The sequence below is a fragment of the Gastrolobium bilobum genome, unplaced genomic scaffold (genome assembly GCF_033153095.1).
Source record: "Gastrolobium bilobum isolate Gb01-03AN ecotype WA unplaced genomic scaffold, APGP_CSIRO_Gbil_v1 utg19171, whole genome shotgun sequence".
NCBI classification, from domain to species: Eukaryota; Viridiplantae; Streptophyta; class Magnoliopsida; order Fabales; family Fabaceae; genus Gastrolobium; species Gastrolobium bilobum.
This window is the reverse complement of record NW_026897694.1, coordinates 48,891-110,237: the sequence shown is the minus strand read 5'-3', so window position 1 is coordinate 110,237 and position 61,347 is coordinate 48,891. Positions and strand designations below refer to the sequence as shown.

The 61,347-nt window shown below is 40.2% G+C and overlaps 1 protein-coding gene, 1 long non-coding RNA gene and 2 other non-coding genes across 5 annotated transcripts; 3 read left to right on the top strand and 1 right to left on the bottom strand.

The window, feature by feature from the left end:
• The first annotated feature begins 5,810 nt into the window (after positions 1-5,810).
• LOC133309369 (small nucleolar RNA R71) lies at positions 5,811-5,917 on the top strand. Its single transcript, XR_009751309.1, has one exon. It is a non-coding gene; the product is annotated as a small nucleolar RNA R71 (small nucleolar RNA).
• A 13,226-nt stretch (positions 5,918-19,143) lies between these two features.
• On the top strand, positions 19,144-21,733 carry LOC133309368 (uncharacterized). The gene is made up of 3 exons (XR_009751308.1): positions 19,144-19,770; positions 20,772-20,835; positions 21,567-21,733. It is a non-coding gene; the product is annotated as an uncharacterized LOC133309368 (long non-coding RNA).
• A 20,539-nt stretch (positions 21,734-42,272) lies between these two features.
• LOC133309366 (ADP,ATP carrier protein 1, mitochondrial-like) lies at positions 42,273-45,493 on the top strand. Of its 2 annotated transcripts, none has more exons than XM_061510130.1 (4): positions 42,273-42,336; positions 43,761-44,274; positions 44,395-44,766; positions 44,937-45,493. In XM_061510130.1, exons 2-4 carry the CDS (start codon positions 43,771-43,773, stop codon positions 45,231-45,233), a joined length of 1,173 nt encoding a protein of 390 aa, XP_061366114.1. In that variant the 5' UTR covers positions 42,273-42,336; positions 43,761-43,770; the 3' UTR covers positions 45,234-45,493. The 2 variants fall into 2 exon arrangements, with proteins under 2 accessions (XP_061366114.1, XP_061366115.1); XM_061510131.1 differs by lacking the exon at positions 42,273-42,336 and adding an exon at positions 42,404-42,445.
• Positions 45,494-48,818: 3,325 nt separating this feature from the next.
• On the bottom strand, positions 48,819-48,900 carry LOC133309371 (small nucleolar RNA snoR53Y). The gene has a single exon (XR_009751311.1). It is a non-coding gene; the product is annotated as a small nucleolar RNA snoR53Y (small nucleolar RNA).
• Between the last annotated feature and the right edge of the window lie 12,447 nt (positions 48,901-61,347).

Sequence of the window (61,347 nt, the reverse complement as noted above, 5' to 3'; positions counted from 1 at the left end):
GTGTGTAAAAACTGGACGGGCGCTAAAACGGTCACACTAAGCGTTTTAGCGCTAGACCTTAAACGTGTGTAAAAACTGGACGGGCGCTAAAATGGTCACACTGAGCGTTTTAGCGCTAGGCCAATTTTTGGGTCAGGCATTTCCACGAACACCTTGTGTGTGTGTACGCTGGGTTGTTGTTTGAAGACAACTGAGAACCAACACGCGCTGGATTTGTTGTCTCATTCCCAAAATACCAGTCAAAAGCAATAGTTCAGGAGAATAATACAAATAAAACTAAATCAACATGCAATCCTACGAATGATACAGGCAATCAACATGTGAAATGCCCTAGAAAATGCCCAATAATTGCATGCTTCAGATATAATATGTGACGAAGATGGATGATACAAATGTGAGATAAGGAGTGCGTTGTGGAAAAGAGAAGCAAGTATACGAAGGTAAGAGTAAAAGAGAAGAGGAACTCTGTTATATCGAATTAGTGACAGGGCGCTAAAACGTTGACTTACCAGCGCTTTAGCGTCCTTGTCCAGAGAAAAATGCACACTTTGTGCAGCACAGCGCTAAAACGGTCAGACTGAGCGTTTTAGCGCTGTTGGCCAGAGTGCATGGATTGGTGTTGTTAGTGAACGCTAAAACGCTCATAATGAACATCTTAGCGCGCACAACCAGAGAGTTTCATAATGATGGAACTCTTGGGACGCTCAAACGGTCAGGGTTGACGTTTTAGCGCCCAGCACATAGCAAAAAATTTCTCTTTGATTTTTCAAAAATTTTCCCCCTTTTCTTCTTCATCTTAAGTATATGGTATGAACATAGAATTACATACCTAGTACAGTGGGTTGCCTCCCACTCAGCGCTTGTTTAACGTCACGAGCCTGACGGGTATGATCTATTTTACCTCTAATAGAGCAACTGTCAGTAGTTGCCTATCCACAGCACTTCCAACATATAACTTCAATCGTTGACCATTGACTGTAAAACTTCTGTCCGAATCCAAAGAACTGATTTCTACAGCCCCATACGGTTTCATATCTTTTACCACAAACGGTCTAGACCATCTAGACTTTAACTTCCCTGGAAACAGCTTCAACCTGGAATTGAACGGAAGTACTTGATCCCCCACCTTGAAGTCTCTAGGTGTGATCTTCCTATCATGCCATAGCTTTGTCTTTTCCTTATACAAACTGGCACTTTCATAAGCAGACAAACGAAACTCATCCAATTCATCCAGTTGTAATAATCTTTTCTGTCTCGCTGCTTTGGAATCAAAATTCAGATATCTCACAGCCCACAAAACCTTGTGCTCCAATCCAACTGGCAAATGGCATGCTTTTCCAAACAGCAACTGAAATGGAGACATCCCAATAGGAGTTTTGAAAGCGGTCCTATATGCCCATAAGGTGTCATCAAGTTTCTTGGACCACTGGGTCCTAGCATTCCCAACAGTCTTCTCCAATATTCTCTTCAATTCCCTGTTGGAAATCTCAACCTGACCACAAGTCTGTGGGTGATATGGAGTGCTTATTTTGTGCCTCACTCCATACTTAGCCAAGGCATACTCCACATCCTATTATCAAAATGAGTGCCCCCATCACTAATGATAGCTCTAGGGACTCCAAATCTTGAAAATATATTCTTTCTCAGAAAAGCAATCACCACCCTGGAATCATTGGTTGGTGTAGCTATAGCCTCAACCCATTTGGAAACATAATCAACTGCCACCAATATATACTTGTTAGAGTAGGAAGAAGGGAAAGGTCCCATAAAATCCATACCCCAAACATCAAAGATCTCCACTTCCTGGATATTGTTCAACGGCATTTCATGTCGCCTAGAAATATTCCCAGTTCTCTGACAGTTGTCACATGCCTCCACAAACTTCTTTGCATCCTTGTATAAAGTGGGCCAATAGAAGCCACTCATCAATACTTTTGCTGCAGTTCTCTCACCTGCAAAATGTCCACCATATGCAGAACCATGACAATGCCACAACATATCCTTCTGTTCTTCCTCTGGAATACACCGTCGGATCACACTATCTGAACATCTATAGAAAAGATATGGCTCATCCCAAATATACCTCTTAACATCATGCAAAAGTTTCTTCCTCTGTTGCCATGTTAAATCCTTAGGCATCAATCCAGCAGCTTTATTATTGGCAAAATCAGCAAACCATGGTGGGGTACTGATAGATAAGACTTTATCCCCAACCATCTCTGTTACAGCACATATTGCCAAAACATGTTCATCAGGAAACTCTTCTCTGATCACTACTTCCGGTCCTTCTTGAAGCTCTTTTTCTGTAATCCTGGATAAGTGATCAGCCACCAAATTTTCAACTCCCTTTTTGTCCTTGATTTCTACCTCAAACTCTTGCAACAGTAACAACCAGCAGAGCAATCTGGGTTTAGCATCCTGCTTGCTTAACAAATACTTTAAAGCTGCATGGTCAGTGTAAACAATAACTTTTGATCCTAACAGATATGGCCTGAATTTGTCAAATGCATACACAATAGCCAGTAATTCTTTTTCTGTAGTAGCATAATTCTTTTGTGCATCATTTAAGATCTTACTGGCATAGTAAATGACATGCAACAATTTATTCACTCTTTGGCCCAATACCACTCCTACGGCATAGTCACTAGCATCACACATTAATTCAAATGGTAATGAAAAATCAGGTGCCATCATGATAGGTGCAGTGGTCAACTTTTCTTTTAAAACATGAAATGCATGCAAACATTCATCATCAAAGAGGAATTCTTGGTCCTTAACTAATAACTTGCATAAGGGCTTAGCAATTTTTGAAAAATCTTTTATGAACCGCCTATAAAATCCTGCATGACTAAGAAAACTCCTCACACCCTTAACATTTACAGGTGGAGGAAGTTTCTCTATCACAGAAATTTTTGCCCTGTCCACCTCAATTCCATTCCTAGACACCTTGTGTCCAAGAACTATACCTTCTGTCACCATAAAGTGACACTTCTCCCAGTTCAAAACCAAATTACAGTCTTGACATCTTTTCAAAACAGAATCTAAATTCCCTAGACATACATCAAAATCAGAACCAAATACAGAAAAATCATCCATAAAAATTTCAATGCATTATTCTATCATATCAAAAAATGGAAAGCATGCACCTTTGAAATGTGGCAGGAGCATTGCATAAACCGAAGGGCATCCTCCGGTATGCGAATATTCCATGTGGACATGTAAAAGCAGTCTTCTCCTGATCCTCTGGTGCCACAGCTATCTGATTGTACCCTGAATAACCGTCCAAGAAGCAATAGAAAGCATGTCCTGCCAACCTCTCTAGCATCTGATCCAAGAAAGGAAGTGGAAAATGATCCTTCCTGGTTGCCTTATTCAGCCTCCGGTAATCAATGCACATTCTCCAGCCAGTGATTGTCCTTGTGGGAGTCAACTCATTGTTCTCATTTTTCACCACAGTCATCCCCCCTTTCTTGGGCACGGTCTGCACAGGACTCACCCAAGCACTGTCTGAAATTGGGTAAATCATCCCAGCATCAAGCAACTTCACCACCTCCTTCCTCACTACTTCCTTCATAGTGGGGTTGAGTCTCCTCTGTGGTTGCCTTACTGGTTTGACCTTTTCTTCCATCAATATTTTGTGAGTGCAAAAGGAAGGATTAATACCCTTAAGATCTGAAAACTGCCATCCAATAGCCATTTTATTCTTCTTGAGTACCTTAATCAACTTCCCTTCTTCCTCATCAGACAACATTGCATTAATGATTGCTGGATATGTTTGATCGTCCCCAAGGAACACATACTTCAAATGTGAAGGTAATTCTTTAAGTTCTACCTTAGGTGCTCCTTTTGAAATGTCATCAATCTTCTTCTCAAGCTCTTCCACTTCTGGCTCTTCTTGGTAATCCTATGTACCTGTCTCTTCTTCTGATCTTTGTTCCTCAACTGGGAATTCTTCTTTTTTATTCACTTCTTCCACAACCTCCTGTATCACATCCAATCTAAAACAATCCTCCACATCAACAGGATGCTTGATGGTTTCAAATACATCAATTGTGACTGTTTCCTCATCCACCCTTAGCAACAACTTTCCTTGTTCAACATCTATCAAAGATCTTGCAGTTGCTAAAAAGGGTCTTCCTAACAATAAAGGACTTTCTGTATCCTCTTCTTCCATGTCAAGAATCACAAAATCCACTGGAAAAATAAACTTGTCTACCTTGACCAAAACATCTTCAACCACACCTTCAGGCCTCTTGATAGATCTATCTGCAAGATGCAGAATAAGATTGGTCTCTTTCAAAGTGTTAATTCCCAAAGCTCTACATACTGTCAACGGCATCAAGTTTATACTAGCTCCCAAATCACACAATGCCTTTCCCACCTCCACATCTCCTATAGCAATAGAGATACTGAAGCTTCCTGGGTCTTTCATTTTTGTTGGAAGCTTCTTCTGGATTAGGGCACTACACTCTGCTGTTAGGGCCACTGTCTCACCATCAGTTAATTTCCTCTTCTTAGTAAGAAAATCCTTCATGAATTTTGCATAGTGAGGCATGTTTTCCAGTGCTTCAGAAAATGGTATGTTAATTTGTAAATTTTTGAAGATATCCAGAAATCTTGCATAGTGCTGTTTCTGAATCTCTTGCTTCAACCTCTGAGGGTAGGGAACTTTAGCATAGGGAGATAAACTAACTGGCTGTTCTTTCTTGTCAGCCATCTTCTTCTTTTCCCACTTCATCATCTTTTGTGGGGAAGCATTTTTACCAACTTCTACCTCCCCTTCATTCTTATTGTCCTTCCCTTCCTCTTCTTTGTCAACTCCAACTATAACATCTCTAACAACTACTTCCTTCTCACTTTTCTCATTTCTCATTTTCTCTCCTTCATCATCAGAGACTACGTCTTCAACCAATACCTCTTCTTCATTCTTTTTATTTTCCACCTTCTTTTTCCCTGGTTGAAGTACCAACCCACTTCTTGTCATAATTGCTTTACAGTGCTCCTTAGGATTCACCAGTGTATCACTTGGAAATTTCCCTTGTGGTCTCTCTGATATCTGTCTTGATAATTGACCAATGTGGGTCTCCAAATTTCTGATTGATGCTTCCTGATTTCTGAAAGAAGTTCTGGTCTCTTACATGAATGCAGTTGTCTCTTCCCTGAATGAAGTAGAACCCTGAATATAATCCTGAGTTGTCTTAGATAACTGAGCAAACGCTTTCTCCCATGCAGCGGGATCACTGGTCTGCTCCTTCATATGTGGTGGTGGAGGATGTAATGGTGGATTCAATTGATGGTTGGAACTATAGCTGAATCCTGGGTGTTGATTCTTGTTTTTCCATGGTGGCATATAAACATTCTTTCCCTGATTTTTGTAGTTCCTTTGATTATTCTCATCATACCACACTCCATTCACCTCTGCTTGTTCTGATGATCCCTCATAATCACACTCCTCTGTCACATGGCCCTTGCCACAGATAGCACATACACTCTTTGTTTCCACAGAAGCTATCTTTTGTGAAGAGAGTTGCTTAATAAGGGTATCTAATTGTTGCTGCTGTTGTCTCTGTGTCTGCATTAGTTGATCATTCCTTGCCAACAGAGCATCATACCCATCCAACCTGATAATTCATGTCCTTCTGTCCGCCACTGGAGCATTATCAAATTCTTGAGATGCTAATGACTCAAAGATATCCAAGGCTTCTTGAGGGGTCTTGGTAGTCAATGATCCACCAGCAGTGGCATGCACCAAGGTTCTAGTGTTAGTCGTCATTCCTTGCAGGAAGATTGCTGCTTGTTGCCATGCCTCAATTCCATGCTGTGGACATTTCCTCAACAAAGTCTTGAATCTCTCCCAAGCCTCATAAATAGATTCTGACTCTTTCTGCTTAAAGCTTGTAATTTCATCCTTCAACTTGGCCCTCTTGGATGCTGAGAAAAACCTTTGCAAGAACTTGGTTTGCAAATCATCCCAAGTTGTTATACTTCCTTGTGGCAATGATTGCAGCCATCTCCTTGCATCATCCGTCAATGAATGAGTGAATAGTCTCAACATAATTGCATCTCTTGTGACACCATTTATCTTCACAGTATCACTCAACAATAGGAAGTTCTCTATGTGCAAGTAAGGGTCCTCCGCACTGGTTCCAGCAAACTGATCCTTCTGCACCAAATGTATCAAAGCAGGCTTCAATTCAAAGTTGTTGGGCTCCACTGTTGGGCGCACAACACTCCCAATTGGAGGAATCACTGCAGGAGTCATGTACTCTCCCAGTGTCCTCTGTGGTGGTGGTGGTCTGTGATTCTCTGCCATTATATCTTCCTGATTAACCGTACTTGATTCACCAATTTCTTGCAACTGTCTCCTTTGCCTGGCTGCCCTTTTGTGCTTCCTCAATGTCCTTTCTAATTCTGGATCATACAACAACAAATTTGGATCAAGTGTACCTCGCATGTACCAGAATCAAAATTGACCAGAAACTTAACATAAACTAAAATACTGAAAATAAAAGGATTCAATCTCAGAATTCTATAGTATCAGTTAGTGTTGAAAAACAAATTCCCCGGCAACGACGCCAAAAACTTGTTGGACGTTTAGCAAGTGCACTAGTCGTACAAGTAATAAAATGATGAGTAAAGATCGTTCCCACGAGGAATTGTGTTCAAACACCAATATACCATAGAAAACTAATTTGAGTCAAATAAGAGTTTGTAAAAATCATGAATAATTTGTCACCAGAAAATTGATTTTAAGTAAATTGACACAAAGTAAATATGGATTAAGAATTAATAAAAACAACAAGTAGTCAGAAAACAACTTTCCTCCATGATAACCCATATAAAAATTGATCATATGATGAATTCCTTTCCATGTGATGTTAATCAACCTTTTACTTATCATCAAGATGTAATCCCTTACTACCCTGATAGATACATTAATCAGAAACCCCAATCCCTTGGTGATCTCTTTCTTAATACATGCATGAAATACTAAGGTTTTAAGATTACATCAGAATTCTAGCATCAATCCCTTGAGTACTAGAATTCTGATGTTGAGATTACCAAATACAGAAGTCATATAAACATCCCTGTTCTATACTACTTCTTTGATAGAAATAATTAACTCAGAAAATCTCAAATCAACACATGAAAAATACTTCATCATATTAATCAGATCAACATAATATTATCATGGAGTTCCATTGCATTCAGACTACAAAGACTCTACTCAGACATGACTAAGGAATAAATAAGAGAAGAAGAAACAAACTTCATTTCCATGTTGAAGTCTTCAATCTCCAAACCATTACAAGGAAATCCTAATACAAAAACTAAGAGAATTTAGAGAGAAGTCAGACTAAATTTAAGAGAGAGAGAGTTCAGATCCCCCATATTCTGATCTAAGTGTCAAGGCTTTGCCTTATATAGTGTTACAATTAAAAACAGAAAACTGATGTGGGCGCTAAAACGTCCATAAGTGGCCGTTTTAGCGTCCATGCTTTACGTATGTTCAACTGCTTTTAACTGATTTCAACGCTAAAACGTTAAGGAATGACCATTTTAGCGTCCAAACTTGGTGAATGCTCAACTAACTTTAACTGACTCCAACGCTAAAACGTTTGATTTGGACGTTTTAGCGGTGAAGACCAGAATCTTTTTCCACTTTAGGGCGCTAAAACGCATATTGCAGGCCGTTTTAACGCCCAAGACCAGCAATTTTCCATCTTCTTAGTGTAGCAGCGCGCTAAAACGCTCTGTGTGGACGTTTTAGCGCTCATCACCAGCAAGTTTTGGCCTCTTCCTGTAACAGGGCGCTAAAACACTCAGTGTGGACGTTTTAGCGCTCAACACTTAGGCAATTTTTCTCCTCTTGAGCTCCAGAATCTTCTTCCTTCTCCAGTTGTCTTTCAAGCTTCCTTTTCCTACAAGAATCATACAAATTTCCAATAAAGCTCTTGAACTTGTAATTGAGGACATCTTAGGACATTAACCTTGTTTTTCATCATTTAATCACACAATTTGATCCTAATTCCTGCTAAAAACCATGATGAACTAAGGATTCATCAATATGCATGTGTTGTTTCATCTTGAAGGGAAGCCTGAGTATGTAGCGCCATACAAGACGGTGTACCGGGGTGAATGCAAGTGGTACTTGCATGGTGTGTAGGTGATAAATGTATACCTGCACTGTCTCTGGCCAGTAGATTAGTATTGACACACATGGCATGATTATCTGCTGCATTGCATTATTTTAGAAATGATAAATGATAAACTGCTTTTGAACTTATATTGCACATGTAAGTGAGCTTGGGGTGGAAGATCCTTGAGGACTCACTGACTTACTGAGATTTCTAGATTAGAGATCTTACCCCACGTTTGGGGAATGCTTATTTCAGGATCAGGTAGTATGGGTACTGATGCCTCGGGCGGCAGGAGGCAGGAGCTTAGCTGATTATGTTTTACTGCCTTGTGTTAGCATGACTGGATTTGGATGCTGTTTATGTTTTCCGCTATTTATGATATGTTGTTGTTGAGACTGATCTTGGGCATGTTGCCTTATTTGAGTGAGCATGGGGATTGTCCATGACACTTTTGTTAGTACTTTTAGATTGGAGTTGTATAAACTGTTAGAGGGTCCGGTCTACATTGTTGTAGTTCCGTGACTAGAGCCACACTTATATTATCTATGTTATGAGGTATTTCAGTTAGCTGTTTTATTGCAATTATATACAGGCGATGTTTTCTTAATTGATTATTAAGCAAGTTGGTAATGTTAATGACATCATAATTGAAAAGAAAAAGTAATTCCGCATTTTAATTAAGCGCAGCTTAATACGATATTATGATAACATTACCGGATATATACGGGGTGTTACATTTATGGTATCAGAGCAATGGTTCGAGGGAAAAGCCTGTATGTATTGCAATTGCTAGGTTGTTTGGTTGTGTCTGTCTTTGTGTTTACTCCGTCGAATTTTATTATGATGCTGTATATGTGATCACATTGTGTGGGCCTAATCAACTCATAATTTGTGTAACTTGTGCAGAGTCATGGTAAGGTCCGGGAGAACACGAGAGACTTCCGAGGATTAATCTGATCCTATCCTGACTGCATTGGCTGAGTTGCAGGCGGCTAGGTTAGCCGATCAGGAGGCCGCTAGAGTGGCCAACGCGGCAATGATGGAAGCTGTTCGCGAGGCGAACCGGATAGCCGCAGCTGAGGTTCGTGAAGCGAACCGGAGGACCACTGAGGAAGTCCTCGAGGCGAGCAGGATGGCGAACATGACGATGATGAGAGTCATGTTGGAGGAGATGAGAGCTGGTCCTGCTGTAGGCCATGCTCCACCACCACTGCCACCATCGCCACCGCCTCCACCTAGTGTTCAGGAGGAGAGCCTTAGTCACATCGACAGTGCTACTCATTCCGCTGAGACGGGGGAGCCCCTTGTGGGGATTGCTGAGGATCGTGATGTGATCGATCGTTGGCTGAATGCTTTCAGGAAGTATAAGCCACCTGTGTTTGAGGGGTCTCTGGATCCTATTGCTGCTGCGAGATGGCTAGAGTCGCTGGACAAGATCTTTCGGGTTATGCAGTGTACAGACCCGCAGAAGCTGATGTTCTCGACCTACATGCTGGAGGGCGATGCCCATGAGTGGTGGACGCACACCTCTCGTGCTTTTGAGAGGCAGGGCCGTGTCATGACGTGGCCATTCTTTGAGGAGTGCTTTCTGGGCCGATACTTTCCCTATGATGCGCAGGAGAGGAAGCAAGGAGAGTTTGATCGTTTGATACAGGGCTCGATGTCTGTTGATGAGTACCTGGCTAAGTTTAATGAGCTAGTGAAGTTTGTACACTTCTGGATGGTTCCTCCTACTCCGTTATTTCTAGCAGCTAAGTTCCGCAGGGGACTTAGTGAGGTGATTGCTGAGCATCTTGCTGGTGCTGCTTCGAGGGACTTTGGTACACTGGTTCAGCAGTGTAAGGACATCGAGGATGTTTGCGTGGCAAGCAAGGCCAAGAGGGCCAAAGTTGAGGAGAGCAAGGGAACAGATGGTTCCACTCCTGCTCCTACTTCTTGGAAGGACAGAAGGTTTGCTGATAAGGGCAAGGGAAAGCAGTTAGCGACTAGGCAGGCGCCCGGTCAGTTCAAGAGAACTGCTTCACATCAGGGGAGTTCCGCTAGGCCTCCTACCACTCCTAGATGTTCGGGATGTGGGAAGGAGCATGTGGGACGCTGTGCTACAGGGCAGTTGCTGTGCTTCAAATGTGGCAAGGAGGGCCACTTCTCTAGAGATTGTCCGTCGTTGACGGCGAGAGCTGCAGCTGTTCAGGCAGTTCCTTTGCAGATGGTTCCGATGGCATCTTCTTCGGCACCTGCAGTGCCACCTTCTGTTGGGAGAGTGTATACACTGGATAGGCAGCAGTTGGACCGCGCTCCGAACCTTGTCAGAGGTACTGTGTCTATTGGTGATTCTTTTGTGGATGCTATCTTTGATTCCGGGGCTACTCATTCGTTTGTTGCTACCCCGATTGCCTTGGGGCTTGAGTTGCCCAGTGCTGTGCTTTCTCCACCGTTGCGGGTGACTACCGCCACCGGAGAGATTTGTGATTCTATCACTATACATCGTGATGTAGCGTTTCAGTGGGATGGCCGTGAGTTCTCGGTAGATCTGATAGGATTGCCGATGGCCAACCTTGAGATTATTCTGGGCATGGATTGGTTGTCTAGAAACTGTGCTTTGATTGATTGTTGTGCAAAGCGAGTGGTGATGTCTCCGTGTGATTCCACAGCTAGTTCCTCGCCATACATTTCACTGCTGCAGGCGAGGAGAGCGCTGCGAGCAGGGGCATTGGGTTATGTCATGTTGGGAGGTTTGGTGAGTGGGACACATGAGGATATCACTGGCATTCCTGTGGTGGGGGAGTTCCTTGAGGTGTTTCCTGAGGAGATTCCTGAGTTTCCGCCACAGCGGGAGATAGAGTTCTCCATTGACTTGTTGCCCGGTGTGGGGCCGATTTCTTTAGCTCCTTATCGGATGTCGCCACCGGAGTTGGCTGAGCTGAAGAAGCATATTGAGGATCTTTCGGCGAAAGATTTCATTAGACCGAGTGTGTCTCCTTGGGGAGCACTGGTCATCTTCGTGAAGAAGAAGGACGGGACAATGCGATTGTGCACCGACTACAGGCAGTTGAACAAGGTGACAATCAAGAACAAGTCTCCTCTTCCTCGGATTGATGATCTGTTGGATCAGCTCAGGGGTGCTTGTGTGTATTCCAAGATTGATCTCCGGTCCGGATACCATCAGATTCGGGTGAAGCCGAAGGATGTCCCGAAGACCGCGTTTCGTTTGAGATACGGTCATTTTAAGTATTTGGTGATTCCGTTTGGACTCACAAATGCGCCGGCAGTGTTCATGGATTACATGAACAGGATTTTCCAGCCGTATCTGGATCAGTTTGTGATTGTCTTCATTGATGATATTCTGATCTACTCCAAGACTGAGGAGGAGCATGCAGAGCATCTGAGGATAGTTCTGCAAGTGCTGAAGGAGAAAAAGCTTTATGCTAAGCCTTCTAAGTGAGTTTTGGCTCAAATCAGTCAAGTTTCTGGGGCATGTGATTTCAGCAGATGGAGTTGCAGTGGATCCCAACAAGATTGAGGCCGTGTTGGATTGGGAGAGGCCCAAGACAGCTACGGAGGTGAGGAGCTTCTTAGGTTTGGCCGGTTACTATCGGAGGTTCATCAAGGGTTTTTTCACGATGGTTCTCCCTTTGACTCGCCTTACCCGAAAGGAGACTCCATTTGTGTGGACTCACGAGTGTGAGGCGTGCTTCCAGGAGTTGAAGGAGAGATTGACTTCTTCACCTGTGTTGATCCTTCCTGATCCTGAGGAGCAGTTTGAGCTTTACTGTGATGCTTCTGGAAAGGGGCTGGGCTGTGTGCTGATGCAGTCTGGTAGAGCTGTTGCTTTTGCTTCGAGGCAGTTGAAGCCTCATAAGGAGAACTACCCGACTCATGATTTGGAGTTGGCTGCGATTGTGTTTGCTTTCAAGATTTGGAGGCATTATCTTTTTGGTTTGCAGTTTGTGGTGTTCAGTGACCACAAGAGTTTGAAGTACCTGTTCGACCAGAAAGAGTTGAACATGAGGCAGAGGAGATGGATGGAGTTCATAAAGGACTACGACTTTGAGCTTAGGTATCATCCTGGCAAGGCCAATGTGGTAGCCGATGCTTTGAGTCAGAAATCCAGTAGTTCATCCAGTTTGCTACTTGGTAACTTCAATGTGGTTGAGAAGTTCCGCCACTTGGCAGTGACCGTTCCGTGTGCGAGCGTACTTCTCGGATTGGAAGCATCTGATGTTGTGAACGAGCTGCTAGAAAAGATCAAAGAGGCACAAGTTCAGAGAGAGTGTCTGGATTATGTGAAGAACCAAGACGGTGTGTCTTGGAATGATGAAGGATTGCTTTTGTTCCAGCGGAGGAATGTGGTTCCTCGAGGTCCGTTGACAGAAGAGGTTATGGCAGAAGGCCATAAGGATCAGTTTTCTATCCACCCTGGTGCTACTAAGATGTATCAAGACTTGAGGAAGAATTTCTGGTGGCCGAGAATGAAGAAGGACATAGCTGTGTTTGTGTCCAAGTGTTTGATTTGTCAGAAGGTGAAGATTGAACACCAGAAGCCGTCTGGTAAACTTCAACCTCTTGAGATTCCAGAATGGAAATGGGAGAGCATTTCCATGGACTTCGTTGTGGGTTTGCCGAAGACTCAGGTTGGCTGTGACTCGATATGGGTCATTGTGGACAGACTGACGAAGTCTGCCCATTTTCTTCCAGTGAAGGTAAGCTTCACTACAGAGCAGTTGGCCAGATTGTATGTTCGCGAGATTGTGAGGCTTCACGGGGTGCCCGTGAGTATCATCAGTGATAGGGACCCGAAGTTCACATCTCGGTTCTGGGAGGCGCTGCAGGGAGCTTTTGGTACGCAGTTGAGATTGAGTACCGCCTATCACCCTCAGACTGATGGACAGACTGAGCAGACTATCCAGACCTTGGAGGACATGTTGCGGGCTTGCACGTTGGAGCAGGGCTCGGCATGGGATAAGTACCTTCCATTGGTCGAGTTTTCGTATAACAACAGTTTTCATGCTAGCCTGGGCATGGCACCCTACGAGGCGCTCTACGGTAGGAGGTGTCGTACATCTACCTGCTGGTCGGAGGTTGGGGATCGTGAGTTGTTTGGCTTGGATTTTGTCCAAGATACCACCCTGCAGATCCAGATGATCAGGGAAAAGCTGAAGCAGACGCAGAATTGTCAAAAGAGCTACTACGATGTCAAGCATCGACCTCTGGAGTTCAGTGAGGGTGAGCATGTGTTTGTGAGACTTTCACCTGTCACCGGTGTTGGACGGGCACTCGGAGTGAGGAAGCTGAGCCCGCGCTTTATTGGGCCATACCAGATTCTTGGTAGAGTAGGACCAACATTCACCACGTGTTTCACGTGTCTCAGCTTCGGAGGTACATAGCAGACCCTTCGCACGTGGTGCAACCGGATGATGTGGAAGTTCGGGAGAACTTAAAGACTCCCGTAGGACCACTAAAGATTCTCGATCGTGGCGAGAAGCAGTTGAGGAGCAAGATCATTCCGATGGTCAAGGTGCAGTGGACCGGAAGGACTCCTGAGGAGTGTACTTGGGAGCGTGAGGACGAGCTTCTCCAGCAGTACCCCGAGTTTCGACCAGGTATGTTTCTGATTTTGAGGTCAAAATCCTAAAAAGGTGGGGTGAATGTAAGAACCTGCATCGTTAATTAAGGTATTTAATTAATTAATTATGCGAAATTAGGAAATGATTCCATAATTGACTCTAATAATTATTATGAGGCTTTAATAATTATAGTAAGTGAGTAATAATGATGAAAGTCGTTTTTCGGAAGAAAAGTGCAGATACCGGTTCTGCTAGTCGGTATAAATGCGTGCCGAAAAAGTATCCCGGAAAATTAATGTAAGTGCATGATAATTACTAGAATAATATGTAGGACTTGTAAAACGAGTTTCAAGTCCAAATAATGAGAACTGGTGCTGGAAACCGATACTGGCTTGGAAAAGCGCGTACCGGAAAAGTGCTCAGAAAATTATAAGAAAAATATGATAAATCTTAGAAAATTATGTAGTTTCATAATCCAAAGTTTGGGATTAAAATGCTAAGCGTAGAAATTAAAGTTAATACTGTGTGTTTAAGTGGCTTGGGCTATAAATACCCATTTTAAGGGCACATAGCCCTAGAAAACAGAATTTCCAGTGTGAGTGTTGGTGGAGGCTGACCAGAATAGTGCTCCATTGCTCTTCCCTTCATTTCTTGGCCAAGTTATCACCTTTGATGCTTGTTCCTTCTTTCTAAACACTTGGTGAGGGTGAGTGCTAGCTTTGAGACTGCTTTGTTGGTCTCTTTCTGAGTGTTGGTGGCTGTGTTGGGCTTGTGAGGGGGCTGAGTTAGTAGGTTGGAGTGTAGAGGTTTTGTTCTTGGTTGTTGAAGCTCCAAGTGGTCATCTTTGGGAAGAAAGGAGCCACCTTGTTGTGCATTTTCGTGCACTCCTCCAAGTCATAGTTTGGGAGCTGGTTGTGAGCTCCAAGAGCACCTCCAACCTCTGTTTTGAGCTTTGGTGAGTTGTATCTACCTTGAGCTTGTGTTTTGATGGGTTAAAGGTGTGATCTTTGCATGTTTAAAGGGTTAATCAAGTAACCAACTGGGGTGTGGACCTTAATCAGTATAAAGATGCATGCTTTAACGTAATTAAGTGTTAAAAATGGAACCTTGGAAGGATATCTTCACGAAATGCATTTTCTGCATTCTGTCGTGAAATATCCGGATATGTGCCCGATTAATATCCGGATATGTGATATCCGGATATGGGTTTTGAGTATCCGGATACTAGGTATCCGGATATGGGATTCTGGATATCCAGATATTGCATATCCGGATACGTCCAGTGAGATATCCGGATATTGCATATCCGGATATGGTCCCGAGGAATATCCGGATATTCTGGGATTTCGTAGAACAGTAGTTGTGTTGTGTGTACAGTAGGCTATTGGGGGTTTGTGGACCCTAGATTACTGAAGTAGAACTTCTGTTTTAATTAAACTAAGTCAGAATCAAGTGATTAAGGGCTTATGGCTTGGTGAGAAGCCTTAAGACATAAAGCGTAATGAAAAGGCGTTGTCTTAATATTGCATGCTTGTGTTGCATTATTATTGATATAGTATTGGTCTATAACAGATTGTGAATCTGCTGTGTTTGGACATTGAGCTGTGGACTCTTGGCTTTTGGAGTTAGCTTGCAAGGTAAGCTTTCGTGTCCTCGGTTTAGCCATGTTGTGGTTCCACCATGTCCCATGGGGGTATGGTTTATGCATGTTGTGTACATGTTTTTGGATATTTGATATGTTGATTGAACTTTTCATGTAATGGCTTTTAATATGCATGTGTTGTTTCGTCTTGACGGGAAGCCTGAGTATGTAGCGCCATACAAGACGGTGTACTGGGGTGAATGCAAGTGGTACTTGCACGGTGTGTAGGTGATAAACGTATATCTGCACTGTCTCTGGCCAGTAGATTAGTATTGACACACATGGCATGATTATCTGCTGCATTGCATTGTTTTAGAAATGATAAATGATAAACTGCTTTTGAACTTATATTGCACATGTAAGTGAGCTTGGGGTGGAAGATCCTTGAGGACTCACTGACTTACTGAGATTTCTAGATTAGAGATCTTACCCCACGTTTGGGGAATGCTTATTTCAGGATCAGGTAGTATGGGTACTGATGCCTCGGGCGGCAGGAGGCAGGAGCTTAGCTGATTATGTTTTACTGCCTTGTGTTAGCATGACTGGATTTGGATGCTGTTTATGTTTTCCGCTATTTATGATATGTTGTTGTTGAGACTGATCTTGGGCATGTTGCCTTATTTGAGTGAGCATGGGGATTGTCTATGACACTTTTGTTAGTACTTTTAGATTGGAGTTGTATAAACTGTTAGAGGGTCTGGTCTACATTGTTGTAGTTCCGTGACTAGAGCCACACTTATATTATCTATGTTATGAGGTATTTCAGTTAGCTATTTTATTGCAATTACATACAAGCGATGTTTTCTTAATTGATTATTAAGCAAGTTGGTAATGTTAATGACATCATAATTGAAAAGAAAAAGTAATTCCGCATTTTAATTAAGCGCAGCTTAATACGATATTATGATAACATTACCGGATATATACGGGGTGTTACACCAAGTTTCAGAGAGGTCTTAATGAGAAAATTGCAAAAAGAATGTCCAATACTGCTGTGAGGAATTTTGCAGATCTTGTGACCCAGTGCAAACGGGTAGAAAGTGTTTATAACCGTTATCCGAAGTCTGGTTCTTCGAGGACATCTGGTCCTCCAGGTAATAATAACAGGGGTGGCTACCATCAAAATAATAATAGAGGTAATGGGTTGCAGGTAAGGCAGCCTCAGGGACAGTTCAAGAGAGGAGGTGGTCAGAGAAGTGAGTTCAATGACAGAAATTCTAATCCCTGTTGTGATAAGTGTAAGAGATTTCATCAAGAGCCTTGTACTGCGGCTCCAAATGCTTGCTTTAAGTGTGGTGAGGTTGGGCATTATGCCAACAATTGTTACAGCAATACTGGGCAGGCTGCGAATCTGCAGGCCTTGCCTTCTGCCTCTACGGTTGGGCGTGTCTATACTACTAATGCACAGCATACGGAAAAGGCACCAACTTTGGTAATAGGTATAATTTTTATCTCTAATATTGATTTATCTGTTTTATTTGATTCTGGAGTTACGCACTCGTTCGTGGCGGAATATGTTGCTAAGGGGTTGGGATTAAAAGTTTCACGGATGATTCCCCCTATGCGTATTACTACGGCTACAGGAAAGGTTAGTGATTCCTCCTTCATTTGCAAAGAGGTCGGGTTTGTCTACGAAGGCAAGGGCTACACTATTGATTTAATTATCTTGCCCCTGTTAATTTGATATTGGGCATGGATTGGTTGTCTCAAAACTGCGCAATGATTGATTGCTGCGGCAAGAGGTTGATATTATCTCACGAGAAGCCCTCGGTTACTCCGTCTCCCTTTTTGTGTATATGTCAAGCTGTTAAAGCCTTGAAGGCTGGGGATCAGGGTTATATTTTCTTAGGAGGATTGGTGGGTGGTAAGGAGATTGAAATTTCTACGATTCTGGTGGTTAATGAGTTTGAGGATGTACTCCCTGATGAGATACCGGAATTTCCACCTGAGAGAGAGATCGAATTCTCGATTGAATTGTTGTCTGGTGTGGGGCCTATTTCATTGGCTCCATACCGGATGTCGCCACTTGAGTTGGCTGAGTTGAAGAAACATATTGAGGAGCTGTCTGCAAAAGATTTTATTAGACCGAGTGTGTCTTTGTGGGGAGCACCGGTAATCTTTGTGAAAAAGAAGGATGGAAGCATAAGATTGTGTACCGACTACCGGCAATTGAATAAAGTTACGGTTAAGAATAGGTACCCATTGCCGCGTATTGATGACTTGTTGGATCAGTTGAGGGGTGCCTGTGTGTTTTCTAAGATTGATCTCCGGTCCGGATACCATCAGATTCGGATTAAGCCGGAGGATGTGCCTAAAACGGCGTTTCGTTCTAGATATGGACACTACGAGTTTTAGGTGATTCCTTTTGGGCTTACAAATGCCCCAACGGTGTTCATGGATTATATGAATCATATTTTTAAGCCGTATCTGGATCAGTTTGTAATTGTGTTCATCGACGATATCCTGATCTATTCTAAGAGCAGAGAGGAGCATAGTGAGCATCTGAGGACAATATTGCAGATATTAAAAGATAAAAAGTTATATGTGAAGCCGTCAAAGTGTGAATTCTGGTTATCTGAGGTACAATTTCTGGGTCATGTTATTTCTGAAAGGGGTGTTGCGGTAGATACAAATAAAATTGATGCTGTTATTGACTAGGAACGACCGAAAACTGTTACGGAGATCCGGAGCTTTCTGGATCTTGCTAGATATTATCGGAGGTTTATTGAGGGGTTTTCTACAATGCCATTGACCCGATTGACACGAAAGGATACTCCTTTTGTGTGGACCCAGGAATGCGAGAGGTGTTTTCTAGACCTTAAAGAGAAGTTGACTACTGCTCCTGTGTTGACCCTCCCCGATCCGGAAGGTGAGTTTGAATTATACTGTGATGCTTCCAAGAAAGGTTTGGGGTGTGTGTTCAAGCAAGAAAGGAGAGTTGTTGCTTATACTTCGAGGCAGTTGAAGCCTCATGAAGAGAATTATCCGACGCACAATTTGGAGCTTGCTGCCATTGTATTTGCCTTAAAAATCTGGAGGCATTTTCTGTATGGGATGAAATTTGTTGTATTCAGTGATCACAAAAGTTTGAAATATTTGTTTGATCAGAAAGAGCTGAATATGAGTGTAACATCCCGCAAAAATTAGGAAATCACATAACTTGTAAATTAGGGGTGTGTAGCATGTCTGAAACTCGAATTAAATTCATGTGTGGAGTGGAACTAATTTAATTAGGAAATTTATTTTGATGGAAATATCAAGTGAATGCTTATATAATTTAGTAATTCAAAACCCTAGATAAGAAGAGAGAGTATTAAGTTTAATTATAATTTACTTAGAAACCCTAGTCTCTACCTTGCGGGGACAAGAAATAATAATTAATATTGTATTTCATAAGAAGGTGACCCTTAAGGAGTTATTTAATTTTGTCATGAAGGATGGGAATGCATGCCATGGATTAAATGTCAAAATAAATATAGTGTAAGAATATTTTAGGAACCCTTATAAAAACTCAAATTACAACTTGGTGGTTTCTTGAAACAACAGGGTTTCCATAAATTATTAAGTCCAAGTTCTTACATGGGCCACGGCCAAGCTTTTGTAAGTGGGGTTTAGGGAAGCCCTATATTTTCTATTCATGATCATTAGATTATCCTCAAACATAATCTACACCCTTGCTCTTCATTGGCGAAAAAGGACACATGTCCAATCTTATCTTCCACCAAAGTTGCATGCATTCTATTGGGCAATGGCAAACCTTATCCATTTATCTCTCTTTACCTCTTTACCTTGTGCGCTCATAGAGAGGAAAGCACACTAAGAATTCTGGCCACTATGTTCCAAATAAACAAAAATACAATACCATTCTTCTCTCAATCCTCTAGGCCGTGAGCTGTAAGGAGCACCAAGAAGCAAATTTCATCTCCCTTCCACCTCCTTTCTCCTCTTAAACCGTGGACATTCAAGAGGAATACAAAGACTTGGGCTGCACTGATTGGTCTTCCAATCCCCATTCCTAGCCATGAGCTATAGTGAATCAACCATCCTTTAAACAAGTTCCTCTTCTATTTTTGGTTCAGCCGTGGACCAACGCCATGGAGATTGGAGCACAAACCTAAATCCTTCCTCCTCCTATATTTTGTTCGGCCAAGCCTTAAGTCAAGGAGCTGAAAACTCGATTCTTTGAAAGGAAAAGCGTTGCACTTAAATTCTGACCCGTCTCCTTTTTCATGCAAGGGCAAGTGCGTACTTCTCCATCTTGTTCACTCTCTGAAATTTTATGCGCATAAGTGTATCGGTTACCTATTTCTTTACCTCGTCTTCTGTCTCGGCATCTTGGGTATTGGGAGAATGAGAAGTCAAGCACGAGGCTTGGTGGTTAGTCCCCTAGTTGATGGGCGAACTCTGGTGTCTATGCAGGGAGGTAAGGACCGAGCCTCAACCCCTTAAATCCTAGCTGTTCGACCTGTTTGTGTGCTTTAGGAAGATATATTTTTTTGTCTTTTACTCCTTATTACTCGGTTCTGCCGCTGCATGTAGTTAGGGGGGGCTTTGATGCATATAAATCTAAATAATCAATTATGAGAGCTTGGGAAAATAGCTCACCTTATGTGTTCAACTGCACGTGCGTTAAAGAAAAATGTAAAGTTTTGTTCCTCATATCCCATTGTTCTATTCGGCTACTGCATGTGGTTAGGAAGTATTAGATTGTCATTCCCATTTTATTTTCTGTTCGGTGGTAAAGCCATTGACTCTTGGTGTAGGGAAATCTAAAGCATTAATTTGGAACTTGGAAAAATATCCCTTTGCTGAGTAGAATATTTTGTTGGTCTGAAAACCGTACACCCATGTCCTAGAAACTTGGATTTTTTATCATTGTTAACGTTAGTAAAATTATTATCAAAGCAGAAAAATTAATTAGAGAGAGAGTCATGAAATTTGTTTTGAATTGGACCTTGCATGTGTATTTAGCTAAGGAAACAACACATTAAAAGGCCTCTAAATTTCCCCCTAAGTCGTGTAAGGAAGGTTGTGGAAATTAGATTTTTGATGCACCTTGTAAAGGGTTGTAAACCGAGTTGGTGCGCATGGAGGATCCCTTTGGATTTATGTTTGGTCAAGTTTTGCGTGCATTGATGAATCTGTATAAACACCATGTTTAATTTAATTAACAATGACTAAATGACATTGGTTGAGTTGTGTTAAAATAAAGTATGAACACCTAGTAATGAACCGAGCCTGTGTGAGTTGGAATGTTGGATTTAGCTGCTGTTAATGAAATTCTAAATTGATGAGGAATCAGAAAATTGGTTAGTGAAAGAAGCATGGGAAACCGACGGAGTATAAGTATTGGTAGCATAGAAATTAATTGTAAATTATAAGAACCAACGTTAAAATTTTGTTTGGTTTTTCTTGCTTGATTAGGTGCACATAAACCTTGAATGTGGACTAAGTTTGCTGCTGTTTGATGAATGGTTGAGCATACAAGGTATGTGTTTGGTAGTGAGACCTACTGTGACTATTAGCTAGTGTATGGAATTTTGAACTGATGCTCACATGTGCCTTATGATTAGTATTCTGCTACATGTTATATGATATATGGAATCTGCCCTTGAACTTGTCTTGATGGAAAATTCTGCCTATGAAAGTGTTTGTTATTCGGCAGCTTGGTATTATATGGGCAAGAGATATATGCTATATGAATATATGCACAATTACATCATACCACATTTATTTTTCTGCTTTGTGTGTGAAAGCATAGCATGGCATACAACATTGATTATCCATTTAGAAACTGAAGCATATATATATATATATACATGTGATTGAGCACGCATCATATAGGCATCCCTACGGTACCAGGGTATGGGACACTTGGCTTTAGTCCGCATAGGTTGCAGTTGGAACCCTCTGAGGAGCCATTAAGGGAGGGACCTCCACTGTGCTTGTTAGTACGTGCACGACGATGCTAAGAACGTACTCTTTGACGTTATATACGCATCTTGATTAGCATTCTGGCGTTATATACGCAATCTGATTAGTACTATGGCGTTATAACGCACTCTGATTATGTATTAGCCTCTGTTCGAAAAATTAAATGTTGATGCGACTGTTTTGGAATTTTGTACCTAGTCTAATATTGCTGCTGTATTGGTTTTATTGCCACACTACTGGGATTTTTCTCACCCCTTTGGGGCTTCTATTTTTATAAAATGGCAGGAGGACGGAAGAGCATATGAAGACATGACTATATGGATATTTGCTATTATGTGCTATTGTTTGGACTTTTGCTGTTGCTGTTTATTTGAGGGATGATTGTATTAATTTGAGAAGTTGTATTACTGTTGAACTATGATTTTATTACTGTTTTAAGACTTTTAGGATAAGCAAGTACCTGGAAATAAATTTTACAAACGTTTTGCGAAAATAAATCTTGACGTTTTGTTACATGCTGATTTTGAAACAGTTTTGTGAGCACTTTGCGAGTTACGTTACAAAGGGCAAACGACCTTCGATTTACTATTATTTTATATGCACGTGAAGCCCCGCGTGTCTAGTTTTTGATTATATAAATGTTACAAAAGATTTTTAAAAACGTGATTTTATACGAATTTTTAAAGATTGAAAGGTCTGCCAGGAAAATTATATTTGCAGCAACTTAAGAAATTTTGAAAGCATACTCTGATTTTTGTAAGTAATCTGATCTCCATTACAAATTTTAATTAGCAACATCAAAATGATTTTCCAGTAAATAAAATATGACGAAAGAACTCGAATTCCGCTTAGCAAACAACTCTCTTGGATGCATACAAGGGAGGGTGCTACAATGAGACAGCGGAGATGGGTTGAATTTTTAAAAAACTATGATTTTGAGCTGAAATACCATCCAGGTAAAGCTAATGTGGTGGCAGAATCCTTGAGTAGGAAGTCTGTTAGTGTGTCCCAGCTGATGTTGTGGGATAACGAAGTGATTGAACAATTTCGTGATTTGAAATTGACGGCTGTCTTTATCGGTAGTGTGGAAGAATTTGAGTGCTTACTGTAACAGCCCGTTGTACACCGGTATTGTTAACATTAATTATGATATTAAGCGTAGTTACAATCACAACAATTTATTTATATAAATGTGAATAAACTTTTTCTGATTATTACGCGAGCATTTAAAACGATAAAAAAGCGTAATAAATAAAAGTTGTGACCATAACTGTAAACTCTTGTGGAATACTTATTTTAACAAATTTTATATCTTACTTTACTTATTATAAGTCACTAAGGGGCCCCCATAAACCCACTTAGCCAATTTCTCAATCTTACATTTTTACCTATCCGAACATGGTTCACTAATTATTTTTCTGCGAACACACCTGACCAAATCAGACCTTACTCTCTAGATATTGTTTTTTCTTACTTAATTACCTTTCTAAGAAGCTATCACAAACTCAATTCCGAGCTCATTTGCTGCGGTTATCGCCGTTTGAAGTTGGACAAGCAAAATTGCCAACCAACCCCAAAACACTCCACGAATTACTGCAGAGAATCCACTCATCCAATTGCTCTCAAATTTTTATGCTACAAACTAGACATCTCAAACTTCAATTTGGTATATCATACGCTTAATTTAACTGAGAAACAAAACGGGAATTAATTTCCCAAAAACTGCCAGAAACAGCCCCTGCATAAGGGGGTTCTGGACAGTCTGTGTTCTAAAAATCCTATAGGGCTGCGTGGAACCCAGAATTTTCTCATATTTTAGCACCATGTATGGGACATCTCAGGCTTTAAAACGGCGTATGGGACGTCCCTATCGAACCTCTGTGGAGGGAAATATGCTCTCACGAAATTCTTCTAAAATATGCCAATTCTACAAAAAAAATTTGCCATAGTTTCCTTTGTTTTTCCTAAAATCCCCAAATTTGCATAAGCTCACTAGTACCTCAAATCCCCAAATCCTAGTGTGCTGTTACCCGGATGACACACCACGACCCTAGGTCAAATGGAACTCCCTCTCGGAGACCTATCCAGTGGAAGTCCGCACTGTCCGAAGGCTACACTGTCTACTGGCCAGAGACTCGGTAAATAAGTACCCTCATAAATACTACATGCATGTTCATGATGTTCTACACTACTCATATACATTTCCTACCAATACCATCAACTGGCATGGTGGAACACACAAGGGGAACAAGCCCCAGTACCAAGAGGTTACCTTAATCTGTTCCTCCACTTAGCTCCACAGCAGTTTATTTTCCCAAACTTATTACTCAACAGAATGCCTACACAGAGGACATTCCCAATTACTCAAAATTCACACAACACATGCTAATTCATAATTATACATGCATTGATCCAATCACTTACCTCAAACCACTTGGTCCAAGACCAAGGGCAATCCACCGATTCACGGTTCGGGAATCAAATCGACGTACGGCAACCTACACAACCATGTACAGCCATGAGTATACGTCAATTCCATCAAAACGCGAAAAACCACAAAATCCTCCCCTTCTTCTTGATGGTTAGGCCAAACAAGGAAAAAATTCAAATTTATTTTTCTAAATTTTCTTTCTCATTTTATTACACATCCTTAGGTTGCCAAGAGGCTAATTCAAGTGTTGTTTTTCCATTTTACGTCTTTTAAGCATCGTTTTGCTTAATAACTCACTCTAGGTTCCTTTATGACCCTAAATATAATTTATCATTTTTCATTGATTCTACCACTTTCCAACCACCACACAACCCATTTTAATACCATTCAACACTTGATATATCATCCAATCAACACAACGACATCAAATTCCTAAAACTCTCTCTATGGCCGAATTGCACACTTGGGATTTCTAAAGAATTCTCACTCCATTTTAATCATTCCACACCTCATACAACACCATTATATCAAAATATAATCATCCAACAACTCACTAATAACATCTCAACACATTTTCCAAAATCCAAGTCATGACACCTCAAAAATATCCTAAGTTAAAAATCCACATTTTTCACCTAAAATTTTCATTGCATCTATAGTTAATACACATTATTCTAAGACACTTTCATGTACAAACTTTTCCCAATTGAGCTCTCTAACATCACACATCAAAAAATCACGGTTTAGGGTTCATGAGTATCAACTACAATCAAACCATGTAAATGAGATGGAAATATACTCACAACCAAGGCTTGATGCTACCCCAAGACTCCACCAAGCAATGGAAGATCAAATGACTCCATGAATCTCCATTTTTCCCCAAAAATTCGCAGCTGTAAATGGCTTGTATCTCCCCAAATACACGGTTTCAAGGCTCAAGAGTGATACCAATGTGTTTAGAAGGTGTTTTCCATCACGATTCAAGACAAAAATCATGGATTAGGTGGAGAAACGGCTAAGTTGTGATCAAATGAAATTTTGCACAATAAAAAGGGGGAGGGGGGATGCTGATCGGTTTTGCAAGAAGAAAGGAAAGGGAGGTGATGATGAATAGTGAGGGGTGAGGTGGCTTAAGTGAGGTTTAAGTGGGTGGGTCCCACGCCACGTCACGCGATTTAAATTTCATCCTAACTTTCACTAAACGTCCAAAAATTCACAACCAATTTAGAAACTCTAATTTTCAACATTAACCATTGTCCTTTATTTATACTTGATCAGATGAATCCGGAGTTTTCCGGTCGTTCAGAGAAAACACTGTTTTAAACTATTGCGCGCATTGTTGGCGCGCTTCCCCAAACTGACTTAATTCCATCAAATATTATCAAAAATCATATTTCCTAGTTCTATAGACCATTTATAACTCATATTTGAAACCTAGAGCTCAAAAGTCAACTGGCACGTTTTACGGTGCAATCGTACCGATATTTTGGCCCGGTAAAAACACTATTCACTATTTTTTCTGAAACTTGCCTAACCACTCAATTTTTCGTTCTGAATCCATTTCCAGGGTTATTTTTACCATCTGAGACCTTCTACTCAATTTTTATCTTCCTAGGATTGCGTGTTAGCTAATTACCGTTTTGCCCTTTCTTTGTATTTTGGCCTAGTCTTTAGGATTTTCACTCATCCTTCACTTAATTACTCATTTAATATTTTAAATACTTAATTTAAAATTGCGAGGTGTTATAATCACCCCACCTTTTAGAATTTTGTCCGCAAAATTACATCATACATGTCCGCTAACGCAGGATATAGCCGAAGAATTTCGTCCTCCCGCTCCCAAGTAGCTTCCTTAGGTGTACATTCTTCCCACTGAATCTTTAACAATGGAATAACTTTGCTTCTAAGCTTCTTCTCACTGCGGTAAAGGACCTCAATAGGACCTATAGGAGTCTTTAAATTCTCTCTAATCTCAATATCGTCCGGTATCACCACATGTGATTCTTCCGGAATATAACGCCGCAACTTCGACACATGAAAAACATCATGCAAATTTGACAACTATAGGGGCAAGGCAAGCTGATAGGCCACTAATCCCACTCTTTTCATTATCTGATACGGCCCAATAAAATGAGGACTCAGCTTCCTCACGCCCAATGCACGACCAACACCTGTAACCGAAGATAACCGAACAAATACATGATCACCTTCTTCAAATTCAAGCGGTCTGTGTCTATTGTCATAATAACTTTTCTGTAGATTCAGTGCCTGTTTAAGTTTTTCTCTGATCATCTCAATCTGCGCTGTAGTTTCTTGCACAAAATTTGGCCTAAATCTCTCTTTATCACCTTCCTCAGTCCAACAATTAGGAGTACGACATCTCCGTCCATACAATGCCTCATACGGCGCCATGCCCAGACTGGAGTGAAAACTATTATTATACGAGAATTCCACCAGTGATAAATACCTGTCCCAAGCAGTACCCTGCTCCAGTGTGCAAACTCTCAACATATCCTCAAGTGTCTGTATGGTCCTCTCAGTCTGACCATCAGTCTGCGGGTGATACGCAGTGCTCAACCTGAGCTGAGTGCCAAAAGCCCGCTACAAGGCTCCCCTAAAGCGAGAAGTGAATTTCGGGTCCCGATCATTAACAATGCTAACCGGTATCCCGTGGAGCCTTACAATCTCCTTCACATATAACTTTGCTAATTTCTCCGTAGAGAAGTCCACTCGCACTGGCAGAAAATGTGCAGACTTCGTAAGTCTGTCCACTATTACCCAATTTGAATCGTGACCAGCCTGAGTCCGACGCAAACCAACAACAAAATCTATAGAGATGCTCTCCCATTTCCACTCTGGTATATCCAACGGCTGAAGTAACCCTGCAGGTTTCTGATGTTCTATCTTGACTTTCTGACAAATTAAGCACCTCGACACATACTCAGCAACATCCTTCTTCATCCCAGGCCACCATAACTTAGTTTTTAGATCTTGATACATTTTTATGGCACCTGGGTGTACAGCATACTGACCCTTATGGGCCTCAAACATTACCTCCTATGCTAACTCTTTGGGCACTACAATTATGCCCTGATACATTCATAAGCCCTGTTCATTCACAGATTTTCCACTCTGACCTTTCAAATACTTGACACTGTCATTCAGTACCTGTGTTTCTTTAATCTTCTCATACAATTTATTTTCCACCTGTAAGTATAACACCTCATAATTCTAAATTAAGTATTAAAATATTGAATGAGTAATTAAGTGAAGGATTAGTGAAAATCCTAAAGATTAGGCCAAAATACAAAGAAAGAACAAAACGGTAATTAGCCAACACGCAACCCTAGGAAGATAAAAATTGAGTAGAAGGTCTCAAATGGTAAAAATAACCCTAGAAATGGATTCAGAACAAAAAATTGAGTGGATAGGCAAGTTTCAGAAAAATCAGTGAATAATGTTTTTACCGGGTCAGAATATCGCGGTACGATTGCACAGTAAAACGTGCCGATTGAGTTTTGAGCTCTAGGTTTCAAAAATGATTTATAAATGGTTTATAAAACTAGGAAATATAATTTCTGATAATATTAGATGGAATTAAGTCAGTTTGGGGAAGCGTGCCAACGGCGCGCGTAACAGTTTAAAACATTGTTTTCTCCGAACGACCGGAAAACTCCGGATTCATCTGATCAAGTCTAATTAAAGGAGAATGGTTAATGTTAAAAAAATATAATTTCTAAATAGATTGTGAAGTTTTGGAAGTTTAGTGAAAGTTAGGATGAAATTTAAATCGCGTGACGTGGCGTGGGACCCACCCACTTAAACCTCACTTAAGCCACCTCACCCCTTACTATTCATCATCACCTCCCTTTCCTTTCTTCTTGCAAAACCGATCAGCAACCCCCCTTCCCCCTTTTATTGTGCAAAATTTCATTTGATCACAACTTAGCTGTTTCTCCACCGAATCCATCGATTTTTGTCTTGAATCTTGATGGAAAACACCTTCTAAACACATTGGTACCACTCTTGAGCCTTGAAACCGTGTATTTGGAGAGATACAAGCCATTTACAGCTGTGAATTTTTGGGGAAAAATGGAGAGTCGTGGAGTCATTTGATCTTCCATTGCTTGGTGGAGTCTTGGGGTAGCATCAAGTCTTGGTTGTGAGTATATTTCCATCTCATTTACATGGTTTGATTGTAGTTGATATTAATGAACCCTAAACCTTGATTTTTTGATGTGTGATGTTAGAGAGCTCAATTGGGAAAAGTTTGTACATGAAAGTGTCTTAGAATAATGTGTATTAACTATAGATGCAATGAAAATTTTAGGTGAAAAAAGTGATTTTGTAACTTAGAATATTTTTGAAGTGTCATGACTTGGATTTTGGAAAAATGTTTTAAGATGTTATTGGTGAGTTGTTAGATGATTATATGTTAATATAATGGTGTTGTAAGAGGTGTGGAATGATGAAAATTGAGTGAGAATCCTTTGGAAATTCCAAGTGTGTAATTCGGCCACAAAGGGAGCATTAGGGAGTTGAGGTTGTTTGTGCTGATTGGATGATATTTCAAGTGTTGAATGGTATTAAAATGGGTTGTGTGGTGGTTGGAGAGTGGTAGAATCAATGAAAAATAATAAATTGTATTTAGGGTCATAATGGAACCTAGAGTGAATTATTAAGCAAAACGATGCTTAAAAGACGTAAAACGGAAAAACGGCACTTGAATTAGCCTTGTGACAACCTAAGAGTGTATAATAAAATGAGAAAGAAAATTTTGAAAAATGCCTAAGAAGGCTGAACCTACCTAGTGTAGGAGTGAAAATTTGACGTTTTCGTGTTTTGATGGATTTGCCGTGTACTGACGATTTGTACATGGATATTGTAGCTTGTCGTACGTCGACTTGAACCCCGAACCGTGAGTCGGTGGATTGCCCTTGGTCTTAGACCAAGTGGATTGAGGTAAGTGGTTGGATCAATGCATGTACAATTGTAAATTGGCATGTGTTGTATGAGTTTTGAGTAATTGGGAATGTCCTCTGTGTAGGCATTCTTTTGAATAACGAGTTTGGAAAATAAGCTGCTGTGGAGCTAAGTGAGGGAACATTTTGAGGTAACCTCTTGGTACTGGGGCTTGTTCCCCTTGTGTGTTCCACCACACCCGTTGAGGGTGATGGTAGGAAATGTATATAGGTAGTGTAGAACAACATGAGCATGCATGTAGCACTTATGAGGGTACTTATGTACCGAGTCTCTGGCCAGTAGACAGTGTAGCCTTCGGGCAGTGCGGACTTCCACTGGATAGGTCTCCGAGAGGAAGTTCCAGTTGACCTAGGGTCGTGGTGTGTCATCCGGGTAGGAGCACACTAGGAAGTCTCGGGTGTATATGGATGGAAGGGGTACCTTGGTTGTGGTTCTTGGAACACGCCTTGGATGAGACCCATAGGCTTATATGCCGAGGACGTTGCGTGGTATGGGTAGCTACCATTCCAGCTTCGTCGTATTTTATATTCCGATATTCCCCAGTTTCTCTAAATCCCTTGCTTTATCCCGTTTTGAAAGGGGTTGTTTTATATTATTTATATGCATCGAAGTGAACCATTGGGCGGAGTTTTCTTCAGAACCTCTGGGTTACTGAGATATATCCGTATATCTCACCCCGTCTTGGGGCACTTTTTCAGGAGGTAGCAGTGGCAGTGGAGCTACGGGCATGAAGCTCGTAGGATGACTAGTGGGAGCACCTTTACCATTTTGCATTTTGTTGGTCATGTGGCCTAGGCTAGACTTAGGGCATGAACATCTCATATGTATGTAGGATGAGTTCATTAGCATATTTGTTCATGTCGTTTTGCATAAGTCTAGTAGTTATGTCATTTAAGCTTATGTTTCGATTTGAATTAAAGTTGTAATATTTGGAAGATTGTAATTTAAAGTTGAAGTTGTAACTTGTAACTTGTAAGCCAAATGTTGTAATTGTACCTTGGTTGCATGCCATCTTATGATGGAAGGGCCTTAGGCCTATTTTAGGTTTATGATTATTTGTATGTTGAGAAATTGCATGAAAATGGATGTTGGTGATTGAAACAAGTAAGGATTATAACGTAAGCTATATTTTGTAATAAATATAAACTGAGTTGGGTTGTAAGTGCCCCAAGGCATTGTTGGTCCTTGTGTGTGCCACCCATTGGATTATTAGGTACATTTGAGGTACTAGTGAGCTTATGCAAATTTGGGGATTTTAGGAAAAACAAAGGAAACTATGGCGAATTTTCTGTAGAATTGGCAGATTTTAGACGAACTTCGGCAGAGCATATCTCCCTCCACAAAGGTTCGATAGGAACGTGCCATACGCCATTTAAAATCTTGAAATGTCCCCTACGTGGTGCTAAAATATGATTAAATTCTGGGTTGCACGAAGCCCTGTAGGATTTGTAGAACACGGACTGTCCAGAACCCCCTTATGCAGGGGCTGTTTCTGGCAGTTTTTGGGAAATTAATTCCCGCTTTGTTTCTCAGCCAAATTAAGCGTAAGATATACCAAATTGAAGTTTGAGATGTCTAGTTTGTAGAATAAAATTTTTAGAGAAATTGGATGAGTGGATTCTGTGCAGTAATTCGTGGAGTGAGTGTGGTTTTGGGCTGTTTCGGGGTTGGTTGGCAGTTTTGCTTGTCCAACTTTAAACGGCGATAACCAGAGCAAATGAGCTCGGAATTGAGTGTGTGATAGCTTCTTAGAAAGGTAATTAAGTAAGAAAAAAAGATAGCTAGATAGGAAGGTCTGCTTTGGTCAGGTGTGTTCGCAGAAAAATAATTAGTGAACCATGTTTGGATAGGTAAAAACGTAAGATTGAGAAATTGGCTAATTGGGTTTAGGGAACCCCTTAGTGACATATAATAAGTAAAGTAAGATATAAAATTTGTTAAAATAAGTATTCCGCAAGAGTTTACAGTTATGGTCACAACTTTTATTTATTATGCTTTTTTATCGTTTTAAATGCTCGCGTAATAATCGGAAAGAACCATCCCTCCTCCTACCAAGGTGAAGAAGGATGCCCCTGTTGCTACTGATGGCAAACAGGGCAAGAAGAAATCTCCTGCCAAACCTTCCCCAAGAAAGGGGGAACGTTCAAGTCAGAGGATAAAGAGGGTCCTCAACAGCAATAGGCCAGAGGGAGCATCCTCCGCAAAGCCTATCACCCTCTCTGACCAGGAGGAGGAGAGTGAGCCTTTAGCAAAAAGGCTGAAGATTGGAAGGAAGTCAGCACCAAAATCAGCTGCAAAGGAAACGTCCCCAAGCAGCTCAGACTCTACATTTTTTGACATTCCATCCCCACCACCTGCTCACTCTCCACCACAACAAATCACCACACAACCCTCTCCTAGGCAACAACAAGGAGAGGGACAGAAAGACAAAGAAGCAGCATTTGCTGCAAAGACATCAGTGGCTGAGCAAGAGGCTCAGCCACAGAAGAAAATAGACAAAGGAAAGGGGATTCTCATAGAACCCCCTAAAAAGAAAGCAAAGACAGTAGGCCCCAACAGATCAATCTGGGAGGTCTTCTGTCATTCCCTGTCATCCGTCCCGATACATCTGGGGACGAAGCTCTTGCCAGAGCTTTGGCAGAAGAAGAAGGGATGTGATAGTCCTCAAGAGTTGAGGCCCATTAAGTGTAAATTGTTCCACAAAACCCATGTTTTGGTTATAAATCACCCCCTTATACCTTCTTCTTTTCATATAGAGCAACTGTTTTGAATAGTGGACCAGAGCAATGCCGAAAGTGGGAATTAAGGTAGACCTGGAGCAAATTTAACATTATCTTTTTCACATATGACTATTGGGTTAGTTTGCTTTGTTCAGGACACCTAAGGCCCATCAAAAGGAACCACAAAATGAAGAGAGAAGAATGAGTGTTGCGCAGAAAGGAAAAAGAAGTCTGCTATAGTACAACAGCAGTCAAAGGAAGCAATGGGGAGCCGCCATGTCAGCTCCAACAGAGAAGGTGGAGGTGCTGCCTCTGCTACAGTACGAAAGCAAAGAAGCTGAGCAATGGGGAGCCTCCACGTCAGCTACAGCAGAAGGAGTGGAGGTGCCTCCCTGAATCCGATACTCCTACTCACAAAGGGAGCCAAAAGCAAGGGGGACCACTTCCATTTAAGGCCAAGCTGGCAAGAAGCAAAGCTACCATTGGAGAGGATTTAGACAAAGCACAACCCTTGATGAAAGGAACAATGGAGATCAAATGAAGAACCCTATAAAAGGAATAAGCAATCCTCATAAAGGGGATCATCAGCACCCATCCTAGGACTCATTGTCTCTTTGTTTTCTTTTTTGTAAAAATGCTCACTAGGAGCTAACTTCCTCTAAGTAGGTGAGGGTTCCATAGAAGTAATCCCTTTTGTCTTAGGATAGCTTTGTAAGGAACACATATTTTATAAATGAATTTTGAGTTGCTCTTTGGTTTAATTTATTGATTTTGTGAAACCCTTTGGGCTGGCAACCTCATCCCGGGACCACTCGGTTGATGAAACACTGACAAAGGCGTGTGGAGCATTCTCAAAATCCTGGGGTAGTTTAGCCTGAAGAAAGGAGGGAGAAACACCTGGAATGGGGAGCACTGCCATGTGAATCCATGCTCTTTTGAGAAGGCAGCATGATTTCCTTGCATATAACTCCAAGTACTATGGAGTAACGTGGAGAGTAAGGCCTTACCCTCTGCTTACCTATAGCAAAACAAGGGAAGGAGCAAAATCCACTTGTAAAATATGCTACCAAGCAGGGTTAACCAAAGGGATGAAAACATGGAACCCGTAACACCTACTTGATCTTTTTCTTTCTGAAATTAATCTTAACTCAACTTCTATCACAACCTTTTCTTCACGATAACTGAACTGTGTTTTACCAGCTGATGCTCTTACTTTCATTTCGTCGACTGCTCTTAAAGTTACTTCAATTGATGCCTTTTTATTCGATGACCGTGCTAAGTCATTCACTGCTCTCATCTGGTTCAGAATGGTTAACATTGTTTAACTAGCTGCCCAGAGATTGCTCTTTGTGAAGCTTAGCTGAGAATAGTAATTTCTTTTATTGCTCCATTTTACACATTAAGTTTCCTTTAGCGCTTCTTACTTCACAACTGTTCCCTGAGGACAATAAATCTGGGGCTACAATACCCTATATTGCTTGATACGTACGCTTGCGTATAGTTGAAGAGGGTTGCTCTTAGTCAGAGTAGATTGCTCCTGTTGGCAATCCTGATTACTACTCTACACTCTTGCTCTCTGAAAGAAATATTCCCGAGCAGCTCTCGGTTCGACCAAGCAGGATGGCAATTCCTCCACTGATGGAGGAACAAGCTGTGACCATGCCCTCATCATCCAGACCACCAGTGGATGAACCCAGCACAGCACCCGTTGTGCCTTCTGCTGTTGGCAATAGCCAGCAGAAGAAGCAACCTACTTCCACCTCTACTGCAGCAATCCCCATCGCAGCTAGAAGGAAATCCCTAATTGGGATTGCTGAAATCTTTGAAATGCTGGGGGAGAAATTAGAAAAACGGTTGCCAGCCAAGAAGCCCGTTCCCCAACCTGATATGACAAGCACTAATGAAGAGCTGAAAGCTCTAAGGGACAGGCTGGCACGGCTCTCCTCTGCCTTTAACACCTTTCAGGAACAGCATAAGGAGGAAAGAGAACAACAGCTCAACACCATAAAAGCAGCCATCAAGGAAGCCAGTGTTGCATCCTATAAATCAACACTCTAAGCAGTCCAAGGAGAAATTGCTAAAGCAGCTAACTCCCTAATCCTTTCCAACTCTCTGCGCAACCACACAACAGAGCTCTTACTCAACAGGCTCATCTCCAAACAAGCTGAAGAACGTAAGGAAACCAAAGAAGCCATCAGGGCCTTTGGAACATATCTGGAGAAGAAAATCTATGAGTTGGAAATGAGACTGCTGGATGTTGAAAAACAAGTCATCCACTACCGCACTGGCAGAACCATGATGAAGTCCACCATCAACTCCATGGTTGCAATCATCAGCGATCTACTGAAAGATGCTGAAAAATGGCTCCCTGTAAATGAAGTCCGCAGATTGCAAGACCTACTCAGGAGGAGACCATTAACCCAGGAGGAGATTGATGAAGCCAAGGAAGCTGAAGCTGCAAAGAGGAACCCTTGGGACAGGAGACCTCCACAATGAAAAGGAGAAACCCTTCTGTTTATCTTAGTTTAGTTTATTTTTCAGTTCTGTTTTTAATTTAGTTTCTTTCTGTTCCCTTGTAATTAATCTTTTTGAAATGAAAAAGACTTTTTGATCAAACTGTTTGGTATATACATGCATTTTAGTTATAGTATTAAGACTGCCCAATTCTTTTGGATTAACTAACATACATGAAACACAAAGTCACTGACTAATCATGCTTGTTCTTTTTATGAGTACTTGAAAATAGAAACAGTGCAGGGAATTTAATCCTCAGATTTTTGAAAGAAGCTGATATGTGTGACTAGCCATTGGGGGAAGGTAGATGTCATGACAAAAACGCTACTGGTCACCTTAGGAATAAGGGGCCAACTCATCCATTTTAAGGTTCTGAACTAAGTACCTGTTGGAGTCAAGGGAGCCATAGGAATATGGAAACTTGTGAGCCATCTAGACCATGAGCTGATGAATCAGAGTTGGCAGGCAAAGAAACTGGGACAAAGCCAAAATGTGCTAAGTCTTGAGCAGAGAAAACAGCCTCTTTAACTGTGAAGCAGTGAATCCGTCCCTTCTGTTAAACTGTTTTAACCACCACCTTGTTGTCTCTTGATTATAGTTATTTCTGTTTTAGTAGTTTTATTTTATTTCATTTAGTACTTTAAAAACTTCAATGATTGTTATCTCACCTTCTTCTAAACAGGAAGGATCATATACATAACGCAGCGAGCAACTGTTTGCCATCAGATTGAACCTACTGTTCCTGAGGAACGTTGTCAAGACAGTAGGGAACGTTTGACCCGACAATTCATTTACTAACTTTTCTTCTCATTTTCACTCTTTATAAACAGTGATAAAACAATAATTAGCACTATATCCTCGTGGGAACGATAATTTGGGCATTAATACTCCATTTATTACTTGATGCGTGCACTTGCGCACTTGGGTTGGAACTAAGGGATGAATCTGTGTTCTGCAAGAACAGAGGAACGTCCCCTATCAGAACTTATATTTTTCCACCATCAGCAAACCACCCAACAGGAACAACGACTATCAACTGCTAGGGCAATCTCATGCATCCCTAAGATGCGGCCAATAACCACCTGGGTGCAATTCATAAATTCCTGACGGTCGAATCGCTCTGGCATCACCATCTTAGGACGCCCCACATTAGGAAATCCGCTGTCAAGGCCCCTCTCCGACAACTCGAGGGCCCTGCCAACTGGGATCCCAACAGAAGAGGGAAGAGAACCTGATACATTAGCCGAGGGGTGAGGCTCTCTGTCATCACAACCACTGTTCAGCCGCATCTCACCATCTCCTGAATCATCAGCAAACTATCCACGATCGGATGGCCCATGGCGCGACAATTTGGAGGCCCTAGGCGGGGTCAGGCGTTCATCTCTCCCCCTTTACAGACCAGACCCCCTAGTGGTAGGCGACCTTGACCCCATAGTCGATTCACTAGCTGAGAAGCCCCCTGTCATGTTTGTGGCCTCTCTGATTATAGGGGCAGTCGCCCTCTTCTCAAGCACGCCAGCTGGAATTTCTGCGGCAGTTCGAATCTTCTTCTTTTTTGGATGAGTCTCTTTAGACTTCCCTCTGTCAGTATCTTTCCTCTTCGATGCGAGACAAGGATGAGTTTGTTGGACCACGCCCCCCGAGGCCTTAAGCTTGGCCGCCGCCGCTCGTGCAAGTTTCAGTGCATCCATTGACAGATTCCCAACTGCAAGACAATAAAGACAAGTGTTAGTACAATAGGTAATACTGACCACTGTTACAAGTAATACTAGACACCACCACACCTCTGTGACACAACACTTGCTTCGAAGGCCACCGACCAAGACCTTCCTTCATCTCCACAAACCAATCTACCACCATCACCTCCTCAGGCGACAAGGCCCTCAACTCAAATGAGTAATGACCAACGGGCGTCTCATAATGGGCCCGGGTCCAGTACAATGGAATCCGGCTATCCCTACTCGTCGGATCAACAAAAAAGGGTAATTCACCCCTTCCAAGCACTGGTTCTATCCAAAAGAAAGTATGTCGCCAGTTTTTGTAAGAGTTGGCATACTGGGCAAATATCGATCCTAACGTGTTGCCCGCCTTTAACGAGACACAACCAAGCTTCTTTAGTGAAGGAGACACCTGAAAGCAGTAAAAGAACAGCCGCACAGAATATGCCCACCCAAAATACTGGCATATCTTATCGAAGACCCGAACAAACGCCCAAGCATTCGGGTGCAATTGGGAAGGAGCAACCCGTAGGTGGGCAAGTGATAAACCTTTGGTTTACCATGTTTTTAGGCTAAATTATATGAGAAATACTTCATAGATTGCATGGAATTCAAGGTTTATAGGCATTTAAGTCATAAGATAGGAAATTGAGCTGACGTCTTGATAATATTTGCATTTTGAAGGAAAAACCACAAGAATTGGTGCTAAAAGTGCTAAAGAAATCATGGCGAAGAAGTAGCGGCTCAATATGGATCAAAGGAAACCAACATATTATAATTCAAGATCCAACAGCACGCTCAAGCGCCCAATAAGACATAATTTCATCTCAAGGAGCACGCTCGAGCGCCCATTACCACGCTCGAGCGCCCAAATCCTGACAGCAACATCAAATTTAGGCAATTCAGGGCGCTCAAGCGCCCAACAACACGCTTAAGCGCCCAAACACGGACCAGACAACAAGATTTGGCAAGATTCCGCTGAGATTTAATGAAGATTTGTCCAATTATGATATGGAATTAAAACGAAAACAAATCAAGATGATTCCTGAGAAGATTGAAGCAAGATACAACGGAGATTTAAAACTCTAATTCATCAACCAAATCTCCAAGATTTTACATGAAAAAGGAAACAAAGATGAAATCAAATACAAATCTTGTATGGATTCATTGGAAGATTAGATGATGGATACAACTCCTGTGGTTATAAATAAGGAGCTTGGGGTCAAGACCAATTCACAATTCCAGAGCATTACACCAAGACTGAAGGAGGAATCCTGTTGCGGAGCGCTGGAACACTGAGAAACCAAGTCAACATCACACCAATGGAGGCTTGGGGTTCTCTTTTCTTTATTATTTCTTTTCTTTTCAGTATGCTAGAGTAGTTTTTTTATGTAGTTAAGGGTAGATGGAACCCAATTGAATTTTTATGTTTATGAATTAAATTGTCTCTGAATCTTGTTCTTTTTATAATTGAATAAATTATCTGTTTTTAATGCTTTCTATGAGTTTGTTCCTTATAGAATGATTTTGGGGAATTGTATGACAATAGGGATGTTGGTGCATGAACCTTGACTTGATAATTTATCATAATCCTTGTGATCTAGGAATAGACATAAGGTAATTATGCAATCTTGAAATTCTTGATCTTAATGCATGTTTTCTTGGGGAATAATCGGGGAACTAGAGTTCTTTCAAGATTACATAGATTTATGGTAACAAGGAATTGAGCCGTAATTAACTCAGATAGAATTGATTGGCAATATATTAAGAAACAGATTCTTGGCTTTTTAATTCATAACATATTGAGGATATTGGGGGAAGTCGAAACCTTAACTACGCTTTCTTTAAATTCAATCAAACATCATCTCGTTCATTCTTTTTAATTCTGAAATTTCATAATTGCATGTTCTTAATTGTTTTTAATTTTAAGTTCTTTGAACAACAATTCTCTTCATCTAAATTCACCATTCTCTCAAACCAAACCTTTGATTGTCCAACTAAAACGCAATTAGTGAACTAGTGTTTGAAATTCTTATCCTCGTGGGAACGATCTCGTACTCCGGTACACTTTATTACTTTCACGATCGGTGCACTTGTCGTGTCGCTATCAGCAAGTACCCTCATCTCAAACTCTGATATAGGAAACCGTACCTTCTGGTCTGTAAAATGAGTTTTGTATACCGTGAATCGCCAACGAGACCTGGATTCACTGTTAGGAGTATCACAAACACGTTGATCGCTCCTAACTGAGATAGTTTGCCACTTCGCCTCATATGCACCATTTGGGGTAATGTCAAAGCTAGTTTCCGTATGATAATCGCGGTTCAAAATCTCCCCAGAAGCGTAACTTGATGATGATGACGCCACCAAAGGGTCTACCCAACTCCTCGTCTCTATGCAATTGCCTTCCTGGGGAGCTGCCATAAGTCAAGATATCGCCTTCAAATTCTACAAGGGAGCGACAAACATACAGTCAATCGCCAAACACTGTTCCAACCGACGAGTAGGAGATCAATAATGGGGGAAAGCTGCTGAACCTCCATAACACCCAACCCTTACTCCTGTGACCGTCAATACCCCCTACCAGCAACCAAAGGACAAAATAACTTAAACAACTTACCGTCAGAATCAGAAGTTTCTAAAGAGCTCAAAGAATAGAAATCAGAGTAGCTTAAGGAAGAAGGCCACCAAGCAGTCGGTATTGTATAAAGCCCCAGGTCATCATATATGGCGTCCCACATGCCATACTTCACAAGTCGTCCATCTTTCGGGTGGTATCTACCTAGTTGGTTATCTGTAGATTCGTCATATTTACGGCGATGGAAGGACTGGGAAATGTTGGGAATATGGCCCCGTGAGGTACTCAAAGCAATAGAAGAGTCAACAGTCGGTTGGCGAGGTTTATAATAATACTCTATGGGATGATTTTGTGGTAGACGATTAATAGAAGACAGAGGCCGGACAAGTCGCCCTGCTCCAAAGGCATAACGTCGCGAAACACGGCGACGCGAACCCCCCTTGGTTCGCAAGAGCGAATGGAAGACCTTGAATGGCGACTGCGTGAAGGGCGAGGCCTAACCTCTTCACTCGAACCGCCTGACCGTCGCCCTCCGGAGCTGGCACACTGACGCCTACCAGACCCAGAAACGACTTCACCACCCGACACCTGACCCCCACCGCGACTACGAGAGCCAGACGCTTCACCTAAATAAGGAAGCACAGGCCCTAAAGCCCGTTCTGGCAGGAGATTTTGAATCTCTTCCTCAATAAAACCCAGAAGCTCAGGAACACTACCGTGAGGTAACGACTCAACTCCGGGAACTAGAGAACGATAGGAGGGAAAGCTATTACCCTCCCCACCACGCTTAGCAAGATATTCCTGCATAGCTGGCCCCACAGTACAGCCTTCGAGTGTGTCGAAGGCTTCATCATATTCTTCCTCTTTAACTTCAACCTCCAACTCAGGTAAGAACAACCCAGGCACGTCCATTACTTTAACCATCCCCAGGAAAAAGAAGAAGAGAAGCGAAGCAAAAAGAAGTGCAAAGGAAGGAGGACTGTACCTGAGATAATGCAGACAGTGAGGAAAGGAGGACCGGCACGAGCACTAGGGAAAAGAGAGGAGAGCATAACGCAATTTGCAGAGACAAGAAGAGCAGCAGATAGCGTAACGAAAGCCCTCAGGGGGGAACAAGCCCCCTTTTTAAAAGAGGAAGGAAATCATAGATGGTGTACACATGTACAGCCTCTTGGTCTTTCAACCGTAGGATATCATAACCGTCAGATGATCAGCGATTGCAGTGAAGGGTTTGATGGTAATTTCAAAAGGATAAGACACCTTTCACGTCGCATTAATGCGCCGCGCCACGTGATGACACGTCGCATTAATGTGACGTTCCTCGTAACGTTTGAGTCCTACAGTTAATCGCAATGATGGAAAAAGCCATCATTACGACTCCTCAAAATTCGAAGAGACACCCCCCGTGTCAGAAAGACAAAAGACCCAAAACACCCTTGCGGAATGTAAGAGGATGGGTACCAAACCATTGCCTTGGCAGAACCGGTCAGTGTGACGCCCAGACCCTCTGCCTGGGCGATACCAGTCAGGATGACGCCCAAACAGGGTACCTCGGTGACACAGCCAAGGGACGCCCAAAGACCGTAACTTGGCACCAACCTACGATTGCTACCAAGCTGGGGGGCTCCTGTTCCGGATGGCCCAACCCCTAAGCAGCCCAATGGCTCAGGCCCAGTCCAAGGCTCCAGCCCACGTCAGCCAACCCTAAACCCTAAACCCTAAGGGCTGACGTGGACCCTCCCATCCCCTAACATTGCGACGCGTCCTAGGGGAAGCACATAAATGTCCCGTTTCGAGACCCCAACCCCCAAAGAAGTCGCCCCAGATGTCGTTAAAGGGAACTGCCCCCGTTTGACATACCTGACACCACCAGGCGCATCACTGCTATCATAGCAGCGCCTTTCACGCCCCTACGACATCTGCTATCAGGAGCAGACCCCAAGAAGGGTTGACCCCCTCCTCGCCAACCCGTTGGAGGCTCATACAACCTCCCTATAAATAGCCCCCCTAGGCACACCAAGGGAGATCTTATGTATCGTTATACTTCCTATTTACTTTGAGTCATACTATTGCTTACTTATCCATTGTTGATTGCTTGTTATACTGGGCAAAATACCTCTTAGCTTGGTCTGTACCTGTGCTAAGGGTATTATCCATACAGTGACTCATCCCTGAAGGGAACATAGTGGGCTTATAGATCCCTACGGTACAGATTTATTGTTTGTTATTTAAAAAGACGGTCCTTTTAGGGGTGTGCATGACAATCATTCTGTTCCCTAGCAATATTTCTCACAAGAAACAATTCTTTTCTATTTCTGTGCCTTGGAACAGTTTATGAGATAAAAAATATGTTTGATAATATGTTTTATTTTTATTCTGAAAATGAGAATGGCGTTTGATAACACGCCAAATAATTTAATAAAAAATAATTCCTATTAAGCATAAATTTTTTTTTGGATCATCACTTTCCTTTCCATATGGTGGTGGTGGCGGCGACGACGGTAGTGGTGGTACTGACGGCAGTGGCTACGACGATGGTGGTGGTAATGGTGGCGATGGTGGTGGTGGTGATGGTGATAGTGGCGGTGGTGGTGGTTGGTGGCGTGGTAGCGGTGGCATGGTGGTGTTGGTGATGACATGATGGTGGTGGTGACGGCAGTGGCTGCGGCGATGGTAATAGTTGGTGACAGTGTGGCAATGGCAATGACGTGATGATGGTAATCGTGATGGCATGGTGGTGATAATGGTGGCGATGGTGGTGGTGATGGCGGCAGTGGTGGTGGTGGGGCTGGTAGTAACGGTAGTGGTTGCGACAATGATGGTGGTAATGGTGGTGGTGGTGGTAGTGGTGGCGGTGGTGGTGATGGCAATTGCTGCGACGATGGTGGTGGTGGTTGGTGGCGGAGGTGATGACGGTAGTGGATGTGGCGATGGTGGTGGTGGTTGGTGACGGTAGTGGTTGTGGCGATGGTGATGGTGTTGGCAGTGGTTGCGGCAATGATAGTGGTGGTTGGTGACATGGTGGTGGTGGCGGCGGTGGTAATGGTGGTGATGACGGTGGCATGGTGGAGGTGGTGGCGATGACATCGTCGTGGTGGTGGTGGTGGTGGTGGTTGTGACGACGACATTGATGGTACAACGGCGGTGGCAATGATGGTGGCGATGGTCATGTCGGGATGATGGTGGTGGTGATAATGATGATAGTGATGAAGAGTGATTATAAGAAATAAGTGTCTCATTTTGTGCCCGGAATAAAAAAACAGAATTTTTTTAATTCTTTTTTCTGTTCCCCAGCACAAAAATTAAACCGGTTCATGCCGGGAACAAAAAAATAAACTGATTTTACCAAACGAGTTTTCTATCCATTTCTGTTCTCGGGAACAGAAATTAAAAAAAAAATTGATTCCGAGAAGGTTGTCATGCACACCCTAGATGAACGTAGTGTGTTTTTCTAAATTTTAAATTACAAATTTTTTCCTCCACTTTCTCTTTTTCATAGTTTGTTCCTTCTTAAAAGAATATAAGTGTGTGTACTTTAAAACAATACACATTTTTTCCTAATAATATATGGGGTTTGATTTTCTCATGTTGCATGAGAATTGAATTCTCGTGTTGTGATTCAACTAGTTGTAAATTCCATATTTATTAAAAATAAAAAATTTATACGTAAATCGAAAGATTACAACATAAAAATTGAATTATGATGTAATTGGAGAAAATGTCCATAATGTATTGGTGAGAAAAAATAGGAAAACAAAGACAGCCTCCAATAGATCAACCTTGGACTTTTTTTTTTTTGGAAATACAACCTTGGACCTTTCTATTCAGTTGTTGTCGCCTTTGGACTTCGGAAACTTCCATGGGGCAATGACTGTTTGGACGGTGATTTGAGCACGCACCCCAAAGAAAAGACCAAATCTGACGTGGACGAACCACGACGAGACAAGCGTATATTCGGACCCACCCACATGCACCACTACGAACGACGGTCGCATCGCATATAAAAAGAGCCGACTTAAGCACTTTTCGAAGCGCGCCTCCACACAAATCTCTTCGTGTTTTTCTCTCTCCCATCCTTTCGCATTTTCAAAACCCTTTTGATTTGTGAAAGGTAAAACCACGAATTTTACTTCATTTCACACTTTTTTGGATCTGAAGATTTTGTTGACTATCTCTGTTCTTTTTTCATTTTTTTTCCCTTCGCTCTTCAGATCTACAGTGTATGTTACTGTCTGTATTCAATTTTGAGAATTGTTTTTTTGTTTACGGTTTCGTTTCAATTTTGTTTAGAGCTGAATTTTGGTTTGTTTTGTTGTTAAGTGTTCTATTTGCAGTTTTAAATTCCGTTTGATTTTGTTTGTGCTTTGGGATTGTTGTTTCATTGTTGAATCCGCAGAAATGATAGATCTTTATTGGTTTTTTCTTGTGTGATCTGATCCGTCTTAGCTTGATCTGTAAGCGGGATCTGTTTCTGAGTGCCTTCTTAGAAGAAAGTTCTTCCCTTTATCGCTTTAGAATTGGATTGATCTTTTGTATTTTTTTAATGTTTGGTAATGAGAATTAAGAGTTATGAACTTATCTTGACATTTTTTAAGATTAGTTGAGAATCTGAGATTGTTTTAAAATCTTACTTGGTTCGACTTTCCTCTATTTTCCATATGTTTTGTCCTCGAGGTCCTTGTTGTTTGAAAAGCTTCAATATTTATCAATCTATCTTTGTAATTCTGTTTTCAAATCTTTGTGGCATTTTGAGATTGTGTTCCTTTAATACTCGTTCAAGGTTGATTAAAGATTTATGCTATTATTTATTTCTTTTTATAAGAAAAAATGAATAAAGGTTGTTCATAATTTGGATTTTTACATACTGGCCGTGTTTATGGATGACATAACAGCCTCATTCTGCACTTTGGGGGGGTAGTATATGGTTTTAGTTGACTTCTTGTTTTGGATTTCCGGAATATACTAGTTCTAGAGTACTTTAATAATATATAACTGATTATTTGAATCCCAGATAAATGCGATTGTTTCTTGCACTGTTGGTTACCCATATAAACTTGTGTTTGACAAATTTCTCTTATAGTTTATCATTTATGGACTCAATACGTGGACATGTATGTGGAAGGAGTGTTGCAGTCTACTCCATAGTTCAAGATACTACTATCTTTTTGTTTTTTGTTTTTAACTGGTTCTGATTCTCACCATGGTTGCTGGTCTCTTTTGGTTTTGATAAACGTGCTATAGATGGATTGAAGTTGTCCATTTTTTTAATTAGGATTTTTGGATGTCATGGTTATATGGGTGTATTCTGTTGTGCAAATTTTCTATATCCCTCTTTCTTGTGTTGACTATGAAGGGGTACTAAAACTGAATGCTATATTTGTCAATGATGGAATGATTTTGATAAACTGTACTTTTTTCATGGTGAATACTTATGGTTTTGATTTTGAGAATGCCATTGCTAAATGCGGTTATTTATGATCACATTTCCAAATTTTATCAACCTTATTTTTGACATTGGATACTTACATTCTTCAGGAAAGCAACCATGGTTGATCAGGTTCAGCACCCTACAATCATGGAGAAGGTTACTGGCCAGCTCCATCTCCGTTCTGGTCTTTCATCTGGTATTAAGAGTTATGATGGATCCTTTTGTCGTCCTTCTCTGTACCAAAGAAGCTCATTTGGGAATTACTCAAATGCTGCATTGCAGTATCCAGTGATGCCTGCATGCAGAGTTACTACTGATTTGTCTGCTGCTGCTGCAACAACAGCCTCCCCTATTTTTGTTGCAGCTCCTGCAGAGAAAGGCAATTTTCTTGTCGACTTTCTGATGGGTGGTGTTTCAGCTGCTGTCTCTAAAACTGCTGCTGCCCCCATTGAACGGGTTAAACTTTTGATCCAGAATCAGGATGAGATGATCAAAACTGGTAGGCTTTCTGAGCCCTACAAGGGTATCGGTGACTGTTTTAAGAGAACAATTCAGGATGAAGGTTTTGGTGCCTTGTGGAGGGGTAATACTGCAAATGTCATCCGTTATTTTCCTACTCAGGTTAGTCATTTTATACTTTTGATATTTTTTTTTTTTGGAGATAATACTTTTGATATTTACTTCCTTCTAACCGTTGCAGTTTATTATGTTATATTAAATGCGCTGTTCAAATTCTACTAGGCTTTGAACTTTGCATTCAAGGACTATTTCAAGAGGCTTTTCAATTTCAAGAAGGATAGGGATGGTTACTGGAAATGGTTTGCTGGCAACTTGGCCTCTGGAGGTGCTGCTGGCGCCTCGTCCCTTTTATTTGTTTACTCTCTTGACTATGCCCGTACTCGTCTTGCTAACGATTCAAAGGCTGCAAAGAAAGGTGGGGAAAGGCAATTCAATGGTCTTGTTGATGTCTACAGGAAGACCTTGGCATCTGATGGTATTGCTGGTCTTTACCGTGGTTTTAACATCTCCTGTGTTGGAATCATTGTGTATCGTGGTCTCTACTTTGGAATGTATGATTCCCTGAAACCAGTTCTCCTAACTGGAAAAATGCAGGTTGGTCTTTTGCCTCCTGTATCTGTGATAATCAGTTTGACCAAATCCTTATAAGTAAATGTGTGTATTTAATCATGTTAATGCCTGTTTTTTCAAGTCGAAGGATTCAAGGTTCTTCAGATTATTTTTATCATTTGCTGAAAACTATTGGCATTTCCTAATCATTGCAGGATAGCTTTTTCGCCAGCTTTGCCCTTGGATGGCTCATCACCAATGGTGCAGGTTTAGCATCATACCCAATTGACACCGTTAGAAGAAGAATGATGATGACATCTGGGGAAGCTGTCAAGTACAAGAGCTCCATGGATGCATTCTCACAAATCCTCAAGAACGAGGGTGCCAAGTCCTTGTTTAAGGGGGCTGGTGCTAACATCCTCCGTGCAGTTGCTGGTGCTGGTGTGCTTGCTGGTTACGACAAGTTACAGGTGATTGTGTTCGGCAAGAAGTATGGATCTGGAGGCGGTTAATTTTTTTAGCATCTTATAATATTATTGGTTAAGATGTCGATGAAAATTAGAGTTTCGAGCATTAGACTAATTGCTGCAGCAAATTTTGTTTAATAAATTTACTCATTGGGATTTTATCCCAAAACGATTTTAGATTTCGGATGAAAATTTGTCATCAAAGGCATGATTTATTAGAGTGGCGGGCTCAAGTAACTGTCACATGGAATTTCATTGTTTATGATTTTAGAATATATCATATATATTGTTCTAAATTGTCTTATTTCTGGAATAAAATGATAATGAAACTTTTGATTTCATAATTGTCATTATTGGTGAAAAGATGTCTCGTGTGCTGATGGTTGAATTCATCTTTATTCTTTAATTATGCCGGCATGTAAAGATAAGCGTAATTTTATGTTTACTCTTTTTTTTTATTATTATAATTAAGCTGAATTGATCTTTGTTCTTGAGTTATACCAGTAGGATTCTGTAATTTTGTTTCTGCTCATTTATTATTAGTTATCAAATGTGGACGATAGATCGTACCTTCTTGGCATTGTACTTCTTCATATACACCCTGATGTAATTTCATCGTTGGAGCGTGGCCGGTTTAGTTGTAGATAACCCAATAATATTCTTCCTAGAAAGACGAATCACTTGTGAACCCAAAATCGCATTGGGGAACTTTTTTTCAATAATGATTTTACTGACAAGACATTTGAAACACAAAGGCAGTTTGGGGCGATTCAAGTTCACTCGAGATACTACAATTGAGTTGAACTGGTTACGCTACATCAGAAATTTGGATTGTTGAATCTGCTCACGTCTTACGAGAAGAGAAATGACAATTGGTGAGTCAATACTACGTTATGCATTCAAACGTTTTTGCATTCAATTTTCAATTTTCTTAAATAATTTTAAGAAAATAAAATAAAAATGACAGTGAGATATTAAAAGGCAAAAAGGATACTTGGTCATCTTCTCTCTCATGGTATACTTTGAACTTATGGGTGTTTATTTCTTTCAACCAACCAATCTAATGTGTAAGAAAAAACAATTCGAATTAAGTTAGTTGATTTTTAATCAATGGGTTTGTTTCGGGATAGGTTCTCCTGACTACAACCGGTTAAGGAGCCAACGAGATTGGAAGCCCAACGACCACGGAAGCCCTGTGATCACAACGGAATCCGTTCTATATTTACCCGCAAGTCTTCCAGCCTGCGTCGTTGGTCTGTCACCCACAATTCCTTCGACACCATTACTCCATCCACGATCACCACATGCAGGTTTCTCGAACTGGGTTGTTCCACCATCCGTTAACGACTACCGAGCCTCTACAAAAAGGCTAGAATAGGGTTAGAGATAGAGGTGATAGATTTTGCACATAGAGGGTTCCCTTATCTCTACCTTGAACATTCATTCAATCCCAGGTAGAGCTGTCAAAACGGGCCACCCCGGCCCGTTAGGCCCTAGCCTGCGCGGGCCAGGACTAAAAAGCTCACAGGGCCAAACAGCCCACATATTAACTAGCCCGCGCGGGCCAAAAAATCATATAACCCAACGGGTTAGGGCCAACCCGCGGGCCACATTAAAAAATATTCTGCACTTTTTTTTTTGTATTGGTCTTTACGTAATCAATTGTAATGATATTTTGCATGTTATATGATCCGATCGGATTTCATTTCAATTCAAGTTGAAATTTCAAACCGCTTTAATAATTCCAATGCCAAAAACCATGTTCAATCATATCAAAACCGATAGTTTCTGTTTCTCCACTAAGCTAAAATATGGATATAGCTGTGTCAAAAATAAATAGATCATGGCTTTCCTTCAAACTTTGTTTGCTACAGAACCAAATGAACTGCAATAATTTCCAAACTTTTTTCCACAGATAAAGTGATAAACAACACTTGTGCCATTTAGTTGCCAACTTCGATGCAAAGAGTCGAACAATATTTATCAAACCACAGCTGGCTTTACCAAATCAGCTCCACCTGAACCTGATTTTGGGAAAAAGATAAATCCACCTGAACCTGATTTTGGGAAACAAAGGAAGGTTTTGATTAAAAAAAGTTGACAAGCAAAAAGGCTCAACTTTGGAGACAAAGAAAACTATCTCTGTTTCCATGAAAGGTAAAAGGTAAAACTATCAAGAGTACTGTCGCCATTTAGTACATTTTTTTATCTGAATAAAGCATAGTGCATTTGTTAACAAGCAGCAAAGCTAAAGTACCAGCAAAGCTAAAGATGGAGGATTCAAATTTTCATAATACCAACTCTTCGTACCTCGCTAGTCTTTAATTTGAAGTTCTTGATGCCCCTTGGGATTCTGATGTTAGTGCTTCACGATGAGTAATTTTACAATCATCTTCATCTAAAACTCACAATCAATTGAAATGCAATCACTTAATTAGACAATCAATTCCAACATAACCAATCAATATTACATTTATGTATAAAAGACAATGAAAATTAACGCAAAGCGTTACCATTATGATTGAGAGCAAAGCCATGCAACCAATTCCTAGTGCAAATCAACATTTGAAGATTTTCAGGAAGAGTTGAACTTCTATACTTGTTAAGAACACGTCCACCAATACTAAAAGCAGATTCTGATGCCACTGTAGTAATCGGGATACTTAGCACATCTCGTGCCATAATACTAAGTGTCGGAAATCTACTTTCATTTATCTTCAAATAGTTAAGCACATCAAAATCTTCACCTTGACCAAATTTAACTTTTGGTTCATCCAAATAAAGATCTAATTCACTCTTACCAGCAGTATACATGCTCTCGCTCTCAAACATTTCAAACTCCTACAAAATATAATATATCAATTATCTAAATGAAATAATAATAAAGAAAATATTAAATTAGCATAAAAGAACTTCTTACCTTGATGTATAATTTTGATTTTTTGGACCTACTCCCTTCTCCATTTGACTTGTGCAAGATACTGGATTTATTGGATGAAAGAGAATGAGAAGAACTTGATCCTTGGAGATTGCTTGCATATTCTTCATAAAGCTTATTAATCTTACAACCAAGAATATGACGACCCAAATGTGAAGTTCCATAGCTACTTCCGGTCTTAGGATGCCTACCAACTACATATTCAGCAGCACAATAATTACATGCAGCCTTTTCAAAACCATCCTTGTCTGTATCAATCTTCGTAAAGTACTTCCAAACACTAGAGATTTCTTTTCTATTTATCCTAAAACTTTCAGACACTTCAAGTCGAGTTTCAGATTCAACTTCATCATCCATAACTGAAGTAAGGAATAAAATATTAGGTGTAAAGAAATTATGGAGAAGATAATATGTCTAGTAATCAAATCTTTGGACTTCCTTTTTAACCCTTTTTATTTCCGAAACTCTAAAAATGACTGAATACTGAGAAATCAGAAAACTAAATGCAGAATTATGAGTCAATGAACCAACAAAATATCAATAAAAATCCAATTCAACATGGTGGGTAATTAACAAGCGCATAAGTATTACTACATTGAAAACAAATGCTCCTGAAACTAACATAAGGCATCTCCAAAAACGTGATGAGACTTCAACATTGAAAATGAGATATAACAAAGAAATTGAGAAAAAGTTCCCTCAGTATAATAAACTAAAAGTATTAATCATCTGTTGTCAACATTAGCATGGTAAAGAAAGAGCATCATTGGGAACCTTTTTCTCCTTTACAAGCACAAAAATTGCTCTTAAATAGATTCATAACACATGAAGGAACTTTGGAGGTTAAGATAACGAAGTTAAATTTCAATAAACGGCCAAAGTTTCACAGTATTTAATATTAGATGTATTAATCTTACATGTTGCAGCGGATCTGCACTAACATAACAAAAAAAATGCACACGACAACAATGAATTGTAGTTCCACAGTAAAAAATTGTTGGGGGGGGGAGAGTGAAATTTGAGGGCATACCTTTCGAGCAAGCTTCTCCAACTTTTCTTCCTCAGCTTTCTACAATATTAAAAATCAGATTTTTTTTCTTATAGTTGAAAAAGAAGAGAGGCATAAAGCTCAAAACTAAAAATCCTAGAAAAGGACAGTTTTCTGTGAAACAATACTAACAAACTTTCAACAGTTTCCCTGTTGATCTTAAAGGTGGAAATTACCACCGGTTTGTGCTGTCATAAAATAATTTATGTGATGCTTTAGCATTTTGATCAAGCAAGGATTTCCCGCAACAATTAAAATAGTCATCAGGGGAAAATCAAATTAACCAAGGTATGAAATTGGGAAGTGTTTAAAATTAAAAGCAGATAAAAAAATTATCTTGGCCAGGACTAGATTTGAAAAAAGGATTCCCAAATCGACTCGTCCTGCCTTCACTTCTCAAAGCAAATAGGAGCTGACAAAATAAAGTTTTTTCTTCTGTTTGAGATGAAAATTAAATTAGTGTAAAATAAAGAATATACCTTATGTTGGTTAAGAATTTCACTATCCAGGCATTAATTGATGAATTTATATAACGATGAAATTTAAAATGTCTCACCTCAGTCACCTATATAGCATTTGTCGTCCTCAGGCGAAAAAGTGGTGAAGAGTATCTTAAAACACTCAAGAGTATCTTAAAGAAATTTTCCACAGCAGCAAGGGTGTCAAGCTTTTGAGGCCTGAAATATGATACCAAGTTTTACTCAACCAAGTCTTATAAAATCAATGGACTTCCGATATCTAAACCAAACACACATTAAGGCTAAAAACATGATACTTTTTAATATGTATATACCTTCTCTTGGAGAGAAAAGAATACTTGCAAACTAATCAAAAGTATATAATTGATCTATAAAAGTAATTTCTATAGAAAAAAGGGGGAAAATTGGAATGATCACAAAAAAGTGAGTCATGTGATGATAATCATAATACAATGTACTAGCACCCTTTCTAATGTCATTTGAGGTTGTCCTAGCCCGAATGATAACTGACAAGCAAATACAGAAAAATGGACAATATCATGGAACTTCCAAAAGGAAAATGTTAGAAATTTGGTGGCTTAGGTACTAATCATGTATTCTGAACCAACAAAGCTCAATATTGACCCATTGCAAAGCAAATACCAAACAAACCATGAACTATAAATTTAAGACATACTGAATCACTGATTAAATGTTTAATAATAAAAGGATAAAAGCATGCATGAAAGGAGCGCTTACAATGGAAAAGGTGCTTTGCAAGTGTTTCATTGAGCATATATTCTGCGACAAGAAACCTCTCATCATCTCCTTCACAACAACAACCTAGCAAATTTGTCAATCTTTGGTTACGAAGCTGACCAACTGTAACAGCTCGTTACGTACCGGTATTGTTAACATTAATTATGATATTAAGCTCAGTTACAATCACAGCCATTCATTTATAAAAAATGCGAATAAACTTTTTCCGATTATTACGCACATTTAAAACAATAAAAAGCGTAATAATTAAAAGCTGTGACCGTAACTGAAAACTCTTGCGGAATATTTATTTTAACTACTTTTACTTCTTACTTTACTTATAATAAGTTACTAAGGGGTTCCCATAAACCCACTTAGCCTATTACTCAATTTTACGCTCTTACCTCTTTGAACATGGTTCACTAATTAATTTTCTGCGAACTCATCGCTCACAACCAAACCTTCTTCTCAGTTGATAATTTTTTATTACTTAATTCCCTTTCTAATTAGCTATCACACGCTTCAATTGGAGCTCGTTTGCTCCGGCTATCGCCGTTTGAAGTTGGACAAGCAAAACAGCCAACCAACCCCAAAACAGCTCAAAGCCACTCACACTTCTCGAATTACTGCACACAATCCACTCATCCAATTGCTCTCAAATTTTTACCTACAAACTAGACATCGCAAAATTCATTTTGGTGTATCACACGCTCAATTTGACTGAGAGACGAAGCGGGAATCAAATTCCCAAAAACTGCCCAGAACAGCCCCTGCATCAGAGGTCCCTGGATAGTCCGAACTCAATAAATTCCACAGGGCTGCGTACAACCCAGAACTGGCTCATATTTTAACACCATATAGGGGACATCTCAAGATTCAAAATGGCGTATGGCACGTCCCTATCAGACATCTGTGGAGAGAGATATGCACTCCCGAAACTCGCCTAAAACATGCCAATTCTACAGAAATTTCGCCAGAGTTTCCTTTGTTTTTCCTAAAATCCCCAAATTTGTACAAGCTCATTTATGCCTCAAATGTACCTAATAATCACATAATAATACAATAATAATCCAATGGGTTGCACACACAAGGACCAACAACGCCTTGGGGCACTTACAACCCAATCCAGTTTATAGTTATTAGACACATAGCTCACTTTAATCATTCTTAAATAGTTGCAATCACTAACATCACTTTCATGCATTTTTTTCATCATACTTGTAATCATCATCTAAAATAGGCCTAAGGCCCTTCCATCATAACTTGTCATGCATCAAGGTACAATTACAATATTTGCTTTACAACTTACAACTTACAAATTAAACTTAATTACAATCTTCCAATATTACAACTTAAATACAAATAGTAAAATAAACTTCATGACATGACTACTAGACTTAGGCAAAATGGCACAAACAAATATGCTAATAAAGCTCATCCTACATACATATGAGATGTTCATGCCCTAAGTCTAGCCTAGGCCACACGGCCAACAAAATGCAAAATGCTAAGCACTCCACTGCTCACTCTGCAGGCCTCTTGCCCGCTGCTCCAGCTCCACTGCTACCTCCTGAAATAAATGCCCCGAGACGGGGTGAGATATACGAATATATCTCAGTAACCCAGAGGTTCTGGAGAAAACTCCGCCCAATGGTTCACTTCGATGCATATAAGTAGAATAAAACAACCACTTTGAAAACGGGATATAGCAAGGGATTTAGAGAAATTGGGGAATATCGGGATACAAAATACGACGATGCGGGATGGTAGCTACCAATACCACGCACGCCCTGGGCATATATAAGCCTATGGGTATCATCCAAGGTGTGTTCCAAGAACCACTACCATGATGCCCCAACCATCCATAACACCCGAGACATTCCTAGTGTGCTCCTATCCGGATCACACACCACGACCCTAGGTCAACTGGAACTCCCTCTCGGAGACCTATCCAGTGGAAGTCCGAAACTGCTCGAAGGCTAAAACTGTCTACTGGCCAAAGACTCGGTACATAAGTACCCACTGTGATAATGCATGCATGCTCATGTTGTTCTACACTACTCATATACACTTCCTACCGTTGCCATCAACTGGCAAGGTGGAAGAGAAAAAGGGAACAAGCCCCAGTACCAAGAGGTTACCTTAAGTTGTTCTTTCACTTAGCTCCGCAGCAGCTTATTCTCCGACTTGGTACACAACTGAATGCCTACACAGAGGACATTCCCAATCACTCAAAACTCAAACAATACATGATAATTCACAACTCTACATGCATTGATTCAATCACGTACCTCAATCCACTTGGTCCAGGACCAAGGGCAATCCACTGATTCACTGTTCAGGGTTCAAGTCGACATACGACAACCTATACAACCACGTACAACCATCAGTGTACGTCAAATTACGCCAAAACGCGAAAAACGCGAAATCCTCCCCATCCTCCCTTGATGGTTCAGCCATAGTAGTGTTAATTAGAGATTTATTTTTTTAAATTTTCTTTCTCATTTTATTACTCATCCTTAGGTTGCCATAAGACTAATTCAAGTGTCGATTCGTCGTTTTACGTCTTTTAACCACCGTTTTACCAAATAACTCACTCTAGGTTCACTTATGTCTTTAGACCCAATTTATTAATTTCCATTGATTCTTTCACTATCCATCCCTCACACAACCCATCTAATTACCATTTGATTATGCAACACATGATCCCTATAATTTTTCCAACTCAATTCCTCCACTTTCATAACATAACCGATTTACACCATTACACACATCCAAGGATTCCCATCTATTATTACAACTCCACACCTCAACCAATTACATTATATCATCATTCAATCATACAACAACTCATTATTAACATCACAACACATTTTCCAAAATTCCATGTCATGACCATAAAAAAAAATCCTAAGTTAAAAATCATCAATTTTCACTTAAAATTTTCATTGCATTTCTAGCTTTAATACATCATTCTAAGGCATTATCATCTAATACACATTTTTCCAATTGAGCTCCCTAACACAACACATCATCAAATCAAGCTTTAGGTTTCCAAAATTTCAATCACAATTAAACCATGTAAATGGGATGGAAACATACTCACAACAAAGGCTAGAAGCTACCCCAAGACTCCTCCAAGCAATGGAAGCTCAAATTACTCCACGAACCTCCATTTTTCCCAACAAATTCGAATCTGACTTTGGCCTATATCTCCCCAAATACGTGGTTTCAAGGCTCAAGAGTGGTACCAATGTGTTTAGAAGGTGATTTCCATTGAATTTCAACACAAAAATCAAGGGATTTGGTTGAGAAATGAAGGATTTATCAAGGAAGAAAATTTTGAACCTAAAATGGCTAAGGATAAGGGGCTGCACGGTTTTGGGCTGAAAGGAGGGGAGAGAAGGTGATGATGAATAGTGGTGATGAGGTGGAATAAGTGGATTTTAAGTGGGGTGGGTCTCACGCCACCTCACGTGATTTAAAACTCATCCGGATTTCTCTACGATTCCACTAAATGTCCGTAAATTCACAACCTATTTAGAAATTCTATTTTTTAACATTAACCATTCTCCTTTAATTATACTTGATTAGGTGAGTCCGGAGTTTTCCGGTCGTTCGGAGAAAAAACTGTTTTAAGCTATTGCGCGCGACGTTGGCAAGCTTCCCCAAAATGACTTAATTCCATCAAATTTTATCAAAAATCATATTTCCTAACTCAATAAACCATTTATAATTCATATTTGAAACCTAGAACTCAAAACTCAACTGGCACATTTTACGGTGCAATCGTACCGCTGTATTTTTACCCGCGAAAAACATTATTCACTGATTTTTCTGAAACTTGCCTATCCACTCAATTTTTTGTTCTGAATCCATTTCCAGGGTTATTTTTATCATCTGAGACCTTTTACTCAATTTTTATCTTCCTAGGGTTGCGTGTTGGCTAATTACCGTTTTGCCCTTTCTTTGTATTTTAGCCTAATCTTCAGGATTTTTCACTAATCCTTCACTTAATTACTCACTTAATATTTTAATATTTGATTTAGAAATGTGAGGTGTTATATTCACCCCACCTTTTATAATTTTGTCCGCAAAATTAACTCATGCTCGTCCGCTAACTCAGGATACAGCCGGAGAACCTCATCCTTCCGTTCCCAAGTAGCAACCTCAAGTGTGTATCTTTACCATTTTACTTTTATCATAAACATAGTCTCCTTTTCGTGATACTCATTATCCTTTGACCCTTCACAATTACTCGTCTCTCATGGTTCTGTGACCTTTTAATTCACAATACTTTAAACTTTCTCTGGTTTACCGTTTCACTTCCGCTGATTTTTAGGTAATAACATAACCATATTACAGATTTATTGGTATCAATTCACCTCATTCTCATCTCTATCTATCTTTCTGACCCATGGTCGTTCTCAAAAGCATCTAATCGTTTTCATACTAGGCTCTAACCGTTCTCATGCACATTCACTAGTTATTCCTGGAGTATTTCCAACTCATATGTTCTTTAGTACTTAACTCTTTTCGCTGTCCTCACTGTTTCAACCACCCCCAAATATACCAGTCCTTTCCATTACTGTTACTACTCTTATCATCTCGTTGTTTTCTTGGCTTTCACCCAAGCACATACTTTCTAGTTTCAAAGGCACTTTGTCGTGTCCTACAATTTCGACTCACATTAAATTCTATACTTATATACTTTATTTTTCCTTGTCACGTGTCTTCACCTCTTCTTAGGTACTCACAACTATATCTTCCTCTTTGTGATACGAAACTAACAATCCTCACAATAGTTTATGTTTCCGATTAACCATTTAAGGTCCTTTAACCACAAACACACTCCTGAATTTTTCCATCTACAACCTCATATTCATAATTTACGCTCACTGTTACTCTCTTTATTAACTTAACCATCTCAACTTTATCAACTCAGTCAGCTCAACTCCATACTTAGACCTCTCACAGTCTAAACACAACACTCATCAATGACCTCCACATCAAGGCCCCATGCTTAATATTTTCTCCCACTAACTATTTTCAACTTTCATTCCACTCCGATGTTGCAACTTAACCATATGTTCCACTTATTTATACTACTTTTTCGTAATCATCGTCATTTAATCCTGGATGTCAAACTCAAAACACTATCATCTTACAGTTTTACTAACCTCCACCAAACACCTTGGGACAAATCATTTTCCAAACCCATTTCACTACTAACTGATGGACCTTTAAAAATGCCATGTCTCTCACATGCAAGTCTCATCCTATAGGAATCTTTGAAACTTAATTATCAAGTCACATAAAACTAAATCCATCCTTGCCACTACTTATACAATTCCCCACCGATTGGTATATCAATCTCTCGGAATATTCAAAGCTACCACAAACACTCGGCCATACCTTATTAATACTTAACCAAAACAACATTAACATTGTGCATCTTCCACACACTTTCCACCATAAGTGGCATATGCGATTATATATATAACACTCCTCAATCCACTCTATCAGTACAACCAAGCTATCAACTTTTAGGCAACCGATCGCAATTCCAGTTTCCAACTATTACTACACATTCGTGCTTGATTCCATCACAGTTCACCTTTTATAAGGGCTTATAATTCACCATTTTAACCTGAACTCTTGATCATCACCAGCCTTCTTAGAAGGACACTTACTCCATCTGTCAACATTAAATCACACTATCATCTCCTTTATCATAAGGCGAGAATTCCAACACACTTACTACCTCACTTGGAGCTGATATTATTTCCTCGAACTTACTTTACACCCACAATAGTGCTTCACTATCACACTTCTAAATTCTTACGCACTATGCCTCACCTCTTATATCAAAATCTGACATATTATTGTTCATTTACAAATATCTGACCTCATATTTTGCATTAATCACATGGAAGAACTCTCTCAATACAGTGGGTAACAACATTCACAGGTTTAACCTCTCGAGCTCTTGTTGTCCTCAGGGCCCTAGATGTAATGACCCACCGATCAGAGAATCCACCCATATGATCCCTGCCGTAATAATAACTTACCACTAGCTATCCTTATTCTATTAGCATTCCCAACGTTTCTTATTTGTGCATTTATATAAATCAACTCAACTATACTAACAGTCACATCAATGCGGGATACTTCCTCGTCTCATATTACTCATATCAAATACTAATAGCCTCCGGGAACATAATCCGCACAGAGATAACTATACACTCCGGGCACATAGGCCGCACAGAGATATCCATAATATATATCCGTATCTAACGACAAGATGTGTTTTGTATAACCACATGAGGCTACCCTCATTATAGGAATAGTGGTATACTAAACATATTTCACATATGCATAATTCATTATGACTTCCTGGGTATGTTCCTTTTCACTAACCATGTAAACTTCTATTTCTATTGCACATTAGCTCTTCCACTAATCATGCAAATTTCAATTTCCATTGCACATTAGCTCTTACACTAATAATGCCATTTTTAAACTCAATAGCACATTAGCTCTTTCACTAATAATGCCATTTTCAAACTCAATAGCACATTAGCTCTTACACTAATCATGCCAATTCAACTCAATAGCACATTAGCTCTTACACTAATCATGTCAATTCAACTCAATAGCACATTAGCTCTTTCACTAATAATGCCATTTTCAAACTCAATAGCACATTAGCTCTTACACTAATCATGCTATTCTAAATGCTATTGCACATTAGCTCGTACACTAATCGTACAATCTCACATTAAATTGTACATTAGCTCTTTCACTAATCATACAATCTCTTCAGATACTTCCCATCATCGGGGATTTCATTCGGCCTCATTGTCCTTTTACAAAAAATTTAATAATTTACCTCAACACGAATAATTAGGCGCTCAGGCCATCACAAGGTGTACATACATATATATGTATACTGGCACTTAGGCCATCACTGGATTATCATCCGTTTATTCATCAGAGTAGGTATACTGGCCATCAGGCCATTAGGTATTATCAATGCATTACAACATCCACTAGTAGTTAGGCCATTTCAATTTACGATATTCATTCTTTGAGATTTCCATGAAACCTCCATCATGGATCAATCCTCTTATGCTTCATAACACCCGAACCTCTACAAAGTAGCCATTTCCAAGGAGAATTCCACACATTAACACACACATATAATCACATTTGTTTCCTTCATGGCATGTCTGTCAAGCTAGACCATTATTCCGTTACGGACAATCATACTCTCAATGAACCTTGTTCAATGCCATCCATGGCGATTCTCTCAACTTCTTCCTTATACATATAATACATAATTAATTCATCTCGCCTATGTTTAATCAACACTACCTCCTTATGGATTTAAATCCCATATTTCAATATATCTCCAATTAACACTTCACTAGCATAATAATTTCAAGTGGTCCAATTCTTTAGGATTAGACATCAAATATTCCTTTTATTTCTCTACATTAACCATCCTAATTTATTTAAGTGTACACCATCTATCAGGGACTTATAACTTCTAATCAAACGTAAGATATTCAAACTCATACCTAAGCATACCTGTTCACATTTTTCAATAATCCATCAGGTTCTAAGTCACTCACCTTAATGAAGTCTACTCGCCAAGTCCACCTGTACATAATTGTTTTACCATACTACACTTATACATAGAAATTTTACCGATACTATCTTCACATTATGACTCATCTCAATTACATATTTATTATTCACAGTACTACAAGGCTCGCCTCTCTTGTCCAGTACTCCCGCACCGCTACAACCACCTGAAACATAGCCTCATAACGCAGAGTGAGATATACGAATATATCTCAGTAATCCAAAGGTTCTGGAGGATCACTCCGCCCAATGGCTCACTCAGATGTAAAATACAATAATGAACTATAACCACAGAAATAACGATAGAGAGATAGAAAGAGAGAGAAAGAGGAAGAGAGAAATAGAAAGAGAGAAGTGATGAGGCATGTCTGGTCAGAAACAAAACCATGCACCCATCCGGCCCACTGGCCTACGACATATGGCATACGGGCTCTCAGCCAAGAATGTGTTTGTGGAACATCATTCAAGGCGCCCCAACTATAACTCCCGAGATATTCCTAGAGTGCTCCTCAACGGATAACATCTTTACGGCCCCAGGCCAACTGGAACTCCCTACGGAGGCCTCTCCAATGGAAGTCCCCTACGACATACGACAACTATCTACTGGCCAGAGATACAGTGCAACTCTATGTACACAATATCAACACATGCATGATAATGATATAATTACAATATTGAATCAAACAACTTCCAACCACTACCACCATGGGCATGGTGGAGCACACACGGTGATTAACCCCAGTACCAAGAAATTACCTTTTTGAAGCTCCCAAGCTAGGTAGCTTCAAATACAAGTTATCCCATAACTTACTTCAACCAAGAAATGCCTGCACAAAAGGTCATTTCCACAACACTCAGTACCACAAAGACCACTCAATTGGTCATACAATCAGTTATGCATAAAGTGATCCAATCACCTTGTAATTAACTACTACAACTAATCTACAACTCAATTTTTCGAACCTACAACAATCAATTTTCTCAAAATCATGTTCATCCTTCAAAATTTTCCTGAGTTAACAATTTTTTCCACATTAATTTTTATGGTCTCAAACATCATTAATCATCATTACAACTAATAAATAACAACGGAACCATGTCATTTGAACCCTCAAAACAGCCCCTTCAATGCACACCACCATGAACACAACTTAAATTTTCGATCTACACACCAAGCTCATCAAAGGTCACAAATGATCACCAAAGCTTCCTATGATGGATTTCCAAGCAACCAAGCGAGGAATGTGAGCTTTCTTCCTCAAAACACCATCTAGGTTGCTGACGTCAAGGGGAAAAGGCTCTCTCTGTGATGCTTTTTAAGGAAAATACTTAGATGAAAGTTAATCACAAGAGGATTTGGAACAACTTTGATGTTCACACTTTTCCCTCAAAGTTTCTTTAGAAGAAAGTAATTTTTCAAGCTTCAATCCCCCCCTCCACAAATGGCCTCCTCGATTTTGGCTGAAGAAGAAGCTGAAATGAGTTTGTCCAAGTGATTAAAACATGTGTTATTTAACTCACTTAAGTGAGGTGGGCCCTACAAGCGCCACCTCCACTTGAACTATTTTAAATCTCTCATTTAACTCACTCATATCCACTTAGTTCAATAACTATCCATTAAATGCAAAATTGAACATTCACCAAAGTCCTTTAATTTCCCTTGAGCAGATGAATCCAGAGTTTTCCAGTCATTCGATGAAACCACTATTTTAGCTTGATATGTGCATCGTTGGCACGTTTCTCCAAAAACCCTAATATTCATCAAATTTCATCAATAATTAAAATTCTTAGTCTTATGTATCTTTTCCAACTTATGTTCAAACCTAAAGCTCAAATTTCACTCGGCACATTTTTTGGTGCAACTGTACTGCTGTATTTTTACCCAGTAAAAACATTATTCATCAAATTTCCAGAAACTTGCCTAACCACTCAATTTTTCGTTCTGGATCTATTTTCAGGGTTATTTTTCCCATTTGAAACCTTATACTAACATTTTACTGCTTAGTGTTATGTGTTTGTCAAATTACTGTTTTACCCATTTTACGTTTTTTGACCCAGAACTCTGGATTTTTACTAATCCTATTCCTTAATCCTCTTTTAAATATAATTATATATTTTAAATCCACGAGGTGTTATAGTGGTCAAAGGTTCCCCTAGTGAAAAGACCAAAATACTCCTCATAAAGCCTATGTTATACATCACTTAAACTCCCAATAATTTCATTAATTAATCATTGTAACATCCAGTATGCATCCGATAATTTTATCATCAATTATGATATTAAGCGCAGTTACAATCACAACAGTTCATTTAAAAATACGGTACAACTTTTCCTTTTTAATAACGTATACAAAATCCTTACATTTATAAAACGTCTGTATTCAACATTTTTCAAAAAATATGATTGTAACTCAAACTATTGTGGAATCATAAAAACTATTGCTTAATATCATATAACGTATATTTAAAGTTGCTAGGTGGTTCTCATAAACCAACAAAGCACAAATATATCATTTGACATTTTACCTACTTGAGGTACATTCAGTTTTGTCAAAACTGCAGTTGAACTACTTGCCCATAAATTCCCATCTTTTGATATGTTGTTCTAGACTCTTCGTGATTTCCAACGAGTTATCACACGCCCCAATTGGAGTTCTACAACTCCAGATACGCTCGCCGTAAGTTGATTCCATAAAACTGTCAAAACTGCACAAATGGGTCAACTAACATCCTTCACTTCTTTTCAAACTTCAGTATTTTTACTTAGCTATTTTCCACCAAACTAGTAGACACCTCAAGCTCCAATTTGATATATCATATGCATAATTTGGGTAAGAAATGAGAGAGATATAAATTTTTCAAAAACGTATACATAATTTGTCAACTTCAGCATGAACATAAATAGTCTGTAATCAAACGAAGACTGAGAAGGTTCTACAACTCCAAATAACACCAAATTTTATTTATTTTTAGGTGACATCCTAAGCTTCAAAATAAGGTATGGTACGCCTTAACTGAACTGCTATGGAGAGAGTTATGGTCTCTCAAAGTTAAGTTAAAATCTCACTGTTTTTCTAAAAATTTCAACATAGTCTCCTTTGTTTTTACAACTTTTTTCCACTCTATACAAGTATGTTCCAATACTCAAAAAGGGTACCTAATTGCCCAAAAGGGTGATATCCAAAGGATCAACATACCTTAGTACACTTACAACCCACAATATCCATCAATTTATACTGTGTCCCTTTATTTAAATTACATTTTCATCTCACATTATCAATTCCTCTCATTACTTTTTCATACACA

Bases quoted from the DNA above. Each gene is read 5' to 3' on its own strand.
- LOC133309366 (XM_061510130.1), top strand. From the start codon at position 43,771: ATGGTTGATCAGGTTCAGCACCCTACAATCATGGAGAAGGTTACTGGC. The intron at 44,275-44,394 runs GTTAGTCATTTT...AAATTCTACTAG, and splicing joins TCCGTTATTTTCCTACTCAG to GCTTTGAACTTTGCATTCAA. The intron at 44,767-44,936 runs GTTGGTCTTTTG...TAATCATTGCAG, and splicing joins TCCTAACTGGAAAAATGCAG to GATAGCTTTTTCGCCAGCTT.